The sequence below is a fragment of the Centroberyx gerrardi genome, chromosome 19 (assembly GCF_048128805.1).
Source record: "Centroberyx gerrardi isolate f3 chromosome 19, fCenGer3.hap1.cur.20231027, whole genome shotgun sequence".
NCBI lineage: Eukaryota > Metazoa > Chordata > Actinopteri > Beryciformes > Berycidae > Centroberyx > Centroberyx gerrardi.
Window position 1 is genome coordinate 7,525,817 of NC_136015.1, and position 70,888 is coordinate 7,596,704.

Here is a 70,888-nt window from a genome sequence, read left to right on the forward strand (position 1 = left end):
ATCTGAACTTCAGCTACTTAGCTGAGCAACACAAATCAACACCAAACACACTATCGCAATGACAAAAGACTTACTTTAGACATCACTGATCTGGTTTTAACTGGTTTTAACAGGTACACACACACACACACACACACACACACACACACACACACACACTGCCCATTCTGAACTGTGTGTACCTCCTGTGTCTCTCTCTCACTAAATAGCCCCTCTCACTCTTCAACTCTGCTGGTTCCTCTACACTTTCTCTCTCAGCATGTCTCCATTGTACAGGTCATTATATAACAGATATCAGATGGTTCAAACAATATCTCTCCTCCTCCTCCTCCTCTATTCTCCCTCTCCCCTCATTCTCCCTCTCCCTCTCTTTTCACCCCTCTAATTACCATTTCCACTGGGGCTCTGCTATCTTTAGGTCGCTCTGCTGACTGAGAATCTGTGTGCAAGTGTGTGTGTGTGTGTGCAGTTGCGCACATATGAAAAGACTGCCTAGCCGCTGCTGATAATTGCACTTTTTTTTTCTTTTTTTCTTTTTTTTTTTTTACTGCAACGGGTTTTGTATTTTGCATGTTCTTGCATAGGCTTATGTGTGTGTTCGCACTAATCAAACTGCTAGCCAAAAGGGCAAGTGGGGCTGATTGTATGTGCGGCTAATAAGCCTGAAAGCAAAGCCATGCTCCAAGTGCTTGACATTTGCTGACATTTGTGTTTCCGCCTGCAGAGAAAGAGAGTAATTCAGCTTTACTGGTCATACAGGGAGATCTAGAGAATTAAATGGGGCAGGGAGCAACTTAATAATGTCACAAGAGTGTGTGTTTGCGTGCATGTAAGTGTGTGTGTGTGTGTGTGTGTGTGTGTGTGTGTGTGTGTGGATATAAAACACCCATTCCTGCACCTTTCCAAGTACAAATTGACTGAAATCCAACCATTAAGTGGAGCAGTCCTGATCGTAGCAGCACGGCTGTCTTCTGACTAGTTCAAGTGCTTGGTGGCATGCTTGTATTTTCTCATTAAAAAGGAGGAGAAAAGAAAGCACTACACCCTCACCGATAACAAACACTGATGGCATATTATCCTCCTTCACCTGATCCATATACACAGCAGCATAACTCTCCATTCTCGCACACCTAAACAGACCTGTAGCCTCCTTTATAGACAGCGGGAAGGAAGGAAGTTTAGCAGGGTGCAGAGATTAGCCTACATTATGTAACAGCTAATGGAGCTTTATGACAGACAATCAACACACACACACACACACACACACACACACACACACAGTAGAGGCCGGCTCTGCCTGATGCAACCATCCCTGCATGTGCTGTGTGTTCAGATATCTTCCTGGCAAAGTTGCAAATGACTACAGGAGACTGAAGTACAGTTACAGTAAAGGGATAGAGCTGGTAATACAGAGGCAGCTGTGTGTGCAAGTGTCCCTCCAGTCATTGCAGCAAGGTTTTTGACACTGATGGAGCCTCTCAGTATAGAACAGGCTGGCTGGTGTGGTGAGGAGTTACCATGTTGTTGGATATGGAGTCTACCCCCTCTGGTTTAATCTCAGGGTAGGATTGCAGTGATGAAATGGTAAAAAAATAAATAAATAAATAAATTTTAAAAAATTAATTATGAGCTCCAGCTGGTTATAATCATAAGCCAAACAACCACCATTTCAACCACAAATCATGTTTTTTTTTTTGGCAGAAAAGCATTCATTTAGGCTCTTTACCCCTTAAAACACACTATCTTCATACAACCAATCAGTGTGAACTACTTCCTCAGATGTACGCTATGAATTTATACCACAAATTTGTATGTCAGAGCTAAACACGTGGGTCAACTCTTAATTAAGCCATTAAAAAGGTGGGTGACGTGAGTTTAGTTGCTTTTATTCCCTCCATTGCATCCCTAGGTATGACAAAGAATCTTCTCTAGAGTAACCGCGCGTGCTCCTGGGCTACTGTAGGACTTTTCCCACCAAATCAACAAAGTGTCTGTAATAATTAAAGGGCAGGACGCACCTCAGGATCGGGTCCAGGACGCGCGACGGAGCGGCACCGGTGCGCTTCGACTGTCCTCGTCTGGATCTCTGCAGAAACTGGCTCCCAAAAAACTCTCGCTGTTGTCCTCACCTTGTCGCCCCGAAGCGCTATCCGCACGCGCGCGCACACACACTCACACGCACGCACGCACACACACATACAAAACACGCGCACATACACTGATCTCACACTGCACTTTTCGACCAGCTGACTCCTCTCCCTCTCTCTCGCCACACACACACACACACACACACACACACACACACACACACATACACACACACTCTCGGCGGAGGGAAGGAAACCTCCCCTCCGCCCCGCCCCGTTCACAGCACCGCGCACTGCAAAAAATAATCCATTTTAACAAGTGTTAAGTCTTTTCTTTATATCTTTTAAGTGAAAAATAACAATCTGTGGTGACATGATTTCATTTGTTTCAAATGCAAATCAATGTGTTACAATCATTTTCTGGAATCAAATCGTCTTTCGTTGTTTTCTTGATACTAGTGGTGTGATCTGCCTTATTCTGCCTTTTCAAGGTATTGACACTAATGGAAAATTCCTGTAACAAATGCAACTACATTGGAAACGAGTGGAATTATCTCACCCCACTGGCAGAATTTTTCACTTAGTTTCAAGAAAGCTAAGATTTTACTTTAAGACTAGACCCTACTAGTTGATTTGTGTAAGTGGACATTTTTTGCAGTGTGTTAAAGTTGTGAGACCTGACTTTAATCCTTCAAGTGGAGGGAGGCCCCCGCAGTGTCTAAGCATCCATTTGTTGTCGCCTAAGAAACACTAAATTATCATTTTGCTGTCTGGCGGTTCACATGTGACCTGTGCCGGTATATGTAGAGTGCAGCTTAGAGTCCCTTAGGTCAAAAAACTGCAATAATCCTATTACACGTTTTACAAGGAGACTATGTAAAATACTGTATGTCAGCAAAGCTTTAAGTCCCTACAGGAATATTATAGTGATACCACAGGAGATATAAAATACCATAAAATACCATAAGATCACCATAAACTCACTATTGAGTGCAATAAACAGACCGTAAGTCCCCATAGGAGTATCATAAGAATATTATAGTGATATTATAGGAGATTTTAAAAAACACCATTAAGTATGATAAGGTCACTATAAACTCACTATTGAGTACCACATACACACTATAAGTCACTATAGGAAGATTATTTTGATAGGAGATTAAAAAAAAAGAGGCTACTATAAACTCACTTTTGAGTTTCTCTTCTATTCTATTCTAGGAATATAGAGTATATTCTCGAGTATAATATAATATTCTGGGAATACTGTAGTGAATGTTATTGGGGTATTTATGCTCAGAGCAGAGCCTAATAGGTTTAATGGAAGATTTTCTGCTGCCTCATTTTTTATAATTTTTTATTTGCATTTTGCTTTCTTTGCTTCCCATTCTTTATACAGCAAATCTAGCCACACATTGGAGCTTTATTCCACTCTGGTGTGCAGGCAGCTTCATCATTTGTTGACGTCTATACAGTTTGAAGGTTATCAGAATTTGGCCTAATTGGTGGGATGTGTATTCCGTCTGTTGGTGAGTGGTATGCCATGCACTCTCTGGCTCTGATGCAGTCTGACTTATTTTACAGCCCATAAATTGTTAGTACATAACTGTTGTTAGATAATCCTTGACACCTCCTCCCCTTTCACCCATCCATCAGCCAACAGCCATTCACAAACTCAGGTTTCACCCACTCACAGGTTAACGAAACCCTCCGCCCTATCTGCTTTCAGACCTACGTGGAAACATGTTCAGTTTGACAGGAGACGAGGAGGAGCGTCACCACACACACACACACATTTTAGGGATTCAAATATTTCAAGGTTCGACAGTTATGGACACCTAGGGGTACAGGTGGCACCTCCCCCGCCTCACAGCCGGGCTACCAGCGGCGGCCCAGATGGAGCGGTATCCTGCCAGCTGCTTAGCTCTTGCTCCTGGCAGACCTGCAATCCTCCAGCCTCTGACAGCCAGCTCATGTGCATGTCCAAGGCTGCCAAAGATCAAAACCATGAGCCGACACCAAAACCCAAATCCACATGCATGAAGCTAATGGGTGGTACTTGAACACATTTTTCCAGAAAAGGCCTGATCCGTATGTAGGTCAAAGGTGCAGGCTATTTCCAGAATGAGGGCTTCTCTTGGGCCTTTGTTTACAAAAACAACATCAGGGGTGTCGGGTACATTGGAAAAAACAACATATGTAATATCAAGAACCTCTCTGACAGTTATGGGAGCAGCCAGGCAGAGATTTTGTATCCTTCAAAAATGGATTGAGCCAATGTGTGCACTATAGGTTGACAGATGACAGAGAAAACACCATCTTTTTTATGCAGCGTTGTGCATATTTTTCCATTTGAAACCATTTGAACATCAGTCATCAGACAGACCACAAGCTCAGTGTTTTTGCCATAGTGCGAAGGTCGTTCAGATCTGACCAATCTGAGCAGACACCAAAGTCTGCGCCGCGTGTATCCGGCTTTCCAGAGGCTTTCCTCCTAAAAAATTGGACTTTCTTCCTTTGGAGGTGCAGGAGGAGGGAAGCCCCGGCCAGCTCCCGGACTGTTGTCATCACTGTTGAGCATGTTGGCAAGGTGGGCTAGTCTAGCGGCGGTATAAACCCACTCCACATTAGGAAACCCAAGTCCTCTTTCTTTTTGGCTCAGGAAAATAATATCCAGAGTAGAATGTGTATTCAAACATAGTCATTTTATAACCATCTGAAGAGTTTTATTGCTCAAAGGACGGACAGATGCTGAACCTTTGCTAGAATTACGTCTCTCACAGACAAGTCAATCTGGTCTCATCTGTTGGTATACTCATGGATAAGCTCCTGGACCTGTTCCCCCCACTCACCAGCAACATTAGACGCATGACCACACACACACAAAAACACACACAAACACATATTGTAACTTATCATAAGAGGTGAGGTACACTAGACTGGATCATCTGATATACAGTAGGCTTAAGGAAAGCGAATGCACACAATTTCCATCTTAGGTTATTTAGTCTAGTTTTGAGTCTTAAAAACTTTTAAACATGAATAATTCTGAATTCTAAAAAGAAGACTTAACACTAGACTAGAGGACATGTTTAGCTGTGATTTCTTGCAGAGTGCAACATCTCTACAGAGATGAGACTCTCCACCACTTCAAAGCACAGTAGCTCCTAGGAAATCTATTGAATCGTGTGCAGGACTGGTTTGGGATTTTGCGAGCTCTGGTCAGGTCAACAAACTTTAAAGGATAATCCCCGGCCTGGTCCGATGACTGGCGAGTCCCACTGCTCTATTTGTTTGCATCCGAGGGCTAAGTGTATCAGAGTTACGCAATCGACGACGGAGACAGCTTGCTGCTTCCCACTGAAATGGGTTAGCCATACAAACACATGGACGTACACAGTGTTTTGAAAACAGCGGAGAAGCGTGGCTGTTACATAAAAATTCCACTGACCCTTGTTGGGAAATAGTTAGGCATCCCAGATGTGGTGGAATCTGATTCCCTCAAGGCCTTGGGAGTTCAACCGAGACACTTAGGACACACAGACACACACACACACACACAACACGCCACCACCACCACCACCATGGGGTAAATTGTCTCCAGTTGTAAACACAGTGTACAGTAGGCCTGCATGGGATGAATTACGGGCTAAAATGTGACATCAAAACGCTCAAGTGTGTTTTGATGTGTTGAGATGGTTAAAATGCCACGAATGGTTGGGTTCCAAACTCAGTGTGTTGTGACCCTTCTGAGGGCTTTGAAACCTCCGAGGGCTCCACGGAGTAAACAAAACTGTGAGTCTAGCCGCATGGAACTGGGTCATCCTGACATTGTGTGTGTGTACGTACATTTCCAGGGTACAAAGTGTGTGCACCAGTGGGGTGATTCATTGTGTGTGTCTGTGTTTGTGGGTGTGTCTGTGCGGATGAAGTGTCTGTGGTTGGGTGGTCTGAGAACTGTTGTTGACATCCTGCTGTTTGGTATTGATGTTCACCTCCGAGCTGGAATATTCTGCTCCTCCAACGCTAACATCAATCACCCAAATGTGGCACTGGGTTTTGGCGCAGAAACACGGTGGAAGTGGGTGAAAGAGCAACAGGCTGGGTGAAGCCTAACATAATGGGGAGGATTACTTCTTTATTTATACATTCATCATATATCGCCTAGTATCATATAGTCAGTTCTTATATTTTAAACTCTGTACTGGCTGTATAGTTATTTATACCGATTTATATATCCAGTTTTTTTTCCCTTGCACTGCTCAAAACACTCAGGCCTGCAGCAATATTCGCCAGATCTGCATATATTTCTGGTTATTTTTTCTATTACTGACATTCACAGCTTCCTATACCATGCATATGAAAAGAAACCTATTCCCTATACATTACTCTTTTCAGTTTCTTGTATGTGCAAACTTCCTTGGCCAGTAAAACTGTTTCTCATTCTGATCAGTTCATTGCTTCCCAAAAGTGATTTTGTGTGAAATCTCAACTCCAACAGTGTAAAAAGAGCAGAGGAGGAATAAGTGCCTTCATCTCCAAGTACTCTGGACTCTGCTTGTGCTCGCTTTCCCGTCGGTTCGAAGCTATGGTGACGCCGGTTGTTTTGGTAGTTTCAAGCGTCATCAGAGCCTTAGTCACTCGGTAATCATGAAGCCTAAATTGGCAACAAAATAATCCTGTTTTTGTTCTGTCTTTTGCCTCCGAACGGGACTGAGATGTAATGAGGCGTCTACATTACAAACCTAAAACCCATTAAGAGCTTGGAACACTGTGTTGGGATTCAGAGATTTTTGGTTCTTTTGGTCCTGACAAGCACTGGATTACACACACACACACACACACACACACACACACACACACACACACATACACACACACTATTTAAATCTACATGTGCACACTGCAAAAAATGTTAAAATCTTACTGTAACAAGCCATTTAATCTCCTTAATTTAAAATTCTGCCAATTATGTGGGGTAATTCCACTTGTTTCCAGTGCAGTTTCATTTGTTTCAGGAATTTTCCAGAAACAAGTGTCAGTATCTTGAAACAAGGCAGAATAAGACAGATCACTCCACTAGTACATAATGCTAATAATCCACTAGTAAATAATGCTTTATTCAAGAAAATTTGAGTTGATCCACATTGAAAACTTTGTCTGATTATTTTCACTTGTTTTAAGAAAAATCTGAATTTAAAACTCAATACTAGATTAAATTACTTGTTAAGATGGACATTTTTTGCAGCGTGTATAATATGTGTGCATCTGTGTGTGTGTGTGTGTGTGTGTGTGTGTGTGTGTATGCGTGTGCTCAAACTCTGTACAAGTCTGCAATGTGCCTTTGCCCCCGCTTCCTTCCAAAGTCGCTTAGAGTGAGTCAGGAGATCAAAGTGGGAGCTGTTGATTAATCCACATAACAGGAGCTTTTCCACTAATAACAGAACATTCTTTTCATTCTGCCTGCCTGGTACGTCAGAGCGGCCGAGCGTCCACAGGCACACCAACACATGGACCTCTGGAAATGTCACACAATCTAACCAGAGCCTGCACATCTCCTGTTACACTTGATGTCGTGGTAAAACAGGGGGAAACTGTGGCATAAGGCACTAACAACCACCAATATGAAGAAAAAAAAAATCCTTATATAACTTGCACCCATTTAATACTAGTTACTATGATTTGTTATAAAGATTTACACTCATGGCCACTTTATTAGGCACACCAATCGGATCATCTGTTGCTATAGCCCGTTTGTCAAAGGGGCCAACAACTTGTGTAGTGAGATGCCCTTCTGCACATCACTGTTGTAAAGACTGTTATTTGAGCATTAGTGGCCTTTCTGTTAGCTTGAACAAGTCTGCTCATTCTCCTCTGACCTCTGACCTCTCTCAGTAACAAGCTGTCTTCAGGCCACAGAAATGCCGCTCACTGGATGTTTTTTTATTCATTGCACCATTCCCTGTAAACTCTAGAGAATAGTAGTAGGCCAGCTGTTTCTGAGATGATGGAATGATGCATGTCTGCATGCTTTATATATTGAGTTGCTGCCACAGGAGCTTACTAACAAGCAGGTGTACCTAATAAAGTGGCCGGTGAGTGTATCTGCTTACTAAAAAGGTGGGTGAACTCTATTCTGCATATGAATAGGTGGGTAACTCAGTTACTGTAATATGGGTTGACCCTCCACAACATCCCTCATTACAAGAAGATTATAAGCCTAAGCAACATTGATCAGACACATATCAGTAAATTACATTTCGTTGTCCCATAAAGTATTCAACCCCCTCAGTTTTGCACATTGTGTTTATCATGTTATTTTAATATGATTTTACTGTAATAATTATCATGCATATTACAATGCTTGTGATACCTCATAATGCCTTATGAGCACCACTTTAAGGAAAGTGTTGTTATATCTTCTGTAGAGGTTTCCTAGTTGAAACAGACAATGAATAAGGTGAGGAGATGTGTGTAGGTGGGGTGGGGGAGGGTTGGGTGAACTGGGAGAGAGCTGGGTGAACTGGGAGAGGGCTGGGTAAACTGGGAGAGAGCTGGGTGAACTGGGAGAGGGCTGGGTAAACTGGGTGAAGGCTGGGTGAACTGGGAGAGAGCTGGGTGAACTGGGAGAGGGCTGGGTGAACTGGGAGAGGGCTGGGTGAACTGGGTGAGGGCTGGGTGAACTGGGTGAAGGCTGGGTGAACTGTTTGAAGGCTGGGTGAACTGGGAGAGGGCTGGGGTCATTTCATGTCACCGGGCCTCAGCTCACCGTCCAGACCGACTTCACTCACCTCAAGGCCCAAATCTCTCTCCAACCCCGTCATCTCACTCCCACGAAGCAGTGTGAGCATGCAGCTATACCCAATCAAACATAAAGAAATCATTTGTAATGGTATTGCACAGAGCGGGCCTGTGTTTTGTCTCAGTGAGAAGGCCCCGGCCGTCGCCAGGCAGATGTTTGGGTTGGATCGCCGAGCGGTGGAACGCCACCCTTCCATCTGGCTCCGGCTCTGTGGGCTACAGGAATAGAGTACTGAGAAAGCAGGGAACACGACTCCCCTTTCAATAGCGATAGCATGATAGAGGAATGCTTTTCCTGCACCTGCAAGTCTTTTCTTTTACAACGGGTCCACCCAAAGAAAAAAAGAAAAAAAAAGCGTTGAGCAATAATCATTTGAGGAATTTAATTTCGCCTGGGCTAAATCACTTGGAATGTTTGCATTGCGCCTCAGAAACTGACTCGGTCCCAGCACAGGGATTTTCATTATAAGCACGGCGACTGAATCCCTGAGTGTTAGGCTGGCATGAAGAATGATCAGACTTGTCAATTGAAACAGAAATACAATAACAAACAAAAGTGTAAATGAGATTTCGGAGGTGATAAAAGAAAGGCATTTTTTCATCATAAAGCGGTCACATTCTCAGACAGTGAATGTCGATCTGGATCACAACCTACATTACAATCATATCTTTAACGTCTTGATCGCTATCATGCCCTGTACAATCGTCAGCGTTAATTCAACTCTGAGGAGTGTAAAAATCAACATTGTGCCAGTGTTCATACAAGCCCACACCATCAGAGTTCATTTAACACACTTAGACAGTTTTGAAAAGCCGCCCCAGAGCCTTATCAGCTCTCTGAGTGAAGAAACAACTCTCCAATCAACACGCCAACTCAAAATAATTGTCACTCACAACACCAACACTTATTAACGCTGGGAAATTCGCTGTGCGTCTGGAGATCGCTCGCCCATCAAAGCTATGGGCTGTGGAATAGTTTAAAACAAAGTATTCTTAGGTTATGCTGAGATTTTCCCCTGTGCACCAGGCAGGCAGGCAGTTCCCTCCCATCCCCTGTCTCTCTCTCTCTCTTTAAGTGTCAGCTATCTCCTGCCAAAAGACTGACTGGATATTAATAGCAACACTCCCAGAATCCAAACCACATTTGTTTAGGTCAAGGCTGAGCTCAGCGTCCATTAAACAATACAGAGAAACTCAAACGTCTGGCAGCATGAAGAAGAGGAATGAGAGATAAACTAAACAGACCTCCACTGTTATAACTACTTCAGCTGGAAAAAAAGGGAACTTGATTGAAGAGGTTAATCATTTAAACTCGGGGGCGGGGGGGGGGGGGGGGGGGGGGGAGTGCACTGTACAGGCATCAGCCAGGAACTTGGACTCTCGCTGCCGACTGCCAGCCAAGCTTACAGTGAGGGTGATTTGTGGGCCCTGCAGCACAAAGATCAACTGTAAGACCAAGAAGCCAAAAGCCTTTTGAGACATTAAACTCTATACCGCTTTACATCACGGCCATTTATCATTTTTTGGAAGAGGATCTCTGCCGGTTTTGGTTTTTCCCTTATAGTTTCCTTTATGTTAACCTCTAAGATTAGTCTCCAGTTTGCAATCTGCATGATCCAACGTGGTGCCAGTATGAGCTTACATGTGATTCTTCCTTAATTATATGAGCGTGACTGTGTGTGTGTGTGTGTGTGTGTGCTGAAGAAGTTGTGATATCACCGACAGTTTCAGGGTTAGAAAAGAAGCACAGGTAGTGAGTGGGTTAATGCAGCGTATGGGCTTCTCTATGTAAAACAGTGCCATCTAGTGCACAAGCCTCACAAGACTTTATCATGTGACAGTCCACCCTTCCCAATGTCAGTACAAGCCGGAAGATGAGATCAGCTTAAGCCCATATCCAACCACAACTTACTCAGAAACCTGTCAGTGTCTCCTTCAGTAACATCTACATTCAACTTAAAGTCATGCTGACCTTTTGTAAGAATCTCAGAGTTAAATTAACACTGACAGTTTTGCAGAGCATCTCACTGGGAATGGCACACACCTTGACCAAACAGTCTGTCATATTGCTAAGTAATGCGATTCATGTCTCCTCTCTCAATTGTGCAACAGGGTGGCTTCAGAAAACTCCCAGATTCTAATTCTGAGCCCAGCGTGATTTTCCGTCCAGGGTGGCAGAGAAAGGTCAAACAGAAGCTAACGTGGAGAGCGTGATGTAACATGTAAGACTGTGTGTCCCTGCTGACTGCGGTCGGATGACCGGTACCGAGCCCTGCTGACAAGGTCCAGAACATTCCCTTTTAAAAGTCAAACCTCATTTTTCTCAGAACAGCAGGAACAAAATCCAGCAGGAAGGGGGGAGAGAGAAGGGCAAGGAGAGGTGTGTGATTTGTGTGTGTGTGTGTGTGTGTGTGTGTGTGTGTGTGTGTGTGTGTGTGTGAGAGAGAGAGAGAGAGAGAGAGAATGTGTTCCGCAGGACCATGTCTGAACCTTTAGTATCTGAGGAACTGGCAGTCACCCAAACCCTGACACATCTGTCCAGAGCCTGCAGACGAAAAGAGGGGAAGGAAAAGTTTGAAAGAGTTTGAAAGAGAGAGAGAGAGAGAGAGAGTGTGTGTGTGTGTGTGTGCGTGTGTGTGTGTGTGTGCACAAGTTTGGAGGAATAAGTATCTGATAGCCTGGGACATCCTGTAATACCTCTGCTCCTGTGATGGTTCATTTCCTATAATAACATTGAAACACTGTACTGTTCACAGTGTAAACTCAGCTCAAATAGCAGGCTGGAGCTGTAGTGACACACACACACACACACACACACACACAGTCACAGATGTAACGCACGTGCCCCCACCCCACACACACACACACTGTGTACACACACCCACATGTTGAGTAAGAGTGGAGGACAGGGTTAGGTAAACAGTGGTGCTGATAGCCCTGAGGTTAACGTGGCCGCTCTGATTGGCTTATCTCTCTGCGATGGCTTCGAAAACCCTGGCTGCCAGCCAATAGAAACAGGGCAGGGAATGCTCTGCCCCAATCAGCGGAGAGAAAACATCCTGTGCTGAGACAGAGGGAAAGGAGTGAAGCTATGAGGATCGGAGGTGAGAGGAGTGTGAGGTGAGGTCTGGGTTACTGTAGATATGGTCTGTTTGTCACTGCCAGGGCCTGCAGGGAACAGCTGCTGGGATCTCTCTATGACTGGACTTTCTTTAGTTTTCTTTATGTGTTCAGGGTGGTGGATGGGCATATGCATTTTCCTTCAATGCAGATAGACCTTCAGATAGACCTAACAGTTATCACATTAGTTAGCAATCTCTGAAACAAATACGACTGCGTGAATTTAGCTGGTAAGTTAGCTAGCTTACTAGCTAGCTAGCTACTAGCTAACTAGGCTAGATTCCGAAAGTTAGCTATTGTGGGCCAAATATATTACCTTAAAATGTATTCTTCCGGATTCGAGTTCCATTCTAATACGTTTTTCAGTGGGGAATCTGTGAAATGATAAATATCCGATTCTCACCGTTTATATGTGCATCTTGGTACGCAGCTGTATAGCTGGGCTGTAGGTCTACTTGCTCTTCCAGGTAGTTTCCCACCCAGAGTGTGACGTAAGTTCAAAATGGCTGCCATGGGAATAAGGTCTATAGTCAGGTTACTCTGTGCATATAAATGTAGCCAGTGAAAAATAAAGTCCCAACGGAAGTGTGGGTTTCTTTGCAGGACAGGAAGAGAAAGGGAGCCAGGGCTTTGAGCCCTGCGCCTCCCATAAACGCATCAGCTGACCTCAAACCCGGGTAAAAATCTAGTGAAAGGTCCTTATTATTCTGCTGTCCAGGCCTAAGCTGTCTTTATAGGAGGTAAAGTCTTCCTAGCAAGCTCTGGTGCTGGTTTAATGAGTGGTGTGCTTTGGACTGAGAATGCAGGGGAAAGGCCACAATGTCCTTTTACAAAAAGGTCAAGTTTAATGTTAATTGTATGTGTGTGTGTGTGTGTGTGTGTGTGTGCAGGGGAGGTAGCGAAGAGTTTACCCACCTTTTTAGTCATTCATAAATCTTTATGAGGTAAATTCATAGTAAACATCACATTATATAGTATCAAACAGATGTTAGTTATATGAGGATAGGGTTTAAGGATAGGGAGGGGGAAAAAAACAATGAATGCCTTCCTTTTTTTATATATATATATTTGTGGTTGTTTTACCACTGCATCACTGGTGCAGAGGAAGGGGGGTATGAAGAGCACACATTACAGCATTTGAGGGTTATTTCACTGGCAACCTTAAATTATAAGCTGTTTTAGCGCTGTATAGCTCTGAGCTTATAAGACAGACCAGTAGTGTACTGTCTCATTTACACACACACACACCAAGTGATTTTGTCGAAGTGAGCCCCTAAATATAGCCGTCCCACAGTGTTATTATCACAGCAGGGTAGTGCTCTGTTATCTCTCACCCTTCACTCCCATTGTTTTACTACTCCAGCAGATGACAGCTTCACTGAGGCTGGGGCCCATTTGCTCTGTATATGGCCTGTTATATAAGGCCTGCACTGGCTCTGGTGTGTTCGCTATATTTTCCAGCAGCAACACTCTATAAATGATTTCATGTCAGCTGTTTGTGCCAGAGAGGAGAAATTCCTCTCACCTTGTGGTACAGTCTTACTCATGTTGACATCCACTGTTCTGTTCATTTGCGTTTATCCCATTGATGTGAATGGAGCGGGTCCTGATGGGACGGCTGACCAACCATGACGCCTGAAAACAACAATTCTGGCCGGGAAAGAAAAGTCCATCAGCATCTCTGTGATGCCAAAGTGAATGAGCGTGAGAATGGCATGTAAACATACAAATACGTCAGTCCAGGAAAACACCACAGCCACAGCCAAATACGCGCGCACGCGCACACACACACACACACACACACACAAATACACACCCAAAGGCACACGCACACATGCACACACAGATACGCCCACACCAAACGCATACACACACACATCGTGGGGAGCTTTGTGCTACTTTCCTGTCTTTGTCACAAGGCAGCGGCACGAAAATGTCCGTCAAGGGCTTGCTGAGTCATCCATTCAGAACTGGCCATGCTGAACGGCATGATGGGAAGTGGCGGTCCGGTGGCGGCGGCCGCATCGAAAGGCAGCGACCCCCTGCTGCGCTGCTGACTGGCCTGGAACTGTCTGGCAGTCTGGATCAGCAGCCGCAGACTGACGCAAAAACACGCCAGACACACACACACACCCACACACACACACACTCGTATGCATGCACACATAAACACTCATTCACAACAACAATCCCCATGTTTAGGACTTCCACAAAAGCTTTTGTTGATCGCGCTGAGTGTGGGTAGCAAGCACTGGCCTGTTTCAACATGTTCCAACAACAAACGACTTACTTCGCCGTGTTTACACCCAAACGAACACACTTCTGTTTGGGTGGCTTTCTCTCAATGAGGGTCAGGCAGTGGGAATGGTACATACCAGGAAGGGCTTAGCATAAGAGCTGCGAAAGCTACTGTGCAGCAGGGACGATGGAATCTGCGCTGACCCACATACAGTTCAACACAACATGAAAGGCAATAAGCTGCTCCTGGGCACGATATGGGATGGCCTGTCTCTTCAGGGAACGTCCTTCTTTTCAGGTGCGGAGGGAGCCTGAATGCAGCACATTCAAAACCAAGGAGGGAAACTTGAGCAATGGCTGGTGGAAGACGGGATCTGATGCGATGGCTTCCTCTTTGAGTATAGACACTCAAAAGTTAGATTTCATTGTTCAAATCCACTTAGAGCATCACAGAGGCAGAGGAAGTTTGTAAATGAGTGTTGCATGGACCATAGGGTACATCCATACTAATACATGCAGATGAAGGCTATACTCATATGAGGAGTGATACTGTTAGTAGAAGGAATATACATGTAGGTGCAGTTCTTGTTCCAGTTTTGTCATATTTTCATTGTTAGTTGCCCACCACTATCTGGTCTGGTCTCATTTTTTCACTCCAGCCTGTCCTATATGAATGAACTGACTCGAGAGAAACTCTTGCTGGGAAATCAGTTGGTGCTGGAGGATTCATTTTAAGCGCACCCTCATATGACTACAGCGATGAGGATGTGTGTTGGTGATCTGACCACCTGTTCCACTCAACACAACATGCCTTGACGCATGATGGGGTCATTAGCCACACCAGGGCTACATTAGATCACAGACGATTTGTCAAACAAGCATTACTCAGATTTTCCAGAGACAAACACCAAAGGCAACTTCAATCAAAATATGACGAACTAACTGAAAACATCTGTGCGTGTTTGTGTGCAGGCAAATGTGTGTGTGTGTGTGTGTGTGTGTGTGTGTGCGCGCTGATATTAAAGAATGTGGATGTTTGAGAGTTATAACAAAGCATCCATTTCCAGGCTAAGCTCTCATGTCTCTGCAAGGCACCAAGGATCGCCTGTTCAAACACAGATTAGGGCTGTGAATTACAGAAGGGTTAAAGAAAAATTAACATTCCGTCTCCTGGACGTCACTAAGTGCCAGTGTTTCCAGCAGAGCGGGCTGAGGGGTCAGACAGGATTTCCCCCGCCGGTAGCAGTTGGCTACACAAATATAGGCCTGAAAACAAACATGTTATTGGAGAGAAGGGCAGAGGAAAAGCCAGACAAAGCGTCTGTGACGTAGCAGCTGAAAATAAATCGCATTTCCCATCCATCACCGGGCGTTAAAGCTTTCCTGAAGCATGGCATTCTGTTTGGCCCTCAAGACTTCCGATGCAGACCTGAACTCCTTGGTAACGTTAAAATCCACACACACAAGCACAAGTATACAAAGTGAGGTTAGACTGATATACCGGTTTGATAATGTATTGGGCCGATATTGAAATATTTACATATTTATGAAATGTCAATACCAGTCAATGTCATCCATCTCTGATATGATGGAGGTTCCTCCCTATTTTATTTTCTTTGCACAATTTATTTGAATGTCATTAGTCTGGGTTTCAGTGGAGAGTTTTAGTGTCTCATGATGGTCTAAATGCTGTTTCAGAGGATTTTCCACCCAAGCAAGAGTCAAATTCTAAGGGGAAACTCTGAATCCTTGTCATTTAATGGGTATAAAAATGGACAAATGTAAAGATATTGAATATCAGCACACAATATCGGCTATCAGCAGCTCCAACACAAAAATATCGGTATTGGCCTTCAAAATCCCATATCGGTCAAACAGCTAATACAAACAACTTACAAACCCCTCACTGGCATACTCTGATTTCTTTACATTAAGGTGAGAAATGAAGTTAGCAACACTAATGACAGATAAATCTGATTCATCTGCTCTTCCTGTTGCACTCTGATTTCCCCGTGTTTGCCTTGAAGAACAGGAAATGACTCTTGCAGGAAGTGGGCGACGGCATGCTTCCTGTCTTTGTTTGGTAGGAAAGGAGTCGTTGGGCCTGTCCGAGGTGAAGGAGACAGAGGACAAGATGTCGCCTATGAAGCCGATCGGCAGGACCGCAGCAGAGCAGTTATGACTGATGAAGTTTAGAGATTTCCCTTTGCATGACTCTTTGGAGGTTTATAGTGTATCACACTTTACACTGCGTCCGCTGCCACTGTCCAATCAAATCTACAGTGTGACTAGAACTTTACAGTAAAATGCAGTTTAATTAGAATTGGCTTCAGTGCTGGACTGTGTTGCTGCTTCCATCTAGTGGTGCACAGTCTAGACGCATCTATTGGGGGTAAAATCCAGTAGAGGGAGACACTGTCTAATCACCTGTCAGAACTGAAGGTACAGTATGAATGATCATGTTGTGTTATGTTTAATATCAAGTGGACAAAACTTGCTATTGTACTGGTGTCGCCTGATTCTGACTGACTTGTGATCTTGACTTGCATTCAATTATCTAGTGGTGATTTGGCCTGCACACTGTCCCCAAATGTTCCTGTGAATTGTTTGATAATGATGTTTCAATTGTGTATAAGCAGCTGTAATTTATTTGCTGCCTTTGAGCATTTTTTTGCCACTTCATGCAAACATTGTCAGCACACACACTTGCTCGGGTGAATGTCTTCAAGTATTTTCAAAGACTAGTTTTGCATATATGTCAAAGCAAGGGTGATAGTAACTAATTACATTTACACACGTTACTGTAACTGAGTAGCTTTTACTTGTTCTTTTTTGCGTAGTTTTTTAAGTCAGCAATTTTACTTTTACTTAAGTATGTTTTTGCTTACTTAAGTATTGTACTTCGCTATATTTTAAATCACATCCATTACAGAGTACAGATTTTGTGGCTCTCCATCAGCATCAGAAACTGGACCAACATTAACTGACAAATAGTAGAGCCATTCACAGTGAGAAGAGTAATCTGGCTTTACTTTGTTTGTGTACTTTATGTTGTGGTTGATATTATTTTCAATTAAAATAATCTACTTTTGAACTCTGTACTCTCGTCCTTTTAGAATTCCATGGAAAAGATAACATCTAAAAATATTCTCTTTTCTAAAAAGTAACTTTTAAGATGACATTTTAAATGAGCCACTTTTTACCTTTACTTCAGCAGATTTTTACACCTGTACTTTTACTTCTACTTAAGTAAAATATCAGCAAAGTAACAATAGTTCTACTTGAGTAGGACATTTTAGTACTCTTTCCACGACTGTGCCAGAGTCACCTGGCCTCACCTGTGGAGATACACAAATAACATAAACAACACAAATAACTTCTTCAATTAAACTATCTCCAAATAAACTATCTTCAAATAAATGAATAAATAAATACATAAATAAATAGATAAATAAAAGAGAGGAATTCTTCCGTAATTGAAAAAAAAAAAAAAAAACATGGTTGATTTTCATAATGAGATTGACACCCATGCCTTTGTCATAGCTTGGCCTGCTCACATTCTACAGCCTGCACAGTTCAGTAGTGTTGCAGAGAGGAGGCGACTGAAAGATCCTGGTTCAGTGTCTGCAGACATTGCAATGCCTCCTAACGGACACCAGGGGTCAGATAGGCTAACCGTGAGTGAGTGAGTTACTTTCCAGGTCAGTGAGTTGTTCTGCATCTAAAAAAAAATGGCAAAATGGGAGGAGGATGCAAGTATTTTGCTGTACACTAAGGAATATATGGAGTAGATGGCAACAGGGATGTAGTGGAGGGTAAATCCACCTAAACTCAGTTTGTAGTAGTCAGTGTAGTATCAGACTGATTTAAATTTTATGATGAACTTTTAAGGGGAAAAGCACAAATGAATACTTCTCTGAAAATATAATTGATCTGTGTTTATATTGGTGGTTGTTTGCTTAATGACCACTGCCTGGAGATCATACAGTTTACCACCTTTTTATTTAGCACTACATCACTGGATGGCAACATTTAGTAACTTCCTATTTCTCTCTCAGTTGATCACACTGGAGACGGGGTGCATTATGTATTATTTTTAATTAAGCCATTCTGTGCTGTAATTGATTTCCTTTTGTTTCTTTGCTCCAGCTCAAATATTAGTTTCAACATTTGCTGTACTTTGGATGTAGATTTCAGTTAAAGTGGAAATATACTTTTTCTCCATTTGCAGGAATGGAGGACAGCCATCAAAATCAAATCTCAGAGCTGCTGCTTACACAAGAGGTGGGCAGATAAAATAATCACAGGATTTGTGATAAAACTTGACATTGCCTCTGGCCTCTTCCATTGGCTTTCTTCCATTACTATCCATATCTTAACACCTCTGAAATACCTGAATAAACACGTCATTTCGCCCATTAACTTGCTGTGTATCGATACTTAAAAATATCACTGAATATTCTCTACTGAACAGTGAAAATATGATTGTTGTGAACAGCTGGATTTATTGCCTCAGTCTCTGCAAAGTAAAGAACGGGAATCTTTCGTGCTTTAATGCTTTCGATGCTGTTGGTGTCCAATCAGTGATACAAAGACACTGAGTAATATTGATAGACACACAGAATTTTACAACTATTGCACAACATCCTAGTGGACACAATGGCTTTGCAACAAATTACCCTTTAATCTACAGGTTGATGCATCTATTCCACCTCCTGTCTCAGAGCGCTTCATATTCGCTCCACAGGCCAATGCTGATCTTTGCTGTCAAAACTTCTTGAATAGATAATACATCCTGTAGAAACATTGGCCTGGAGTGTTTCCTAGTTTTGACCACACAGAGCAATATTGGCAGAAATTTTCATAAGCAATAAGAGAGCACTTACACATTTCATAATGAATCACTGCTGATTTATTTATCTGCATAATCTCACACATATCACAAACAACAGCACATTGGATTTTAGGAGTTTGAATCAAAACAAATCATGTACACCACAGTCTGATTTTATAGTTCATTAATTCCTGAGGTGAGCAACATGTCAACTTTTGCATCTTACCCTATGCTTCATTCCAAATGTTGCCACATACATAAATCCAAATAAATCCACAGTAGGCTACAAGTAGAAGATACAATAATATGAAATAATAAAGTACATTATATCGACAGGTCTGATTACATGAGTGCAAAATCCTATTTCAATATAAAGACATATAGGATATACAGCAAGAACTTGTGTGATCCATTGAATATGAATGATGATTCAGTTAAAGACTGAGTCAGCACTACATCACATTTTTAAGCTATGAACATGGTTATATGGCTTCTATACAGTGAACTGCTTAATCCACCTTTGGCAGTGTCACATGCTTTGCGATCAGAAGGTTGTTACTTCCCTCCAAGTAGCGATGGATGAGCCGTTATCACAGACACACTGCTGCATTCGCTTTGAATTCGTTTGAATATTTCACTCAATATAAGTGTGCTATAGCACAATGAAGTTTTTGATAATATGAAGTTTAAGGGGAAAATCAGAGTTGACTTCTATTGACCGCTGTCGGTGACCAAAAGTAAAAAACAATTAAAAAAAAATAAAAAACATTAAAAAGTGGCTTTTAAAAGACAAAAATTTTAGCACCTGGCCAAGTAATTGTTGGGTCACTGGTAGTGTCAACAACCCTATAAACCCCCTGTAGATATATTTTGGCCATTTGTTGTATGGGACAGTAAAAATCTATGCATCCCTTTTGCTAAAACGACTATTGTGGGACATAGAAATTCTTATCCCAATTAAATTGAACCTCATGTAGCATTTGTTTCAGATATCTCTGAACATCTGCTACAGCCGTCCTCCTGTTTTCCTCGGTGTAGTTCTCGGATGTTGGCTGTACGTTCATTTTGACTTCTTCCTCTTTTTTGAACAGGTTGCTCAGACTCTCAGCTTCAGCACAGTTGCCATAGGCCCACTTACTTATGTCTGTTGTTTCCAAACCAAACAACTCCTTACACGATTTGCAGGGAGGAAGTTCAATCCCATCGCTGATGCGAAACGCCTGGCACGTGACATGCCCTTCTAGCTGTAGGGTTCCATCAAAGCTGGACGTCCTGTTAGATGGAGGTGGATAGTAGGTCATCACTGCATCGGCTACACAACTGTCCCAGGTTTCCAGACAGGAGGCAGCGACCATGATTCGCCCAGGATTAGCACCTTTGCTGGACATGGAGACTCCATAGTACCTGACTGAATTTGGGATCTGAGAGACACAGATGGTGGAAGAGACCAGAGGCTTCTCATTACCCAAACTCAGCTGCCTGATGAACTCTTGTAGCTTCTGTTTTATTTGGTTTTCATTCTCTTTGTCTTCTGCCTGTGTGACAATCTGAAAGGAACCATAGACATATCAAGCTGTCATCCCTATATATTGGCAGTGATTTACTGAGTCATACGCTTTGTGTTTGTGAAATGCAATTCGGGAGATTAATCATAAACTGTTACATTTAAGGATATTGAGGCAAGGCAGCATTTGTAAATGAGTTTACAATTAAGAATTGTGTTGCCTTCCACAAACTATAACCTCACCATGTCCAGCACACAGGAAAATGGACTCCGCTGGGGTAGTTGAGAGGAATAAAATTCAAATGGCCGTGGGAACTTCTCCCTCAATTTTCCCAACATCTTTGTATCATTCACAATTATTTCTGGGGGATATGAGGGCTTGCAGATTATTCCCAAGAAGAAGATGCTGTGAAGTATCTGTTGTGAAAGGAGAGATATTGTTCTGAGCTCTGTGTAATTGAAAAGCAATACAACATGAAAGCAAGTTAACATTTCGTCCCCCACGAATGATAGAAACCACGCATCATCCCTCCTACTTTTGTCAAAATCAGACCAGTGGTGTTTGAGATATCACATCTGACTGTATAACTGACCTTTAATTACAGCGCCCCCATTAGGCCAATTAGGACAAGTTGAAAGTATTAGGTGCCAAAAACATCGTTTAGTTCATATAAAACACTAAAGTTTATATAAGACAACAACCCATTCAGGACACACCTCATCCACTAACACTTTGGTTAGTTCTGCCGTCTGTACATTTAGTTTCAGCATTTCCTGGATAATCATGAAGGCACTTTTTCTGAAAATGTCTTCAGACTTCAGAAACTTCTGTCTCCTAAAACAATAATGACAAAATGTATTCAGGCATTAAGAAGCACAACACAGCAGTAACCGAGCTACGATCAGAAAAATCTTCCCGACTCACCTCTGACTCTCGGATGCAGCAGCCTTTTGCCATAATCGGTGAAAAGATGACATGACAACGAGTAAACATTTCACTTAACATAACACAGTAATGAATCAGCCGAGGACGAAAATAGCGTAAATTATTTGCAAAGAACGATACAGAAAAGCAGCTACTTACCATTGCGAGTCGATAACTAAATCGAAAGTACTTTAGATTGGCGGAACTAGACTTAACGTCACGTGACGGTACATACACTGTGTACATTTCAGATATGAACACTAACACGGCGTCCATTTCCTTGAACCAGACACATCCACACACGGGTAGGAGGAACATTTCGGGGCTGGAGGAGGATCATGGTTTTCGTCTCCAGACTCTACCGAGGGCTGATCCATTTCACTCTGTAATTCCATCTGGACAACATGAATTCAGTTCTTATATCTCACCTCGGGGCCTTGTGTGGCATTACCTTCCCAGTGGACCCTGATCACCTAGGAACAATAACTGTTGCAACCCTGTGATACAATTAAGAACGATACTATACAAAGTCCCTATGGGAATATTATAGTGATAGCCTACCATAAGAGATAGAAAATACCATAAAGGTCACTAGAAGCTAGCTTACTATAAAGTCACTATTGAGTAGCACAGACATACTCTAGAAGAACCTATATGAATATCATAGGAATATTATAGTGATACCATAGGAGATGAAATATAAAGTGCAATAAGGTCACTAAAACTTACCATTGAGTAGCAGTGTAAACAAACTTCCTAAAGTTCCTATAGTAATATTATAGCCTAATAATATTATGGTGACACCATATAAGATATAAAATATAAAGAATAAAGTACTAAGGCCACTATAAAGTCACTATTAAGTACAGACATATTGTAGAATATTGGGAATATTGTAGTTTAATTAGTGCAACTGGCAAATAACAGAGAGCATGGAAACAAAGGTCAGATGCATACCTGCCAAGAAGAATATATACAGTATGTGTCTCTGAAATTAAAAGCTATATACACACCATGAAAATATCCATAATGGTTGAGAAAATAACATGGACACAAACGTTGATACAATATATTACTTTACTGATTACAGATTGAGTATACTCCTGTATAAGCGAGAGTGCTTCTTAATTGAGTGTATTTCTACAACAGGTGGTATAGTGATTATAGAGGCCTTCTGCTCACAGAAGGTCACAGGTTTGATCCCCACGACAGCCAAAGTGTCTCTGAACAGCCATGTGTCCTGTCAAAACTGTCCTGGAGAAGAAACACAGAAACCCTCCCCGCTCACCCACTCTGTGAAATGTAAAATATAAATCAAATCCTTTGCATCATGCCGAAAACTTATGTGACCATATGATCACTGAGCTAATAACTCCTCTTCCTCAGATAGATAAAAGAAAATAAAGAAGATACTGTCCATCCTGTACGCCAATCTGATGGACATTTGCTCTGATGATGATATAATGTGAATTAAAATACAGTGAAGGCTAGTGACAAGAAACACTTGAGCCACCTTATGTCCTGCAATTTTTCCTCGTTAATATGCAACTTTATTCAGCAAAGTGCTCCAAAATCTAAACAGATCACCTACTCTATAGAGAGGGAACCTGTGGTATAAGTATGACATTTCCATCATGTATTGTTTATTGTGTTCACAGTAATGTGTTTAGAAAAAGACAGACATGCAGACACCATCATGACATATGTATCATGGTGGCGGGACATAAAAATACATTTTGCTATAACCTCAAACCAAAATCATTCAACACTCACAAAGAGGCGCCACACTTGTGTAATGATTATTGTAAACACATGCTAATTTGAGAGAAGAATTGATGTGATAATGTCAGTCCACACCGAGATGAAAATTAACAATTTCCTTAAATCTGTGATCAGAAAGACTAATTCCAGTTATTATCCCCGCGACAGCAGGGGCTCTATGGATCGCACGGTCGGTCGGTCGCTCTGTTCACCACTTTATGGGTCACGTGGGTGAAAGTGCGCCACAGGAAGTTAGACTGCTGACTCTCAATCAGGAGACCAGAGTTCGATTCCCGGCAGGAACGAACATTCAGTGTCGCGGGGCTGTTCTTCAACCTGGGCCTCATTTTCCTAGTTTCTGCCATCATGCTGATTGATTTTGATCAAAATTTTGTCAGTTACTTCACTGTAGAGCTCTACATACCTGTCAGCTTGCAGAGAGTGTAGCTCTCCAATACGATCCAACGGGGTACATGCCCTTTCAACAATAGCACTCACGCTGCAGTTACATGTCTTTAAAAAGCTGTGATTGAGCAATAAGCATGACATTGCAGTCAATAGTCCATGTGTTCACCAACAGTAGCATTTCAATAGCACTTTTGATTTCAGCATTACTTTAAGATATGAAACCAAGATTTTTGACACGTGTGCTCATCTTTGGCAAGGAACAGCATCTGTAAGAAAACAGGTATTTATTAAGAAATGTATCAAATGTCCAGGTATATCATAAACAACCCTCGGCATATCTGCTATCTCTAAACAATTATGCTACTAAACAGTACATATTATCCACTTTTGTGCCAAGAATACTTTTGTCAGGACAGGAGATAATGAAGATGAAGATAATGAAGTTATTTTTTTCTCAGGTTCACGCCGTCTTGCTCTTATGCAGTTACTGCCCTTAAGCTTTGTAGGGCTGGGTTCAGACGTCACTTGAATAAATCTTCCTGGGAGCATTAGAACCTTATGACCTTAGTCTTCACCCTGCACCTGATATAAAGTTATAATTAGGATGAGCATATACTATCTACTATAGAGCCAGATACCCACCTGCTGTCCTTTGGTGTGCATGCTAGATGGCATCCAAACAGTTCATGAATGTGGACTTCTCTGCCGTCACCAGATCTAGGTGCTCTTGGTCCAACTTCTTCCCCACAGCACCCTTCCTCACTTCCGCCCAATCGTCCTCAGACTACACACAACAGACCAAGTCAAGAAGTCCTTGTCAGTACCCACAGGTTATCAATCATTGGTATCCGGTATAAAACGGCCTCTCTAGTTCCCTGTAAACGATTACAACCAACTGTAATGTGCTCTCACCATATCTTTGAAGGACTCCCCTCTCCAAAAACTCTTGAACCCTGGATACTCAAAGCCCAGTTCAATGAACTCCTTCAGGCTTGAAGCCACCACATGCAGCTCCTCTCCATCATAGGCATACAAATGTTTGTCCACACAGGTCATCAAAACAAGCTGGCCACACTGGCATGGGGAGTTCTCCACTGCACCTACGACCACCATGTTTACTGTATTAGGAAGGTAGAAGTTTCCCCACTCCTCCACTTGGGCATCATTCCCTTTGTAGATGGTGTCGGCCAGCTGTCCTATCGTCCACTTGGAGTCAGATGGCTTCTTTAAGGAAACCTTCTCGTTTTGATGTTTGGACACAGCAGCTGAAACTTGTCTCAGGTAATTTTCACCTGCAGCATATTCACAGATGTTACGTGAGGAGAGTGTGAAGGGAAAGACTTGGATTATCATAACAAACAATTGGAAGAAAATGTGTGTAGTCTACCTTTTGCTTCGTAGCACTTCTGGAAAACAGGCGGAACCCTGAGAGATAGAAAAGATGAAGACCTTGTTGGAGATTACAAAGAGCGCTACTAATTCTATAATAAATACTATAGGCTATAAGACACTATACAAGTATCACAGCAGTACCAGTAGTAGGAATAATATAGTGATACCAGAGGAGATTAAAAAATATAATGCACAGTAAGGTCACTATAAGTGGATGATTGAGTACCAGAGAAACAGTGTAAGTAGATATAGAAATATTAAAAGAATATTAAAGTGATTTTTTGTAAGCGTAGTGTTTTGGCTTCCTTCTAAATTTCAATTAGCCACAAATAGATGTCTACAGACATTTCCAACGCATATCGTTACCATTTGTACTCAGTTTGATGCAGCGGTGGCACCACAGCTCTAAAAGTGGTTGGGCCAAATTTGTTCAACCTTTATAAGCTATCGAGGTCTCAGGTCACAAACACAAAGGCAGGAGTGGATCTAAGAATTTCAGGCACTTGCCCAGTTGGCTGAGATTAAATCTAATTACACACCTTCTATACTAGCCCCTTAACGATTAGAGGATTGGCACTAAAATCATTTCTGTTTTCAGCAGATAGCTCTGTCAGGTGTGTATGGAAATGCTTTAGCATATAGTATGTTAAGTAACGGTAGTGGATTAGCATTATCCATAGTATGAAGATAGATCTTTAAATAATCCAAAATTGGTATTGGATTTTAATCTATGGCCTGTAGATTCATAACTTCTGAAAACAAAATCTCAATCCTCATCATTAGTGATGTCTGTCACAAACAGTGCAAAAACTTTAGCCGTCTGGGTAACTTTCCTCACTTTCTGTTTCAGTTATGCTCAAAGTCTCACAGGAAGAGAGATATTGGGTGGCACAGTGGCTCGGTGGTTAGCACTGTCGCCTCACAGCAAAAAGGTTCTGGGGTCAAATCTCGGCCCTGGTCCTTTCTGTGTGGAGTTTGCATGTTCTCCCTGTGTTAGCATTCGCACCAGACAGCTCTATCTACCAGACACACAGAGATGATTTTGGTGCTAATCCTCTCGTCACATATTGGTTAAGATGACCAATGGGCCAAACTCCCAAAAAGTCGGTATTGTGCTTTAAGGATAATTTTGTGCTAGCCCATACTGAAAGCTGACATACTTGAAATTTCCATCTCTTGAGAGAACATTTTACTTTCCATCTTAATGTTTACTATGGTGCCACATCTGACAAACCAATTTCAATGAAAATAGAACCTGATCATCTGCTAAAATATGTTGAGCAATTCTATCTGCATCCTTTCACTACCCTTTACATGGCTGTGGTATGAACAACATTTAATAAAGTTTGGGAAAGTGCCTTACTATTCAGAAATCCATCTCAATCCATCACTGATCTAACTGGGTTGCCTTTATTACTCACAAACCCCAAGCAAAAATCAACCTCATAGTAAAAAAAATGGCTTCTTCTCTTTTGAGACACTAATATATTCTGCTTAGATATACAGAACATAGTAGGGAAAATAATAAAACATCTGCCTTAGAAAATGAATCAGGACAGAAACAGCTATGGTAAGACTGGCAGCACAGAAATCACTCAGTGCAAGACACAAAGTTTGTTCCATTGGGACACTGGAAGAAACACACCTTCCAAATACCAGATATGTGACTACCATCTTCTTCAACAACATAGTAATTATGTTCGCAACTGATTTTCCCTTTGTAGTCCTTGCCCTTTTCCTCTTTCATTCCTTGTAATGAAACTTCCAGTGAGCCTTTCTGAACCCCACAAGCCTTGTTCTCACCTTGCAAAGTTTAACAGCGCCACCTCCACTGCTGCTGCTGCTGCTGCTGCTGCTGCTGCTGCTTCTTCTTCTGCGTCCCCAGTCGTGCCACATATTGACAAAATACTTTTATTAGTGTGTAACAACAACAACAACAACAACAACAACAACAACAACAACAAATTCAACTTAAAAACTATCATATCCTCTTAACTCTTGGTCAGGTGTCATTAAATGACGTAGCACGGAGGGCCGAGAGTCTGCAGGTTTTCATTCCAACCAAAGACTACAGCAGGTGATTTCACTCATTAGTGGTGTCTGATGCAGGATGGTGTATCCCACCACCACTGTCTGAAGGTGTGTTATATGAAATGAGCTGCTGTAGTCTTTAGCTGGAACAAAAACATGACCATGTGTGAGCCACAATCAGGGAGGAACAAAAAGCTGCGTGTATTTATTCTTATAAGCTATTAAAAACTCAGGTAACCAGCGGGTAGCCTACCGTTTTATCTTAATAAAATTAACAGAAAACTGGATATGTCCGCCAGACTTCTGGATTTCCGTGGCCTGCATTTCTCATTCTTAAACGTGATCTAATAATAATAATAATAATATTATAATGACGATGATAATAACAATAATAATAATGATAATAACAATAATAATAACAATAATGATTTTTTTTTAAGTATGAAAAGTAGGCTATTAATGTGCTTACGTAGACTCTGTGACAGGCTCATTTTCCATAATCACCTATAAGACATTATTAATGGAAAGACAAAAACAGTATGTTAAAGGGACACAGATTATACAGCTAATAGGCCTAAATGCGTTGAGAAAGTATCGATTCTCCAACACGGAAGTTCGTGAAACTCGAAAGTACGAAAAAACTAACCTGATCGTAAATCAAACCAAATGTATTAAAGTATTTACCAGTTAGACGTGTATACATTTTGCTGTCTTTATGAGGACATATGCGACGAAAACATACTGTATCCTCTATTTATGTCCCTACGCTCTTCCGTATAACCAACAGCTCGCAAATGCTGCCTTCAGGTCCGAATTTATCTTCTCCACGTTTAAACGCGCATTCATGTAGCTGAATGCTCACATTCAACCGAGCAGCACTGGATGAGCATAGTACAGCTGTTCAGGTGGAACTTTTTCCCAATGATATCTAAATCACAGTCTCCTAAACAAAAACTCGGGTAACTCGGGTATTATTGAAAATCCGGACTTTCGCAGTCGTATTTACCACGTTGTTGGGTTATTTTACGGTCTGTTGGTAGTTCCTGGTCAGACCTCTGTAAATACGATATTTCAGACTGCTTCTGAAGGCAACAAAGAGGTGACGCAGTTAACACGCTCCTCCTTCTGCCCGGTCACACCATCTGTTGCGTATTATTTTTTATGTGATTTTTTTTTTTTTTGGCATCAACATTAAGGGTTTGAAAACTTCCAAAGCTCGGAGAATTGTAATTCTATCTGGTTTCATACTTCAGAAACAACTGTAATAAAAACAAAAAACAGACGGCGCATGTGCAGTGAGTGAGCGGAAGCCGTATGTGCGTCAGCCGGAAGTGGTAACGTCCTTTCTGCTCGCGGACTGCCATCATGGTGAGTTCGCCATGAAGCTTTAGCATTTCAAAGATGAATTTATGTCCATATTTCGCATTATTGTGCCGCCACAAGACATATATGTATTACTAACGCAGTGCTACAGTCATTTAATATGCGTTAGGGGCTATGTATGTGTATCTGAAGCTTTTAATCTGTATCGGTGAAATCTCGGATATCGCCAGTACTACTACAACGTGGTCCGTCAGGCAGTCAGGGCCGAAACCCCGATCCCTCTCCGTTAACCAAACTCAAGTTTTGTCTTGTAGGGTTACTTTACTTACAGCACTCACGACGTCGTCCCCGGCAAGCACCCTATCCTGCCAAACGCCTATAATGTTAGTTAGCAAGTAAGCTAACGACACGTTAGCTTGATAACAGTGCGCGTTTAATCAGAAAGACGCTAGCTAGCTAAAACCTTGCCCAGCCAACCTTAACTGCACCTATCTGGCTTTGTTGTACAGACCTTAAGGTGTAGACTTTTTCCAGGGCGTTAAACCCCTATTAAAGCTGTTAATTGTGAACACTAAAATTGTCTAGTTGTTAGACTGTCTCATATCCAGAAAGTCCCAGGTTCAGTCCCTGCAACAGCCAATGCTGTGTCCATTAACATTAAGTACTAAGGCACTCCTACCTACTCAGTAATTGAAAGTTATTCTCGAAAAGTGCACGAGCTAAATGCCTAAGTTGTATTTCTCTGGTGTCTTTCGCAGGTCTTCAAGCGTTTCGTCGAGATCGGCCGTGTCTCCTACATCTCTTTCGGACCCCATGCTGGCAAGCTGGTGGCCATCGTTGATGTCATTGACCAAAACAGGGTGAGTGGTGGTGAGGAAGACTGATTTATCAATGCACCGTGGCCCAGAATGAGACTTTTGAAATAGCCATGTATTCTGTGCTTTCCAGGCTCTTGTTGATGGTCCCTGCACGGGTGTGAAGAGGCAAGCCATGCCCTTCAAGTGCATGCAGCTCACCGACTATGTTATCAAAGTACCGCACAGGTGAGTGACTACAGGGGTTAAATCCTCAGTGTTGGGACAGACGAGTGTGGGGACATTTCACAAACTTAAGTCCAGGTATTAAATGAACACGCAAATGAGGGATAGAAGAGCATATTTATACTGTATTCCCTAAACACTTGAACCTTATCCAGTTGAACAGCTTTATAATGCAAATGGGTGAGTTAATGTGTCTTAAATATTAATGTTTTTATTGTAAATGGGGTTACTTGTCAGACTAGTTAATTCGCACTGAATTTGGAGTCTACAGGACATCCAACATCCACCTTTACCAGTTTCAAAACTGTTAAACTGGCGGTTTCAGTGTGGGAATGGTAGGGTTGGGTATCAATGTTATTTGTAAGTACTGAACCACTTAAACACTACTTACTTGTTAAGAGCTGCAAACTTAAGATAGTGCAAAGTTGCAACAAATGTGTACATCCATTGAGAAATCTGTAATTTTTTGCTCATTTAGCATACGGCTGTCAGCATTATTTAACTTGTGACTGGCAATGCAGCAATATGAGGTACATCATTTATGCAAGGTTATAGCCAGGATCAAGAAAACATACTGCCTAGTGTGTTCATTAGGGTTACACAATGCAGTGGAGTTGTAGATGTGGTTACTCTATGAACTGGACTCATCATTCAGTCTGACTTGTGTCAGACTGAAACACAACCAGCAGCTGCCACGATGAGCACTCTTGACTTTGTCAAGAGGCATGATGTTGACGTGCTGTTCACTTACTGCTCTTAGGGTGCTAATGTTGTTGGCTAACACCAAAACACTGATGTTAGAAAACACCTGTGTAGCCAAACATTTCTCCAGCATTTTTTGGCTTGGAAAGATCAAACCCAACTAACAGGATTACTAGTCTAATTCCAAGTTTCCCTGATTTTTCTACCAACTTTAGACTAGCCTCTCATGTGATTCCCTATCTTGACAACTTCTGCTTCCAAATTTTGACTTTCTCCTGTGTCTCCCCATGCATCATCTACTGTGTACCCTCTCAACAGCAGGCTTATTCATTAGATGGTATTGAAAGATATCTTTTCTGATTACCATATCTACTAAACTATACAAAGTGATTGTAATTGCTATGTAATTAACATTGTATCATGTATTTACTGGATCAAATAGATGGCTTTCTGAAAAAAGACCAGGTTAGAATGCTTTCATTCACACCAAATAAGAAAAGTATTGTGTAGAAGCAATCACCTTAATGACCTCGGTCTGTTAGGTGAGTCTTGTATAGCAGTGACTAGCTGACAGGGAGGCGCTGCTTGACAGCGAAAATTTTAAAAATGCATCCATTGTTCATTCAGTTAACAGCTGTTGACCTCAGTAAATGTGAGCATGGTTGGCTTGAGGCTTCAGTCGTTGTGACTGTTTGGAGAGATGAAGGCAGTTGACCATTGATACAAGGAAACAAATGCTCAGTTGCTGTACCACCATCATTACATTTCAACCCAGATTCTTATTTCATGTGGTCTGTAGGCGTGGTTATTTCACAAGTATGATTGTAACGTGAAGTGTTTATGCATGCCTCTAGTTTCAGTACTTAATGTTGTCTTTATTGGTCCACAGTGCCCGTCAGAAGTTTGTGAGGAGGGCCTGGGAGAAGGCCGAAGTCAATGAGAAGTGGGCACAAAGCAGCTGGGCCAAGAAGATCGAGGCCAGACAGAAGGTATGGGTTTTTTGTTTTATGCAGTTCCTATTTATTACCAAGACCGGTGCTGGTTAATAAGATCACTAATAATCCAGTACTGATACATGAAGATTTTCATTCTTAGAAAAGCCAGGTGAGTCCTTGCAGCAAAGAAACTTTCTGAAGGCCTGTCTCAAATGTAGATGGTGGAATTTCTCTCCCAAACCAGCAGATAATCATATATCAAATCATATATACGCACACATTTATGTCTAATTGACCCTGTTCTGTTTTTGTGATTGGAGACTATATCATTCCTTTGTAGGCAGTAGGTAAATATTTACATGTGAAATATTTTCTTGCACCCTTTTTGAATTTTTGGAATTAATACAAAATTGAATCCAAATTGCTCTGCACTGTAAATGTGTATTCAGTGGACATTAGTGGTCCCTGCACTTGTCAAGGCCAAGATAGTATTGTGGTGAAGTCCATGATGCGAGACCTGGGCTCCAATCTGCCCTGAGCCACTAATTTGGGCAGTACAGTAGATGGAGTACCATAGCGAGTAGGGAGACCATCTTTAAACTGGAGGACCTGTGCTCTGACCCCTCTGTGGATGGGGCAAGCAGAAAACGATTTCCCTATGGTGACCAAGTATGTATCCCACAGACATTATGTAACTGACTTATCCTGGTTTTCTTTGCAGAGGGCCAAAATGTCTGACTTTGACCGCTACAAGGTGATGAAGGCCAAGAGGATGGTAAGTTTAAGAGAAACACAAATGCACTGTTACCTTGTCTTAGTATTAGACACTGCCCTGTTGTTGCCCTTGACCACGGATTAGAGTATATCTAGCAAAAGTATGTTGCTCCAACAGCTACATAGCATGTGTTAACTATGCACTTATGGTTTCTGTTTCTGCAGAGGAACAAGATCATCAAGCATGAGGTGAAGAAGCTCCAGAAGGAGGCAGCGAAGAAGTGATCAATTCCCTCAAATAAACGTTCGAATTGTTTATCCTTGTCTACCTGTCCTGTTTTTTCCCATCTGATAGTACCTGACTAGCTTACTTAGAGATTTTTCACTGCCAATATCAATTTTGAATAATAAACTTTATGGACAGGCAAATGCAGACTTCTGATCTGTTACATTTGGTGAACAATATAGACTGAAAACTTAAATTTGGGTTCAAAAGCAGAAATGATTAAGAGATCATTTGTTTGCATTAGAAAAGGAAATCAGATTTACTGTTTGACATGATACACGTGGCTCTTTTCATGGATTTTACAGTTGGAAATTCTCCAGTACCAAAACAATGCATTAGCCTTTTACCAGCCTTATAGTGCATACCTGTGTATCCCTAGTATCAGTTGGTAGTGGGGTTAGATATTCCTTAGAGTGAAGTATTGACTTCTGACATCCTTGTAAATCAACTTGCATAGTAAATTAATGAGTTGTGATGGATGCCTACTGGGCTGAGTACGCCCTGTTTAGAGTAGGACTAATTATTGAAGTGCTTTTTATGTGAAGGGATTGTAGTTCTAAATGTCAACCTAATGTGATCTAATTTAATCTTTAGATTCCTACTGATTGAGGAAGTGACGTTTTGCCTCAAACATTCAAGTCAGATTTGTTAACTGTAGTAGGGGCTGAGGTCATATGAAAAAGATCCCACAAACTGGTCTATCCGCTGTTTGGCTGCTTCTGTGCCTTTTAAGCATGATATTGGCAGATTTGACTCTATATCCAGCTGTATGTACAGTGCCAGATGTCTTGAGACACTTCTGATGTCTTGGACTTGTCTCAGGTCTTGTGCCAGTTTTGACTGACTTGTTTTGGTCTCGCACACTATTGGATGTTGGCTCGACTTTTTCCTGCGTAGCTAAACTGGCTGATTTTTATTGACGTTTCGTTAATTTTCTCCTCAGCGCAATGTGAGATTTCACCTGTAGAACCTGTGTATGTAATGGTCTTAGTGCATTGAGTAGTCAAAATCCTCTGCATTAATTATCTGATGTTGAAGGGTACAGTAAAGTTCAGAGCTCCTGCAAATCAATCTACATGTCTGTTGAGCCTTAAATTCCATAAGCATTAACTTTACATTTGGAAAGACATGTACAGTGTTTATTCCCTATTTTGGTCTTGGTCTTGAATAGGACTCAATTTTGCTTTGGCCTCTGTCTTGACTTGGTCTCGATCTTCTGTGGACCTGGTCTTGGCATTGACTTGGACTGGACTAAGGTGGTCTTCACTACAACCCTGGTTGCACCTGAAGTTAGAGTGGGAGTCATACTCTTGAATAGGAGGAAATCTGGGATGAAGCAAAAGATGGGACACAGTCAGACTCAAGTGCCGGTCGTATTCTGTAGGAATGGCCTAGACTCATTTTTTCAAACATGCACTAGATGGCAGTCTCAGGCAATAGTGGAGCATGACCCTTTTGTCTCCAACTTGTGAGGTTTAGATGATTCTTGAAGGAGGCAGAAGACAAAGATTTTAGCCTTTTAGATGCTTCTGGTTTGGTTCGAACTCCCAGAACACAAAGCTATGGCCTGTATAGACTAAAAGATACTGGGGAGCGCCTGTACTGCTGGAAGGGAATTCATCAGGAGGCATATACTGTACTGTCTGCTTTGACTTGACAACTTGAAATAGGTGATCATCCAAACGCCTTTCCATTTCAGAGCCCCATGCCTCGTGCAGCCCTGTCCCGGTTGAAATAATCCAGCTCGCATTAGGGCACAGTGGATGAGTCTGGCACTGGCCAAACAGGTTCCACTTCAGATTTCAGAGAACAGCTTGTAAATATTACATAAGTCAGTTGAACGTTGCCCAGCTGGTTCTGTGCAGGGAACAGGGACAGACAGCAAGACACACAGCACATGCCAGCGCACTTCCTCACTTACCCGTCCACCCACCCGCCATCGAGGCTCCAGAATCCTGCTTGGCCACCCAGGAATGTGGCTGAGGATGGGTGACTGGTTCAGGAGTGCCAGGCAAATAGTGAATCAGTTGGCCAGTTCGATAGTCTGAATGAGAGCTTGCTTGGTTTTGAGATATAAAGTATAATAATAAAAAATATATAATGACCCATTGTTCTTATGTAGCTCGGCTGTGATAAATACCACTTTTTCCCTTTCACCATCACTACTAATTTCTACCATGAAACCTCGTGAGATTATGGTCTGCACGTGAGCACAGGGTAAGGTAAAGGAAAAAAAATAAATAATTTTTGGTGTTATTATTATTCTAGGGCCTATAATAAACGTGCTTTTCTGAAGACGTAGTTCTGACGTCAGAGATGAATGGGACCGATGCGCAGTGAAGAGAGAGCTGTGTCAGAGAAAATTATACCGGAAATCAGGAGAATATTCCTTCAAAATAAAAGCATAGTATTTGTGACAAGTAATTCAGTCGTTGGCTTTTTCTGGCTGAGTTGACACTGGAGCCCCTTGTGTGTTCGATAACCTAAATGAATGTAATCATTTATCACATTTATCTGTCATCAATAATTGCTCCACTTGTTCCCAGGATTTTTTTTTTCAATATAAGCAGGTTATAGGGTTTAGCGAAACGACACCCCCACTTTAGGAATAATTTTGCCACTGCTAAGGGTTAAATATCCATTAAATACCCATCCATAAGACTGTCCTCTTTCATCGGGAAATCATACACACTGTATTACAATATAATGGTCACACCTCTGTTCCAGGTGAAGATAGAAGGCTACAACCCTTCAGCTCTGAAATGTGGAGTTCATCTCCTCCTCCAAGTGTGCCACAGTCTCTGTACAATGGAAGTAAGCCTGAAATCCAAAGCAAAAGGTCCACTGCAAATGAAAATCTGAAAGACAAAACAGGCAAGACAAAACAGGACACACTCCCTCTGTGGCGTAAGACTGAAATAGCCAAGTATCTATTTTACAGCTGGAGATTTGCTGCATGTTTGATATAATGACTGCATTATTTGGATTATTTTTCACTTTTTTCTGTCTCCAGAAGTGACACATTTTACGCTTTTATTTTGAAGGCAAACTGACTTCCAGTGTTCCTCTGGCTAACTGTGTTTGGCTTGACGCAGCTGAGAGAGGGAGAGAGAGTGTGTGTGTGTGTGTGTGTGTGTGTGTGTGTGTGTGTTTGTGTGTGAGAAAGAGAGAGAGAGAGAGAGAGAGAGAGAGAGAGAGAGAGAGAGTTGGCTGTGTGACAGATTTACACACGGACGCGTTGGGATAATCGCTGGCCAGTTTGCTGTCATTTGGTGCCGAGTGTGTGTGAACGGCGGTGAATTTCAGTCCCATTGAGACCAACGGTATCGGTCTGCCTGGATTAACTGCATAGTCCCGCATTTAGAGGGGACGGACAGGACGCTTCGGCGCTGCTTCACATTCCCCCATGGTAAGTAGGGCTATGATAGTGCATGTAGGCTGACGGTGGGCCTGTGTCAATATGTGTCAAGTTTGTTTTTGCTCTGTTGGATTTCATTCCCGTGATGCGCATCCTCAAGGCGCATTTCATCATGCTCTCTATGTCTGTTTAAATAAATATATATTGTTATAGTGTTTGCGCAGACAGGTCAGTGTTGTCATGTTAACCTGGATGCCCAGCCAGAAGGCATCCTATGCTGACAGTGGGGGGGTCCCATATGGGCAAAAGCAATCATAGACTTGAATTTTTGTTCTGCCAAAAATATGTTGCATGCAGCCATTGCTACTGAACAGGATGGTCACTTCACGAAAAATCACCACAATGTTCCTTTTAATATTCCTATAGGGACTTCTAGTGTGTCTGTGGTACTCAATAGTGAGTTTACAGTGACCTTATGGTAGATCTAATATCCTATGGTGTCACTGTAATATTCCTATAATATTCCTCTAGGGACTTCAAGTGGTGCTCAATATTGAGTTTGTAGTGACCTCTTCATATTTAATGGCATTTTATCACCTGTGGTATCACTATAATAGTCCTATAATATGCAGACTTTTTGGTGTAAAATTTGTATAATACTCTTCTGAAATGTATTGTAGTGTATGCTACTGAGAAGGCTGCCCTTATGCAATGTGTAAACAGGTTTGGCTGTAATTTAAGTTGGATATCAGAACTAACTGAACCAGTAACCCCAATGAAAAATCACTATAATGTTCCTATCATATTCTTATAGGGACCTATACTGTCTGTGGTACTCAAGAGTGAGTTATAGTAACCTCATTGTACGTTATGGTATTTAATATCTCCTCTGGTATCACTATAATATTCTTAGAGTGACTTATACAATTTCTGTGATATTTGTATACTTCTGAAATTAATTGTAGGATTACTGTCAACTTTGTATCTAGAAAATCACAGCTTTTGAAGGCTTCCCATTATGCAATGTGTAATAATGTTTGGTTGTAAAGTTGGGTATCAGTATACCAGCTGAACCAGTAAACTGATTTACCTGTGTGCCAGGAAGGTCACTGCCTTGATAACTCCTCGTTCATATCATGAGCCACACAGCCTATCAGAGTGGAATCTCTATTGGAGCCAGTCCTTGACCTAATACGTGTGTTTGCACATTTATGTGTGTGTGTGTGCGTGGCGTGCACGTGGGCACGAACACACACACACACACACACACACACACACACATACTCTACCTTCCTTGTGAATCAATACACCAGCAGCTCCTTGTACAGTTATACAACTGACCTCGGAGTGTGTGTGACTGGTATGTTGTCGCTTCGGAGAGACTAGATTGGATTGGCTGGCTTTGTATTCTAAATATACAAATTATTTCCAAAAGTGTCTCCAGTGTACTAGAATAGAATCTTTTCATCTTGTAGTTTCATCCGTCGCCTGCTCGAAACCCATCAAGAAAATGCACACACACATTCTTGCAGTGAATTAGAGGTCCACAGTTAGGATCTGAAAGGGGATTGGCTGCATGCTGAGGTCGATCAGATCACTCATTCACTGATGGGTTAATCTTATTACCCTGGCCTGACCTGGGCCAACACACACACACAAACACAGACTAGCATACAAGAGCTGTGTGTCTGTGTGTGTGTGTGTGTGTGTGTGTGTGTGTGTGTGTGCATACATGTAAGCGTCTCCCTCGATAGCTCCAGTTATTTGACACATCAACACTTGCATGGTGTCAATGCTGGGGAGGTGAAGAGTGCAGCACAGTTGAGATTACTTTCGTACGTGGTTTTCGAGTGTGTGTGTGTGCATGTGTGTGTGTGTGCGAGAGCGCGAGATAGAGCAGAGACAGATAGAGATGTCAGGCTCCTATTATAAGAAATATGACTCACTCTTTTCTCACAGGTACGATCCTCCAACAGAGGATCACACAAACACCCCACGGTGCTTTTTAGGCATTGATATTTTCAGTGCGACTGCTGGTGGGTTAAGGAACTCGATAGCAGCTCCGTCAGACGCACAGAGAGGGCTTTTTTTTCCCTCTTTCTTGTCCTACAGCATGTTAACACACAGTTATGTTGATAGGCGTGTTCCCTGACGACAGTATTTGGCTGTCTGTTGTCTCTGCTTGTGAATCCAGGTGAGTGGGACACACCTAGGCGAGGGTCACCTTTCAGGAATGTTCTCGGCTCGTACTGTTTTTTTTGTGTGTGTGTGTCTTTGCTTTCTGCGTGTTCTTGGCACGCAGGGAAATTGCTGGGAGAGGAATGCCATGCCTCCCCTGGGGGCGTTGTTTCATAATCAGGCCTGTGCGGCAGCAAACGACGACAGTAGCTTCTGGTGAACAGAGTGGATGTCGGATACGTACGCGCCGAGGGCGTAGAAACGACTTAGTTCAGCGGTTCTCAGTCATGCGCCGCCGTGACCCAAGAGTCTGCGGGTTTTCATTCGAACCAATTACACATGAGTCATGGAAGAGTTTGTTTTTGGCATGAATTTGGATTCCCTCCCTCTCACTCTTTCTCTTTCTGTCCCTCAGACCATCATGAGAAGATGGGGATGAAGTGAGCTGAGCGGCAGCACAGCAGGTGGAATCCCCTGTGAGCTTTTACCGTTACCGTCCCACAGGGGTTCCTGCATTCAAAGAAGCCCTCAGCTGGTCCGGGATCAGCTCCCGCATCCCACCGCCACCACCAGCGCCACTGCCACCCTCACCCAGTCCCAACGTCAACCGGTTTGGGAGGAAGAATGGAGCACTGACCCCGGGACCAGCAGGTGGCAGAAGGCAGCTCCCTCCCTACCCCCTCCCTTCCTCCCTCCCTCCCTCCCTCCCTCCCTGCCCGTCCCCCAGCAGCCATGGCGGGGCTCAAACGTTGTCACGATGGGAAGATCGCCGGGCTGTACGACCTGGACAAGACGCTGGGCCGTGGACACTTTGCCGTGGTCAAACTGGCCCGGCACGTCTTCACCGGGGAAAAGGTACGGTCCGAGGCGGAATCTCGAGAAAGACATACTGAGGAGGGCTGACAGACAGCGCTATTTGAATAATACTAATAACTAGGGTTAGACAGATATATTGGTTTGCTTTGTCATTAATATTATTATTAGTAGTAGTTGTAGTAGGAGAAGGAGTAGTAGGAGTAATAGGAGTAGTAACAGGAGTAGTAGTAGTATTATCCTGGGTTTCAGTGGAGAGTTTTAATGTCCCATGATCTCAATGCTGTTTCAGAGGCTTTTCCACCCTCGATATTTGTAATTTTTGGGCATGAAAGTGGACAAAACATCAGCTATTGGCAGCTTCAATCCAAAAACATTGCGGTATCACCCTAGAAAACCCTATAATGGCCGAACCCTAATCTCAACTTTCTCTATAGAAAACAGAAAATCTTCCCTTTTGTTGCTGACAGTTGTAGATCAAGACAAAGTTATGGTCAGTGGTGCTGACTAGTATTATCGATACTCATGCCCTGTTCCCCCTCGTTCTGCCGCCGCCCCCCTCCCCCCCCAGGTTGCGGTGAAGGTGATAGATAAGACCAAGCTGGACCCGGTGGCGCGGGGTCACCTTTTCCAGGAGGTGCGCTGCATGAAGCTGGTGCAGCACCCCAACGTGGTGCGCCTCTACGAGGTCATCGACACGGCCACCAAACTCTACCTCATCCTGGAGCTGGGAGACGGAGGAGACATGTACGACTGCATCATGAAGCACGACGGAGGCCTCAGCGAAGAGGTGAGTCCGTGTGTGTGTGTGTGTGAGAGAGAGACACCGTCCTTTAACTGAAAGACCTTTTGCTCTGCTGAAGTGTCCTTGAGCAAAACACTGAATCCCTACCAGCTCCAGAGCCTGACCTCTGACCTCCCTGCAGGTGGGGCAAGTGAAAAGAGCTCAACAAAGTGTCACCCTATTATTACTCTCATGTGACTGGGTGAGTGAATGAGTCAATGAACTTAAATTCACAAGGAAACGGCATTTCGATGGTGTCTAGCTTCTGTAATTCAACATATTAACGGTTGAAACAGGATATTGAGGCGGGACATGACACAGGAAGGGACTGTTCAAAAGTGGTCAAAAGTTCAAAAATGTGTCGCACCTAATCTTGAGCTGTCACAAATGTTGGATTCTTCTTCACCAAATCCCATGGTGCCACTCATGCTGCTTTGAAAGTTGTGAAGTTGCAGGTTTTATATGATGAGGGGGGATTGTTCAAAAATCATTGATGGTATTATTGGTTGGAATTGTATACCTACTGGTATGCCATTTTCCAGGGAGTAAAAATAATGGGATTTTGATATAAAAATACGAGGAAATAAAACTTTTGTATTTTTTGGGGGGCATTAACTGTTACATAGATGTAGGTTAACTTATGATATGGAGAATTAGGTGAAAATGACATTTTTCCATTTCATTGTGACTTTTAAGTGTCAGTCACCCACACTCGTAGCCTACAGATGCATTACTGGGGCAGCATGGCGGCAGGTTTGCATGTTCTCCCCATGCTCATGTGAGTTTCCAAGTCAGGTGGATTGGAGACTCTAAGCTGCCCATAGGTATGAATGAGTGTGAGTGATTGTGAGTGATCTGTGTTGATGGACTGGCGACCTGTCCAGAGTGTTTCCCTGTGTATGCTGGGATAGCCTCCAAGCGGGTAAAGAAACGGACTCAGTAAATGAGATGCGTTACTATTGCTTGATACCCTCCCTCTTTTTTCCTCTCCCAGGTGGCCAAGTGTTACTTCGCCCAGATTGTCCACGCCATCTCCTACTGCCACCGGCTGCACGTGGTGCACAGGGACCTGAAGCCGGAGAACGTGGTGTTCTTCGAGAAGCAGGGCCTCGTCAAGCTCACCGACTTCGGCTTCAGCAACAGGTTCCAGCCCGGGAAAAAACTCAACACCTCCTGCGGCTCCCTGGCCTACTCCGCTCCAGAGATACTGCTGGGGGACGAGTATGATGCCCCTGCTGTGGGTACGTTTCAAAGTGTGTGTGTGTGTGTGTGTGTGTGTGTGTTAGAGAGAGAAAGTGAAAGCGAAATTCTGGCTTAAGCAGTGGGGAGAGATCTATAGTGATTTATCAATAGCGGCAGGTAGTTATTGCAGTCTTTACCTTTGCTGGAATGGGACACGCTGCCTCTGTCATGCTGTGTGTTCTGTGTGTTTTCTCTGTGTGTGTGTGTGTGTGTGTGTATCTGTGAATGCACATGCGTTAGTGCTCACATACAGGTGTGTGTTCTGCTGTACTGTTCTCATGGCAGTCCGTAGTCCGTGTGTGTGTTCCCAGCAGCAGAACATGGAACATGCTGTCCTCCATATCGGCCTGGCCTACTGATAGCTCGACACACACACACACACACACACACACACACACACACACACACACACACACACACTCTCTGCCCATATGACCTACAGTACTCCTGGATGGACCCTGCAGACACACACTGGTAGCTTTATCAGCCGGCTGATAGGAGGAGAGGAGTTGCACAAGGGTCAGAGGGCTGTGGTGTGCAATGTTTTCTTCTTCTTCTTCTTCTTCTTCTTCTTCTTCTCCTCCTTTCAGTACATAACTCCCAAACCCCCCCCCCCCCCGCCCCCACCCACCCCTTCTCTCGCCCATCGACAGTGGTACCAACCCTCCACCATTTGGATATTGAATTCAAAATGGAATGGACAAGAAATGAAAAAGAAGAGCGGCGATCGGGCGAAGGGGGAAGAAGCGTAGGAAGGGAGAGAAAGAAACAAGAGGAAAACAGACAGAGGGAGAGAAGGCATCCGTAATCACTCTCTCTACCCAGAGGCCACTGCGTCAGAGCAAAGAAGGGAAAAAAAAAACACACACACACACAGAGGAGCAGGAGAGGCGCATTTTCCATTTTTCTGACTGAGTGGATACGCAGTGGCTATTTTCTTCTGTCTTTCTCTGCTCTCTCTCTCTCTCGCTCTATCGCTTTTGTGCCGAGCAGATGAGCTGAGCAGCGGCCACAAATGTTGAGATCGGAGTAATGGTCTGTGCGTGTGTGTGTGTATGTGTGTTCGCTACTGATGAATAGCTCACACTCATTGGCTGGTTCTGTATATGTGTGGTCAGCTGTCCTGTAAAATCCTGTCTGAGCACTTGACCCAGATGACAAATCAGATGTGTGTGGACATTTTCCATGTGTATGTGAGTGTGTGTGTGTGTGTGTGTGTGTGTGTGTGTGTGTGTTTTCACGCGGGTCTGTTCTGTGTGTGCATACCGCATGTGCACTATTGCTTAGTCAGTTGAGCTGATGATGTTTTGATTGTGGGGATTATCCATCCAGCCGGGATGTAATATTGTGTGAGAGCAGTTTGATGTGGAACAAGCTGAACGCAGGCCAGCGGTCCTGCAGGACTCTCTGAAGTTTTGGGCTTTGAGGTAACCAGGCCGGGGGATTATATCATCGCCAAAGTACCTGCTGGCAGTCAGTTGGGTGTTGGGGTGTGCTGGTGACGTGCCAGGTGGCGTTGTGCCCCGATACCGGTTGGCTGGAGAGATAAAGGGGCCGTCCTCTCACCAGTAAGACGCGATTGGTTGATAGAGGAGAGCGATATACATCAGTTTGGCCTCTTTGGGCTTCGGCGCTTTTCTGAGGAAAGATATTTTAAAATGGAAAGTGATCCAAAACGTAGAGGAAGTTGTTGCGGCCAAACTCCCTCAGTGCGTAGGTGGCAGTTAGCAGGGACTGAAGAGGGGAAGGAGAGTTAAGTGTTTCCATGTCATTGTGTCAATGTGTTTCCATGTCATTTATTAATCCACGCTCTGCTCCCAAAAATGTGCAAAACTTCAAAAGGTGTCAAGTGCAGTTAGCAGCAGGGAAAAGACTTGACATCTTCATCAGTGCCTTGCTCAAGTATGAATAGGAATAATGAATGAATGAATGAAGCACACCACAGTCACATGATCCATAGCCACATCTTGTGAATTGTATCATGTCGGTTTTATATGCATCTACAAAGAGGAGTACATGTGCAATCCAGTACCTGAGACATTTCCTCTTACTTCTACAGAAAATCTTTAAGGCAATAGCAAGTTTAGGACAATGCATTCAGATGTTCACTTTTGCATGTTTTTGGGTGCAGAGCATGGATTCATCAATTCCATGAAGAGACTTTTCTGCCTCTTTTTTTTTTTTTTTTAACTTTTTTTTAATGTTCAGCAGTGTGCAGGTTCCCTCCTTTTCCCCCTCAGTAAATGGAAAGTTAAACATAGATTTCTATTTCCCATTCAAGAGACACAGGCTGCACTCCAAAAAATTAACAATTTACCTAATAGCAATTACAGTGAACATATCCTGAACGCATGCATAATTCAGGACGTATCCGTGCATAATGAACATGTACAAGTGAGAAAGTTTTCCCAAAAAAAAGAAGAAAGAAAAAATGTTGCATAATGATGATCAGCAGAACAGGATGCTGAACTTGGCTCACTTAGCCCAGGGTTAGCGGTGTCAAGACAAAATAGACGGGGTGTTGATTATCTCAGGCAACGGCTGGTGTTGTAATGCAATGCAGGGCGGCGAAAAGGGCTGTTTACACTCCCAGCTGTCACCGCTTAATAGCCCGCGTAGTTAGCGCCGGCGATGCTAATGTTAAGTGACGTGAGCGGCGTTATCCGGAGATGTGTCAGCCATCTGGTTTATAAATAAAGTTATCGAGGAAGGAAGTTTGGCGGGCCGCTGACGCAAGTAATGAGGGACCGGGGTCACGGTTGCTAGGAGACGTCGGCTAGGGGGGGAAGATGGTGATGGGGACTGCAGCGGCGTTCGCTTCCCTCCATCAGCAACACGAGATGCTCCTTCACGGCGTCACAGCAATAAATACCCGCCACCCACAGTAAGCCGGCGCATTGGCTTTACCAGATTAAAATCTCCACCGTGTCCTCGCAACTTGTTGTGGTATGAAGACATATCACCAGGGATGCAGTGGAGGATGAACCCACCTAAGCTCAGTTTACCACCTTTCTATCGTGGAATAGTGTTGACCACCCTGACATAAATCTTTACGACGTAAATTCATAGTATATGAAAGGACCTGTGTCAACAATCTGTGACATTTTCATATCAATAAATTCCTCTTTTACTACTCTCTATCACCAATTAATACGACACCATAGTGAATCAGCCTATAGCCAGTTCATGAAAGCTTTTAAACAAAAATGTCAACAAAATAAAGAATACGAGGAACTCATGGATTACCACTTTGAGGAAAAAAGCATGAACGATTTGATTTTTGTTTGTATTTGGCGGTTGGTTGCCTCATGAAGCTCTCCGCCTGGAAGCAAAGGTTTACCCACTATTTTATTTACCCATCACTTCATATTACACTGCACGCCAAGCCCAATATCTTAGAATTAGACTCCCTAACCGCCCATGAAAAACTGCTCAACGTAATGACTAAGAAAGCCAGAGTTGGCCTAGTTTTTAAGTGCATGTCTGTGTGCTTTCATCTTCCTATCTGTCTCGTGGTTGTTAGTATTGGATGTAGTATTATCTGAGTGCAGAATGTGTGTCAGTGGACCATGTCATTGACAAGGACGGTGGCAAATGCCTGGAGGAAAAAGTTGTTCTTTTAAAATGGCCATTCGGACCAAGAGAACTGTTCCATAAAATTAGCATGTGTATGAAGCTTTGAAGGATGAACACATTAACCCACTTTCCTAGGACTGTGTGTGTGTGTGATGTCTGTGTGTGTGTGTGTGTGTGTGAGCATGATGCCGGCAGGCAGCAGTGCACAGCCTCATCCTTGGTTAGACAGATGTGTCCCGGGCTAGTACATATTTATGGAAATGGCTCCGATCAAATATGATTCATGTTTCATTTGAATGGGGGGAGACAGTTTTTGTTTTTCATATCTAGGTCACCGAGCAGAAAGGACAAACGCACTTCACTCTGTTGGTCATCCCTTTTCTGATTATTCCCTCTGTCTGTTTTCATGTCTCTGGCAGTTCACAGTTTGTGCTTGTATTACGTGCACACTAGCATTTTTGATATGGAAAAACATCTCTCTCTCTCTCTCTCTCTCTCTCTCTCTCTGCAGATATCTGGAGTCTGGGGGTGATTCTGTTCATGTTGGTGTGCGGTCAGCCCCCCTTCCAGGAGGCTAACGACAGCGAAACGCTCACTATGATCATGGACTGTAAATACACAGTGCCCCCTCACATCTCCCACGCATGCAGAGAGTGAGTAGCACACACACACACACACACACACACACACACAGATACACACAGATGGACTGGGTACTCTGCAGGTGCTGCATATTTCATGTTTATAGATGTGTGAAGAAAGAGAGTGGAGAGGGAAGAGAAAGGAGAGAGGAGCAGTCTCTCTCTCTCTCTCTCTCTCTCCTTCTCGTTGTCCTGCTTTCACTCTGTGCTGCAGTCAGCTGCTTTGCTAGAGATGCAGTGCCGTGTTAAGTGTATCTAATGCATCCATTAAAATCTGGCCTCTATTTTTAACATTGCGATGCTTTAACGATGCATCGGCGCAGAGCAGGGCAAAATAGTTACTGAATACATTTTGAATACTTTGGGAACGAAAAAAAAAAAAATGCAGAGTGCTTGATTGTTCCTGTCTTGCCGGTTCTGGGTCCAACTATGAGAGCTATTTAAGCGTCTGGGAGAAGTAAATCAAGCTCACCTGCCCGGGCCTGCGTTGATGCATGCTGCAGCATTGCAAACACATACCTTTTTGGACATGATATTATGTCTAAGAAGAACAATAATAGCAAAGAGTATGATCCATAGCTTCCATGGGTTACATTTACATTCAGAGAGCGTTCCAGATACTGCTTCAGGTCTTATGTGGTCTTCCACCAATGATTTAGCTAGTTACAACTACATTGAGCTTCGCCAGACTGTGAAAACCAATGGTATGTGGGATAACTTGTTCCCATGCGTCAGTATCTCGGATAATATCAGATTATCCCAGGTAGGGTTCGGCCAATATGGGTTTTTAAGGCCAGTGCTAATGCTAATATTTTTGGATTATAGCTGCTGACAGCTGATGTTTTGTGCTGATATCCAGTATCTTTAAATTTGACAATTTTCATGGCAACATATTGACGCATACTTGAGCGGAACCAGTGTAGTATAGATCAATTCTACAATAAATATGTAATCAAACAAACTGCATAGCATATATCGGTATAGCAGAGACATATATCGGTCTAACCCTAAACCCAGGTTTCCAGTGCCTGTAAATGGGATATATTGTTTACATTCACCAGCTCATAAACGGAATACGTAATTAGGCCGAATGTTAAGGAAAACATGACTCTGTGACTCTCTCCAGTCTTATAGACCACATGCTGCAGAGGGACCCCAAGAAACGGGCCTCCCTGGAGCTGATCGAGGGCCACGATTGGCTGCAGGGCGTCGACCCCTCCCCTGCCACCAAGCTGTCCACCCCGCTGGTGTCCCATCGCAGCTTGTCTGAAGAGGAGCACGGCTGCATCATCCAACGCATGGTGCTGGGGGCCATCGCAGACCGGGACAGCATAACCGAGTACGGGTCTCCCTCACACACAGTCACATGAATGCACATTGCGGCTATTCTTCCCGGTTTTATCTCTGGATATTTGCCATCATGCGCTAGTCCGACTAGTTCTACGCCTGACTGATTGTTGTCAGTTTAATTGTCGTTAACAACCAGTTGGAAATAAATCCTCAGCCGGTGCCCCTCACTTCCTTTTGACTCACGGTCTGGATCAGGGTTTGGGTGCTGATCGGCTTGGTGATGTTTATGTGTGTGTGTGTGTGTGTTGGAATGCAAATGAATCTCCCTCTCCGTCCTCGCAGGGCCCTGGAGTCGAATAAGTACAACCACATCACAGCTACCTACTACCTGTTGGCTGAGAGGATACTGAGGGAGAGGCAAGAGAAAGAGCAACACAGCCAGACACGATCAGCCAGCCCCAGCAAGGCCCAGTTCAGGTACACACACACACACACAAACCTCTTGAGATGGGCAGAGTGCTGCCTCTGCAGTGCTGTATATCTGTCAATCTCCAACAGCCAAGTTTAACAGCAGATGGAGAGACGGAGCCTTTTTCAGCAGAGAATGAAGGACAGACAGAGAATGGAAGAGAAGTTGCAGAGCAGCAACAGTATGAGGGATGCACTGCAAAAAATATCCATCTTAACAAGTCATTTTCACAAGTGTTAAAATCTTGTTTTCCTTAAAACACTTAAGGGAAAAAAATCTGCCAGCAGGGAGAGATAAGAGACTTGTTTCCAATGCAGTTTCACCTGTTTTGAGAATTCCTTTGAAACATTGTCATTATCAATATCTTGAAATATTGTCAATATCTTGAAAATGACAGATAATTTCCCTAGTATTGAGAAAGAGACATTCAAAGGAACAAGTTGATTTGCATTGAAAACCAGTGCTATTATCTCACTTGATAGACAGTTTTCACTAGGGATGCACCGATCCGACTTTTTCAGTCCAGATACCGATACCGATAACTGGGCTTTGGGTATTGGCCAATACCGAGTACCGATCCGATACCAGTGTTTAATTAATAAACTGTAGGCTATGCCTCACTGTGTGGAAGAGACTGGGATCATTCTTTTATGTGTAAAGCAACATCAGGCTTGACTTTAACATTGCTTTCCTAACTTTGTAAAACAAAATGTAACAAATAAATACATAGATATAAATGTACTCAATTGTTATTTATTATTAAAATAATAAATAATCGTGCTCCAGCAACTTGGTAAAACATCTTCAAAATTAACAGGAATTACAATTTTAAACTCAGCAACAAATTGGTCAGGAATTAAAATTCCAGTATAAAACAATACAACTGCATCAAATGAGAACAAAATGTAAACATTAAATCACAATTAAGTCACAAACTAGTGCAAACAAACTTGATAAATTAAATCACACTTCACACAAGTAGTATAAATAAAGTAACTTGGTAAAAACAAAACATTCAAAATATGCAGAATAAACCTAAATTACTGAAATAACTGGTTTAACTGGTAATCTTGCTTTATGAAACAGTCCTCAGAAAAAAAATCAAGGTATGTTAGTCTGACTGTGTGTCGGCCGAATGGAGCAGCAGTACCTGACGAACACGGAAAACACTTTAAATCATGTTGTGGCAGGAAACAACGTTGACCTACAGCCGAGTCCCCGTAAACCTTGGATTTATGAATGGAGTCTGGCTGGACGCGCCGATTGTATAATTGGTGGAAAACTACTTTACCTCGCAGGTTAAATGGCAGCCTGCTCGGCCGCGCAGTGACCCGGGAGAGTTTAAACATATAACAGAGACAGAGTATTCATGCAGGTGTGTTTTTAACTACCGAGCATCAGCACCGACCCCCGGTCAGCTCACCCCGACCCCCGGTCACCTCACCCCGACCCCGGCTCTGTTATGAGGGTTGGGCGCCAGGTTAGCTTGTTAGCCTGGATGCTAGCTGCGGGAGGCTCGCGCCCCACGAGCGAGAATTCAGTGCGCGAGATGCTGCGCGGGCCGGCGGGATCCTCCGGAGCTGCTGGACCGGAGGAGCCACCGGACGGACCGAAGGCAAATGGCCGGGTCCAGAGCCATATAGAGAGATGGTTTTCTCTCTATATGGCTCTGGCCGGGTCTACCGGCGCGTTGCTGACGCATGACGTAGTATGCGCAGTAGACATAAACATAGAATTGAATTGAATAGATCGGCCCCATTGTCACCGATACCCGATCCAGCTATTTGAGTCAGTATCGGACCGATATCCGATATCAGTATCGGATCGGTGCATCCCTAGTTTTCACATACAGTGTGTAAAGGTTGAATTGAATGAGTTAAATTGAGTGAAGTTCAATAAATACTGAATGTTGATTGGCTGACAACAGCTGTTCCTGTAATACAGATGAGATAAACTGGAGTCTTTCTAGTTCAAATGCTTAAAACTGGCCTGATTGGAAGGATTTCAGTAATTGTTTAGTGAGGGGAGCCAATCAGGACCAAGTCCAGTTGTGATGCGTTTCCTGGAGTTAGTCTGAAACTGCCTGTAAAAGAGTGGATTGTTGAAAATGCAATAGCTTTAAATTTAACCACTCAAACAAAATCTAATTTTAACAATGTCTTCATTAAACATCTTTGATCATGTATGTATATAAATAGAGGGACATATGAATTCCTATAAAATGGGACCTTTAAGACTCAATAGTGGACTAAATTACTTCTTAAGATGGCTATTTTTTACAGTGTAAACACAATGTACTCTTAAGCCCACTGAACCCTGTCTTAACCCTTCACAGGCAGTCCTGGCCCACCAGAGTGGATGTTCACCAGGATGTCAGTGACGGGCTGGGGGGTCCAGCTATCTCCCACCCAGGGGGGCCCCAATCTCCTGCCCGCAGCGCTGAGAGCCTCCACAAAGGCCCCCGGCCCAAAACGGCTCTGTTGGACCTCAATCAGCGGCAGGATAACCACGCCCAGCAGCCCGCCCGGCAGAACCAGGAGAGGGGGATCAGGCCTCTGGTCAAGCCCCACTCCAACCCCCTCAGGCTGGGCTCGCTGGCCCCGGTGGCCCCCTGCAAACCCCGCAGCCCCAGTCTCTTCAGTGTGGAAGAGGACGAGGAAGAAGACGGGGAGGAAGACAAATGTTTGCCGCCCTCTACGCTGCCTGCTCAGGTGGTGCTTCGTTGCAAAGCCTCCTCCTCTTCATCATCTCTGTCCTCGTCCGCTAATCGCCTGACGTCTCGTATGAGCGCCCCAGTCCTCAACCAGATCCATGAAGAGGAGAGAGAGGAGGAGGAGGAGGAGGAGGAGGAGGAAGAGGAGGAGAGGAGGGAGTTGCGTGGACTCGGCCCGCCCAAACCCAGCCTCAGCCTCAACCTGAACTCTAGAATACCGTCACCGTCACCGGTCATGCCATCGCCTAACATCATTACCGTAATGGCACCGGTCGCCGCGGTGACCCCCGGCTCAGAGACTAGCGACGACGACACGGAAAGTCACAGTAAGCGGCAGCCGGATCGGGACGCGGCGACTGTCGGCGGGCGAGGGAGTGAGAGAGAGGGTGCGGTCCGGGGGAAAGAGGGAGAGAGGAGGGGGGCGGGGCAGGGCAGCCCCTCCCAATGCGCCAGTCCTGGGTCGGGGTCGGGCCAAGGCAAGGGCGCAGCTAAAGCTGCTAGCGGCCTGGTGGAAAGCCTGAAGCTGATGAGCCTGTGCCTGAGCTCCCAGTTCCACAGCCTGACAGGGGGAGGAGGGGGAGGCGGCGGCGGAGGGGGCGGCGACCCCCAGGACCGTCCCATGTGGAGGATGTGCATGGGCGGCTCCACCGGTAGCCTGGACAAGGTGTCGCTCCTGGGTGGCCCTTCGCCCAGGGGGAACCTCCACCACCACCAGCCCCCCCTGGGAGACGCGCTGGTGGACCCCCTCCTGGACGGCCCCTGCTCGGGCACCCTGAGGCTGGGAGAGCTGGACCTGGCCAGGGAGAACCACAGGAACCTGAAGAACCGGGTGCTGCAGATGCCTCTGAGCGACAAGACTTTGTCCGTCAACATCCACCGGAGCCCCAAGGAGGGTCTGCTCTGTACCCCGACCCCCCACAGCTGCTGCCAGGTCATCTAAAGCGCAGGCGGCGGCTCCCAGCTCCACGTTTTACCTTCACCTGTGGCCTGCTGCGCCTCCGCACTCCTCCACTCTCATCCCTCTCTCCTGCACATCCCCTCTCATCCGGCTTCTGTTTTAGTTTTCTCACCACTTTGGTTTGTGAGTTCACGTTACGTTCATTGTTTACGTTTGTTCTCGGCTTCCTTAAAGCACTTGCAGTGGACGGCTAGGAGAAAGTCCAAATGCCGACCCTGCGCACGTACAGACACACACGTGTGCGTGGAGAGGGGGACTGGGTGCCACACCGAGTACACACAGCATTTTTAACGGTCTAAACTGGACACTAAGGAGAAAAAACAGGAGATATTTTGACCCTCGGGTGGGTTTCAACAAGAGACATTACCTATGGAAAGGGATACAGAAGGTGCTCAGTGACAATCTACGCTCTTTCCCACACTCCCGCCCTTACACACAAATACGTATGTACACACAGCACACACACACACACACACACACACACATACACTCCCTCGTCACTCTTCTGATCAAAGGGAAAGCCGAAGAGCCGATGAGTTTTAGTATCGTGTTACCATATTTTGCATATTGTTTTGTTGTACTCTGATGCTGTTTAAGATTTTTTTTATTATCAGTTATTATATATTATCACTATTATTTTTTTAAATTATGTTTTGAGACAATCATTTTACTCTTTTTTTAAAATTCTGACTGAAATAGTTGGTTATGACTGCGCTTTCACTCAGTGAGGACAAATAACAGGGTGAAAACCTTAAACGGACAGACAGCGGCACTTCAGTGTGACGGCGGCACTTTGGTATTTTGTAGTCTATCACTGTTTTATTTTTCTATCTTGACAAGCCTCTGCGCGCTTACACGGCGGAGTTTGTACATATGTGAATAAGCGAGGACTTCTAGCAGTACTCCTGTAGTATTGACGGTAGAGTTTGCAGTAGAAACCTGACTACTAGATCCTTGTAGACCATTATTCCTCACTCCTGCTTCTAGAGACCTGCTGGATGTGCAGGGGTTTGGTTAAGCCCAGAGTTTCCCCGCGGAATGTTTTTCTCGGCAGGACCACTGAAACAACATTTGGACGCATAGATGTGACGCAAAAACCAAAACTGATAGAATTCTTTTAGGTGTAATGGCAGCTCTTGAAATTCAGGGTGGCCCTCAATCCTAAATCAGTGGTGGGAGAAACCCTGAACTACACTAACAAGCTGACCAGAAGACCTTGGTCTCTCATGTTAATACTGGGTCGCAACCAAACCATGTACATCCTGTAGCTTTCCAGGATCACGGTAGCCACTGTTGTAGCGTATTCCAAGACAAAAACAACCAAGGGGTTTGAATATAACATAACAACACTGCCCCTTCAAGTATCGGTCTGTGTAACTGGATGTTTGACCCACCCCTCGTGGAATATATAACTTGACAGTGCATGTGTTTTGCTGTAGCAACCTTAATCTAACCCATCAAGGTCAATCCACCTAGTGTATCTACCTAAGTAACAGCTCCGAACGGTCACTTTACTCTACTGTAGCCTCACAGCAATACCAACGACTGCAAAATGTACAACAAAAATGGATGTGCCATAAAATCTGTCTTGAGCATATTGTACTGTATGTATATGATAGAGATCTATTAAAATAAAATGACGTGAATGAAGTATAAAGGGTGTTTTTTTGCCTGTCTGTTTCTTGACGTTTGTTTTTTATATCTTTTATGAGTTGACTTTAAAGTTGATGCGTATCTACACCCCCGTTTTCTTTTGTCGATGCACCTCTTTATAGATGTGTGAACACAGCCGGTTTAGAGGCTGTGGGAGGAGGTATTTTAAGAAATATGAAGAGACACCTTTTGCGGCCATGTTACCAGCGTTCAACGTGAGCCAGCCAGGCAAAACCACAGAAAAAAAGCAGGCCCTGCGGAGAATAAAGGGATACTGTGTCACTAGTAAAATGCTCTCACTGTACTGCATTGTCCCCTGTCCAGACGGGTAGACAGGAGAAATGTGACTTTCCTTCCACAGTCCACGTGATGCAGACACACAACCCGCACTACATGTCAAAGGAACACACTGAGTTTTTTGGAGAATAGTCTGTTGGTCAACTTAGGCTGGGGATACACCACACAACTTTTAAAATCCTAACAGATTATGAAAAGACTGGGCGTATACACTAACCGACTGGTTTCTGCAAAAATTTTTATGACGACTGAAAAACTGGGGATCACACACTTAACGACTACACCAGACGAGGGATCACACACTACTCGACTTGTCACTGCAACTGAACCAAACTGAACGCACCAAACTCACATGAAAACACGAGCTCTCGCGGTACGCTACGAGATGCCGGTAGCAAAGCAAACACAGGGATACAGCATAGACATAAATTCACATTATACATTTTTATGGGTACTAGAGCTTGCTGTTGTTGTTGCGCCACCATCTGCATGGAATAAAGGAAGAAACAGACGGCAAAACAGTCCGTGTATTTTTTGGCCATTCTATTTTCTTTTCAGAAACAGAAAATAAAAAATGGAAAACGAATGATGATTTAATTTTCATTTCAAAATCCATCCAAGTATACAAGGCATTGTCCGTTTTCCTGGTGAGAAACGGCAGATACAACATTTACAAAGGACTTGATTTTCCTTTTCTCCTTTGTAAAACAGAAAATAAAATAACAAAAATTTAAAAAAGCCTATTTTGGGATTGCAACCTGAATATAGAGCTGTGCGTCTTTCAGCACCATCAAGGCCTGGAAAGCGGAAAGGAGAAAGAAGCAGAGAGGGAGGAAAATAGAATTACCAAACAATACACAGACCCAAAACGCATTTACATAAAGTTGTGGAAGGGCAGACGTAGCAGTATGGACCGCAGAGGAGCTGCAGGTGAGCAGCAATGTTTGTAGGCGATGTTGGCTACGGTGCCAGATGATTATGTTGCAAAACCGGACTGCGCACATGGATATGTAGGCTAATAAATAATAATTATAAAACCTGACTTTCCGGTCTAAAATCGGCATCTGGCAGCCAAGGTTTTGTGGAATCAATAATTGAGTCTTCCCTGTATTTTTTTCCTGTGTGCCTTGGTACCAGAAAGATCGGTAGGCCTATCTATAAATTTATTGTATGAAGAATTAACTAGTTGATTGCTCCTTGGTGTGGGCTAAATACCGTATTGGCTTGTTATGTCATAGCTTCATAGTTTTTCATTGGCTATTGACGGGATCCATTCGCATTTGAGTTGGTGACGAGTACACACTACCCGACTGCGTCCAGATTCCGTTTGTAAAAATCAAACATGTTTGATATAATCGTAGTGGCTCCCACTCACGTCGGGAGGCAAGAGATTGGAGTCTGTTCCCCTCACACACTTGTCGATTAAAGTCTGTACCCCTCATACACTTACAGATTTTCTGTGCCACGCCGCTGGGCCACTGGCCACGCCGACTGCCCCAAAATCTGCAGACTAGTGCAGACCAGGACAGACTCGGCCCGATTGTGAATCCTGGCTAAAATCGGGGCAATAGTTGTCTAGTGTATCCCCAGCCTTACCTGTTAAATGAGAACACCAAAATCATCCATGTGTTCCTAGTAGATCATTGGCCCTGGTGCTCCATGCTAACTCTTATGCATACACTATGTTGAGAGATAGTAGGCCACTAGCATTATCTCAAAAGTGAGAAAATAAGAATTTGTAGCAGCTGTGAAGCTAACTGGTAATCTTAAATGATATGCGGCTAAGTCCAGCAGTTTTGTGTTGATTGGTAAAATTTACAAAAAGCATGCTCCTTTGACCTAGCAGGGACTTTCTCTGATTCCATAGAGCAGTGGTTCTCAACCTGGTGGTTGGGATTCCCCAGGGGATCACAAGGTGATATTATGGGATATTAAAAAAACATTTCTACTATACAAATTTATTATCATGTCTATTTTTTCTGATTTTTCTCTACTTTTTTGTTTTTTTCAGCCTGTTTTCAGCCTCTAGGCCTCCTCTGAAAATTAAATGAAACAACCTGAAAAGGGAAAATCATTCTTTGGTTGAACTCTTTGTATATGCAGCCTGTGATGGGGGTCGCATGTTAAGGGTTCACAAGCCAAAAAAGGTTGAGAGCCACTGCCACAGAAGTACAATACAATATGACTTTATTTATCCCACATGGTACAATTAAAAGTAGCTTACAAACAATCATTATAATATAGAATATCACATAACAAAAAGAGACAGGACAGTATAGAGTACCAGATCAACAGTTGGCAATGTGCATAGTGTCCATAGTGAGTTTTAGAGCTGCTGCAAGTTCTCATTTTCTCCCTTTTGAGATAATGCCAGTCGCCTACTATCACTCAACATAGTGTAAAGTGTTAGCATGGAGCACCAAAGCGAACAATCTAACAGGGACACATGGATGATTTTGGTGTCTATGTTCTCAACACTTAACAGGTTGACCAACAAGCCAATCTCCCAAAAACTTGGTGTGTCATCGGGGATATAGACTTAGCATAGCCAGCTGTGTTTAAATGGGGTAAGTATGAAAGATGGTGGGAGGGATTTAAGAAACAAATTTAAGGGAATTAAGACATCTAAAATGGAGATTACATGTAAGGAGACCAGTGAGAGAGCGAGTGAGACGGGCCAGTGTGCAGTACGTACGCTCTCATTGTGTTTATTTTCCTGAATGGGCCCAAAGCTTCCCCCAAACACTGCGGGGAGTTGTAATCTCTGCAACATCTGGGCTACTGTTCCACATCAGCCAGCTGAGAGTAAATCAGATCAGACCAGATGAGCTGTAGGATGGGCGGATGAACCCGGGTGACCTGCAGGCTTACATAAATACACACACACACACACACACGTGGACACACAATCCATATCCATATATATAAGTACACAAATAGCCAGGGGCAAGCAAGCCGTATGGGATAGCACAAAAACACACACACACACACACATGAGCAGATGAGCAGGTGACAAAGCTGTCATGTGGGTTTCAAAAAGTGAATGGACCACTGAGGACAGCGTGGCAAAGAGACGATGTCATGTGCACCGAGACACGTGCCGCAATCAGATCCTATCATCTATCCACCCTGTGCTCTCTATCCTCCCACTGCAGCGAGACACATCACTCCCACCTGCTCCTCTCTCTCTCTCTCTCTCTCTCTCTCTCTCTCTCTCTCTCTCCCTCTCTCTCTCTCTCTCTCTCTCACACACACACACACACAGGATTAATTTCATGAGTTTCACATGTTATCTATGAAATACCACATATCTACAACACGGGTGTCAACTGGGTATGGCAAGATGTGCGCACTCACAAAAAAAAACCCTAAAATCGAGTAAAAATTGCCAGATCTTTATTTGGAAGCCAGATCTAAAAATAAAAAATCACATCAAGGTAATATTCAGGATCAATGTTCCCTCCAAGCTGATCGTTTGGTGACCCCATATCTAATAATTGATCACATTCATCAATTAATAACACCTTGTCAGCCATCAGTCATTCACCTCCCCATAAATCTGTCCAATCTAAGGTGTTTTAGATGTTTTGGTGGTAAGTGATACTAGATGGAGGGACTTACTTCATCATACCTTGGTGTTCAGTGAACTGATGCCCTTGTGTTTACAATGAATGGGTCCTGTTTGGTTTAGGATCTATCTGTCAGCACAGCATCTAATCTGACTGTGAGTGAAGTGGAATATGAAGGCTGAACTCTTGCCACCGGGCTGTCGATGGAGCCGGTGATGCTGATCCCAAAATAAAACTGCAGTTAGGAACAAAGAACCCCCCCCCCCCCACACACACACACACACACACACACACACACACTGTCAGTGAGCCAGACGGATCCCACACTTCTTCAGACTAAATACAGCCTGCCGAGACACTGCACTCCACTGTTATTTTAAAACTCAATTACTTTGTGATTATTCCCAACTAGCACCATCGCACACGCACACACACGCACACGCACACGCACACACACACACACACACACACACACACACACACACACACACAGTTGGGCTCAGAGTACACAGACACTGTCTGGCCATCTGATGGAGCTTTTTTTATAGAACACTGAGGTGTTTGATTGTGGTGATGGTGTGTACATGCGTGCGTGTGTGTGTGTGTGTGTACACTAGATTTGACTGTGTAGGTTTGTTCAGATCAGAGTGTTACTGAAACTGTTTACCCACCTTACACAATGTGAAACCAAGGACTGCCAGAGAGAGAGAGGGAGAGAGAGAGAGAGTTTATCTTAGTTATTGAACCCGACAGGTCAAACAAAAGAAATTTGTTTTATTTCCAATGAAAAGGCAAACATCCTGTTGTGAAGAGTGTGTGTGTGTGTGTGTGTGTGTGTGTGTGTGTGTGTGTGTGTGTGGGGGGGGTATTAAACACATTAATACACTTATTGCAGACTTTACATAGATGACAATAGAAGGTATGGCAACTCGCCAAGTAAACCTATAGCACACAAATTACATAACCAGGAACAGACAGAGCAAACAGCAGTGAGGCAAGCAATGGAGCGGAAGCAAGGAGCCATATGTAAGAAAAAAAAACAACTGCACAGTGGAAGAGGTGGGGCACAGCTGGGGGACATTAGGCATCACAACACAGCAGCAGTCAGACTTGCCACTAAACAGGAAAATATAAAAGCAGCTGCAGGAGTATGACAGAATTCCTCAGATAGCGCTTTTGAAAGCAGAGGTGGGGCTCAAATTGGCAAATTTTGCACGTCATTCCAGTCAGAGGCAGTGGAGAAGTGAACAGAGGAGTAGCCCGGGGAAGTATAAAGAGGGTAAGGTGGCAGCACAGAGGCATTAGTGGCTGTGAGGACACCAGTGGGGACAACAGGCTTCCTTCCAAGCCACATGCTCTTGGTTTGGAGGGAAGCCCGATCTTTACCATGAGGTTTTTACAGTCTTTACTATAAGGCTAAGTGCAGAGAAGCGGCTCTGTGGTTCTCAACCTGAGGGCAGGGACCCACCAAGGGGTCACTACATGATTTACGGAATGTAAAAAAATATATCTGACATACTCATTTTTTGCCATGTTTTTAATCCTGGAGAGAATCTTGATCTTTGTTTCTGAAATAATGAACATTTGCAGCCTCTGGTATTTTTCCAAATCAATCAATTTTTCCAAAGTATATCATTCTGCATGTTTATGGCTGCAATATGGGGTTATACAATGTTGGGAATGACTGTTCTAAGAAGTGACCATCTGTATACAAAACTGTATATTCTGTACAGACTGTAAGTGGATGAGGGAGGCCCAGCAGTGCTTAGTTATTGATGTAAACAGACAACAGTGCTGGGCTAAGTATGGAAACTTGGGGGAGTCACTTGGTGTCAGGCAGAGGCTGAGAGGCTAGATTTTGTTGTGCTGGATCAATAGTTGGAAAACCAGGCCAGTGTTTGGGCACACTGATGCTCTGTAAGCTTTCAGTGAAGAGGGAATAATTACCAGCATTAGGGGATTTTATGAATCATTAGAGATGTCAGCACTTCAAGACCAGTGATGTCACTGATGTGATGCGTCGGCTCAGTCTCAATGAAAAAGTCTCAATGCCTCTTTGGATCCTTTTCTTGCCTTGTGGGAGGCGAAGAGAAATCATCACATCATCAGTTTCCCCGTGCCTGTAGAGAATAACTATCCTACAGCTGGCAAAACCCAGTTCTGTCTCTGCCCTATTGCTGCCTGTGAGCTTTTCCTGAAGCGCCCAATCAGAATTAAAATGCTGTGATCATTAGACTCTGTCGCTCTCAGTGTGAAGCGAGAGCAGCGAGACGCTGTCGAGTGCTCTCGCTGCACAAAGACTTCTCAGAAAATTACCTTTCAGATCTTTGGAATGACACTTAATGAGCTGATATCTGCTCCCTCGTGAGACATGCGAACCTCTGAAAAAAAAAATCATCCTAAATTTTTGTCCCCCACAATTTTGCATAAAATATATTTTTTTTGCGATAAGACTGTTCAGAGCTAAAACACAAATCACTGACTCTGGAACAGCTGTCAACAATCACAACACAGCCAGATGCCCCGTGACATCATAACACCTCGTGGTAACAGGTGCAGAGATTGGTGGAGGCTTCATACTATTGTACAGACCTCTCAACAGTCACTATCAAATTACAATTCAAACAAATAGCTATATAATATTTTGCTGTTGTGGTCATTGCCTCAGGCGGAGACTGTCCCAGAGGTTTTGTATAACTAGTAAATACTTGTCTTTTGATTCTTATAGTACATCCTTTAATCATTTAGCAACATAGTGAAAAAAAAAATGTCACTTGGGCTGCCAACCATGAGCTAAAAATAAATCTTTGGACTGTAAATATCATCAATCACTCATAAGCAGAGTAGAATTGGTCTGTTCAGTGCACTGGGGCTTTGTCTGTGCTGTGTTAATATGTACTTTTAGTGCATGTAGTGGTGGTTGGAATGGAGGGATGCTCACCTAGGGACAGCCTGCAGTATTGATTCTATATTCTGTATCATGTGTGTTTAAGTGGGAGCAATGAGGCTCCACAGCACCCTTATTCTGTTCACTTACCTTCACCTCAGAGCATACTGCACCTTAGATCACCTAAGGTTATAAAAATAACACTTTTGCCTGGATTCTAAAGCAATGGGTCAGGAGCCAAAATGAGTCGGTGTAGTGAGTGAGAAATATCAGTTTCAGGAAGAGATATAGCTGTCAGCTTATTGAATTTTAGATCTTGACTCTGACGGCACAAAACAGTATGTGACAGTGTTGCCTACAGATAAACCAGGGCCTGATGGCTGATAGGAGAGTGTGGAATGCAGGTAGGCTGTCAACTCTGGTGCATCAGTGTGTGTGTGTGTGTGTGTGTGTGTGTGTGTGAGCGAGCGTGCAGCTTGCGCGCCGTTCTTTCAGTCTTTCAATTATATCCAAACCCAGTGTGAGAGCACCTGTCACTGTTCTCGCTCGTTTCACTTTTCCCTAATGAAATGAGTTTGTGCATGCGTGACTGAGCGGGTGAGAGAGAGAGAGAGAGAGAGAGAGAAAGAGAGAGAGATGATGAAGATGCACGCTCGCTTATTAAATGAGCTGAATGGACAGAGTCCTGGGCGTCACGCACGTTGTGTGTGCACGTTTCCCCCGGCCCACGGGACCGTGCACATGTAGTGTGCTGCCGAACGTTTTCCCCGCTGCCTCCACATAGCAGCCGAGCCAGGATCCTCAAGAAAACAAACAACCCATAATCCCCCCCCCACCCCACCCCCCGTCCCCCCCGCCCCCCCATCCAACCGCAGCATCACTTCCTGCATGTCCGCCATCCAAAAGACTTGGTCTCCGTGGCTACCCTGTTGCCAGGAAACGGTTCTGTGGGGAGGGTGGGGTTGATGTCACAGAAATGACAGAGATGGGTAGAGGTGACAGAGAGGTTGCACTGTTAAATGCCAGGATGCTCAGTGCTGGAAAATAACGTATCTCCTTACAGAACAGCCTGGCACCGACTCTTCCCTAGTTCACTTTCAACTGCAGCCTTTCAAGTCACCCTACACCTACTCCCTCCAGCTGCTGTTGGGAAAATTCACTGGGAACGGAAAGTCACAGCAGATCACACATCTGTATTTAGTCCGCCCACAAATTACCAGTCAGAAACTGTGCTGTTCATAGCATCAAAGCGATATGAAACAAACCTCAGAGTTATATTAATATGAGACCATAATATAGGCTCTCCCTTTTCCCCTGTGGTGACCTATGACCCCTCTCATTATCTTCAACCTGCTCAGATTTAAGTAAAGATGAAACTTTAATGATCCCACAACGGAAATCGCGTCGTTGCAGCAGCAGAATAGTCATAGGAGCAAAGAAAAATAAAACATAAACACAAATCAAGCCAACGGAGAGTATTAAACATAATGCAGCCGACAATTCCAATGTGTCGAGAACAAACTTGTATTAAGTAGAAATGCACTGGCAGAGATGTGCGAGTGGAAAAACACTCGTTTCCTAGTTTCAGCCATATTTTTATATTCACACGTCCAGAAAATAAATGTCTCCATGTACTTTAAAGGAACAATTTGTTGAACTCATAATGATGACCCAGGAGACAGCAGGCCTATTTTTGCTCACACAAACACACACCTCTGACCCTATTCTGTCATTGCAATTGTGAGTTCAGCAGAGAATGCTGAGTGTTGTGCTGCTCTTAGAGCATCACTGTCCAGGTCTCCTGACTAGGTCACTCAGCTCAATATGCATGTGAGAGGAGGCTTGTGTGGGACTTGCCCGTACCCATCTGCAGGCCAGCGGTGAGGTGATGTGCACACACTGCTGCTGTGCTGCCATCTGCAGGCCACTCTCGGTCAAAGTCTCTCAGGAAGGGTGAGGAAGTTTGTATTTCCTGAAAAACACACCAGACCTTTGCCCTACTCACTTCTCCCTCGTATCTCTCGGAGTGGGTGAGGGGTCAGAAAAAGGAACATCCAGCGTACTTTGCCTAGACATCTACCCGAAACAAGATATTCCCTTGGGAGCCTTTTTAAAGATAAACGTTGCCCAATAGTTTCTCAGAATTCATATTTGGGACAGATTGCCAGTCCTACACGAGGACCAGACTATGGGACAGAGAGAATAAAAACAGGACCAACACAAACTGCATCTCACATTTATTTACAAAATGTATTTACATGAGGCTTATCGCGGTGACTAGACAGAGAAACCTGTGGCTTTGTCTGACCTTTGACCCCCGAGCCTAAGAGCCTGTCGGCCTGGGGAACGATGAGGAAATGGATCTCCCTTAAGAGTACAGTGCTTCATAATAATGTCAGGCAAATAAAGAGGCTTAAGGCTGTTCTGGTGGCGTAAGGGTTAGGGTCGGCCAATCCCTGCGCTCTCCTCTCTGTCGTCGGAACGAGGAAGCTCCGTCTGCTTCAAGCCCTCCTCCCTCTCAACCTCTTCTCCTCCTTCTCCTCCTCCTCCTCTATCCTCATCTCCGTCTCCTTCCGGCCGCTCACCTCCGCGTTCGTTTGGGGTCTCCGTCCTGGCGAGGATCTGAAGGACGGTCTGGTTGAAGTCGTCCGGCTGGTCGGCAAAGACGTAATGACCTGCTCCTCTGATCACCTGACAGACAAACAGAAAACATACAGTCCAACAGGAATAAAGTCAGCTGTTTTGAGATCTAATGTAATTTAGTCCAAATCTTCTGACGAGAACTGACCATGATTTCCACATCCGGCCTCGCTTTCTTGATGGCATATCCGGAGTCACAGTCAATGCTGGAGCGCGATCCGTAGATGAAGGAAATGGGAACGTCGGCTCGGATCTGGCCTATCCTCTCCAGCATAGGCCTCTTGGCCCAGCCGTAGGGAATGGTCATGTTCTTAAATGCCGTTTCTCCGCTGCGACAGGAGGGAAATGAACGTATGATAAGTGCGAGGGATCAATCGAGTAGGGCGTTAGAGAGATAAAGTGTGTGTACATGACAGTGTAAAAGGTTCGTCACCTGGGCGTCTGGGCGTTCAGATGGTAGATGTAGTCAGATACAGTGTTGTCGTCAAACACTGAGGAGTACTTCTGCTTGAAATCAGACCTGATAGTCTGAACCAGCATTGGACCTGAGATAGGACATTTTAACATCAATAAATCATTACCACATTCATTTTGAGACATTAGTATAATTACCGTAAACAAACGAGACCTTCACCGAGAAGATTAGTAGCCTCTACTGGCCTCTACACTGCATTTTACATTGTGTGCCACTCAGATTTCGCCATAAAACACTAACACTAACAATACCACTGGTGTGAGATAGAGGAGACCAATCGTCTCCACCATGGTCTCATTTATTTACAGTAATTATACCAAGGTATCACAATTAATTTGACAATGATATACTGATGTTTATACTGATGATGCTACACACTGCACCTTTAACAAGTCAAGTTAGAATGTAAGCAAAATAAGTAGGCACAGAGTGTGTGTGTGTGTGTGTGTGTGTGCGCGCCTGCTGACCGAGAGGCCCAGCCAGTCTGAGTCCAGCCAGGGGGTTGAAGGGGCTCATGAAAGCCCCCATGGCTCTGATCCACACTGGGATGGTGCTGTGGTTGGGGTTCTCTGGACGCGCTGGGAAACCCCACGGCTCCACCAGTAGCAGATGTTTTACCCTGCACGCACACACACACACACACACACACACACACACACACACAGTGACTTCATAAACATACACTCTACATGTTACATTTCAATTAGAAATGCACACATTTACTTGCTTATGGGGTCCCCGCTTATTCAACATACAATACAACCACACGATGTAAGAAAAAGAGTCCCAATCCAACATCACACACACACACACACAAGCACCTGTGTGGGTATTTGAGTGTGTAGGCAGCAGAGAGGTATCCTCCTAGGTTGTGTCCCAGCAGCAGCATTTCCTCCAGTCCCACCTTCTCCCTCCACTCCTCCAGGGCGGCCAGGAACTGCTCCTCGGCCCCCTGCGGGTCGGTATTGAACTCGGGACGGCTGCTCCGGCCGAAGCCCAGCAGGTCCACGGCGTAGACCGGCCTGCCGCCGGACAGAGAGTCCAGGTTCTGGGCCCAGAGCGCCACCCCGCCTCCGAAGCCGTGCAGCAGCACCAGAGGAGGCCTGGGCCGGGGGAGAGGGGGGGAACACGGCTGGGGCTGAGTGGAGAACGCTAAGGTCCACAGATAGTTGGCGTCGGATATCCGGACGTGCTGCCTGGAGAATGGACGCTTCACGTCTGCAGAGGGGGAGAGAGATTATGGGACAGGGACGGAGGGAGAAGGAAGGGCCTAATTGGGACCTACAGGTTATGCACACACACTAGGGTTCAACTGATATGGGTTTTTCAAGGCCAATACCGATATGTTTGGAATGAAGCTGGCCATATTTTATGATTGTGACCAAATGATTTCTCTGGTAAGACATCTAAAATAATAAAAATAATGACAATAAAAACATATTCCCTGGCTGAGGTGATATATGACCAAACGGATGAATCAGTCTAACCCTCACTCACTCACACACACACCCACCCACACACTTACTCTTGAGCATTTTTTCCTCTGCATCTTTCAGCTGAGAAGGAGAAGTGGGGCACCAAGATGGAAGCCAACTTAATATCCAGGAGCTGTGATTCAGACAGCATACATGCACCCCCGCAGGCAGGCAGACACACAGAAACACACACACGTACACACACACACACACACACACACACAAAAACACACAGTGCCAAAAACAAGCTATGAATACATTGGCTGGTGTTGAACTTTGACCCTGTATCATTTGTGTTATCAGTGCTGTTGGGATCCAATCTATACAGTAACTTCCCTGAAAACTCTTCTACAGAAAACTGCTTTTCTATTGTGTCATACAGCCAAGTGATTCATAAAGGCTATCATACAGCTGGAGAGCCTGGCAAGCTGCAAATACAGAGCAAAGTGCATTCCGTTCTCTTGTGTGGAAAGAATGTTACACCAAACTCCATAAAAAAAATATCTGTTAATTTAATATCGCCTTGCTTATTGTCAAACATATACCCGGTAAAGCATTACTTAGACCTATAATGAATCATATGATCCACTCTTCAATTCGGCATACATCCACTACACCAAGCAGCACTTACTTCAACACAATTTCAATTTTTAGAATTGGTTTGCCTTTTATTCCCACAGTCTTCCTCCTCCAAAAATACACGCTGGTGGGCGGTAGCACAGTGTGAACCATTTCAAAAAGTTAGTTTTATTGAAATAAAGTACTGCTTGGTGAATCACTTGTTTCCCGAATTTACCAGAAGGCCCAGCGGATTCGTAAAGAGTCCTACTAGGTTTGGATGTTTGCCAGCAACCAATGAAACACTAAACTGACCGATTTTTGAATTGAGTTTGGCGTAACTGTCTTTCCAAACAAGAGCGAAAGGAACGTTATCTAGACTTGGTGACGCTACGTTCTGTGTAAAGCAAGCCATTATATAAGATCAGTAATAAACCAATGCAGATTGGTAAATTTGATTACAAAACATGAACAGCATATCAGCATTAACTAAAGTTCTGAGGTGGACTACCAGATAAACCTACAAAGCAACTATGGCTGTGAGTAGGTTTTAAGTGTACATTTTATACTGTTTTGAAAGGAGGTAACTCACCTCTGCTCCTTGGTAGGTTGTACTTCCTCGGCCATCCTTCGCATTGTGTATTGTGATGGTCTGTCGTCCATGTGAGAGAATGCTGTCAATGTGTATGCAGCATTCAAGTACGCCTCGTAAACTCTTAAATCCGAGATCTGAAGTAGTAACTACAACTGGTAGCCAAAGACGCTGTAGCAAAGTAAGTTATTTTTGGTGGCTGTTGTTTTATTTTAGAAGTCAGTGCATCAGGAATAGTTGATGTTTAAACTAAACAAAAAATAGTGACTACTAAAAGCTAAACAAAGAGTGAAACTATAAACATATACATCAGTTATTTACATATAATGCCAAGTAGGTGCCATCATGTCATAGTATAGCCTACAAAAAAGTATAAAAGAACAATGCAATGAATCGATTTTAGCTTTTATTACTCCACTAACAAATGTAGTTCAGCTCATTCAGAAGTTGAATGAACAAAAACTGATTTTGACAGGTTGCTAGGTTCATCAGTTTCTGATTTCTCCGTATTTGATACAATTTGTGACAAAATGTAAACGATGTAGCCTGATATTTTTGCAACGAGTTCTAGAACAAATTAGAGCTCAAATAACTCCTGTGGGGAAATTGGGTTGTTGCAAAAGCAAACAGGATAGAGCAAATAATATAGAATGGGGGGGGGGGGGGTATATATTTAAACATGACACAACCATAAATTTAACACAAGAATGTGTAAAATAGAAATGTATGAATGAAATGTTTGAGAAAAAAGTTCATTTTCATGTTTATGTGCCATTCTCGTGAGAATTTGCGAGCGCTCAGCTCTGAATCGCGATATTTCCGACTGCACCTGAAGCCAGCAGAGTGGTGATCAATACAGCGACTTCCCTGAAAACGCACAGGTTCGAAAGACAGACACTTCCTCTTAAGGAAACATATACAGGTGGGCTGCGTTGTCTTGTTTTGGTTTGCGTGGGGGTGAAATTTCCTTCACACCAACCAACTGACTTTTATACTACCTTCATAACCAGGAGAGGCTGTGCTCTTCAGTGATTTTGTAGCAGCGAAGAAGAGGCGTTGTTAGGCACGAGCCAACTGGAGTTAGCTAGCTGTTCTAAAATCACTAAAGCACGGCCTCCAGTGGCTTTAGAAAACAGTGGTAATACACCTTTATATTAAAAATGGCAAACACAAATATTCAAGAAAACTATAGGCTCTTTTAATCGATTAAATAATAATAATAAAAACTACATTTTAATCATCCAACAAGCAACATAGCCTAGTTCTAGCACATGTATTAGGTGATTTTCGGCTCGCGCGTCAATGTTCAAATTAGTGCGTTTATTGGGTATTTTGCAAAGGCTTCGAATGTGACTGAGCCAATCAGAGCTGACAACCACAACTATCCGATTTATAACTTACATCTTTACATTGCTGCTTACATAATTAAAATTATCCACACACTATAGCCATGGACACACCAGTGTTGCTGTACTTGCTAAACAGCAAGGCCAAACTGTGTCAAAAATGTATTTGTACATTTCGATGAAATGCATTCAAAACTTATAGTTGGGTGGCCAAAATGTATTTTGCATATACTTGCATATAGTTATATTTTGTTAACAACAGGCCATAGGAAGAAAATGTATTTCGTGTAAAATGTGTCAAAATGATATTTCAGCTTAATGTCAAGAAGTATCAGAAATAACATTTGATATTTCCATTACTGTTACTAAAATTGCAAACTGTAACTTGGAATGAAATGTTTTTTTAAATTCACATTGGCTTGATTTTGGAACAGCATAGTAAAGGGCTACAAAAGTAAGTAATCGCATGGCATTACATGAGCTCATCACATTGGTTTTAAGGAGTTAATCAGGATTGTGTAACAAATTACACTTAAAGTAACCTTCCCACCACTGCCTGGGTGTCAGTGAAAGCAGCACATGGAAAATGGATTAAGGGTCAGTCTGACTGAAGAAAAATGTTCAACTTGTAATTTTAGAAAGTGCTGTTTTGTTTTCTTGAAAAAAGGGTCGGCCCACCTTGTGCAACAGCAAGCCAAGTGAGAGTATTTTGGTGTCACTCAAACTAGGAAGTTGGCTAATGGACAGAAAACACACACTTGCTCACATAGAGATGAAACCTTTTGCCTATCTGCATAAATTTCTTCATATCATTTAAGATAAGGGCAGAGATTGAGGGGAAAGTTAATTCACATATCCTAAGGATTTGAGCATACCGTATGTGCTTACTGCCTCACCCGGACTGTTACTGTCTTACTTTTATTCTTACTGTGAATTTCATTGAACCTGAAAGGGGTTTCATCAAATAGACTTACAATCTAAAGACGTTTAGGTTTTATCCTTGAAAAGCTTGTGAATCTCCTTCAGGAGTTGATTCTGTAGTCGGTGTTGAGTCAATGTCAGATTAAAGAGTCATTCACTACCTTTGGAGGTTTGGGGAATTGGGACCCAGCTAGTGACAAGTTCTTAACGGGATGAAAAATATTCAACATAAAAGAAACGTGTCATGGAATATTTAGAGACTGGTTATCACTGCTTACAAAGGACATGCCACCATGTTGGAGGAGAGGCAACAAAGTAAGGATTGCAACGTTACCACTTCTTCCTCCCTGACAAAACAAAGATTCTGCCTGATTCCAGCGGGGTGGTACGGTGTTCACATTAAACTACAGAACAGAGAATAAAGATCACAGAGGGAAAGCTGATAATCTTACAAGCATTCCTTGTGTTTTCGCTCTTCCAACATGGCGGCGTTTCCCTCCTAACCACTTTCTAAACACGTCTGTGAGTTGCAAAACCGATCCCTTTTCTGATAAATGATCTAGGTTTTTCCCTACTACAGGCGAAGGAGAAATTGAGGAGAGCGCCCTGCCGGTCCTGGTCCACAAGGTGGCATACTTGTGTTCTAGTTGGACACACACACACACACACACACACACACACACTGGCGACTTTGTCCTTCATTCCTCAAACACAATTTTCCTCTCATACCACCCACTTCTAGTGGCTCTCGGACTATGGGCTGACTGAGTGGTTCCAAATGGACTCAAACCACTCTGACTCCTATGCTACACACACACACACACACACACACACACACACATATAGCCACGCACTTCATTTCCTTTTCTCTCACAGATGCATCCTCTCATCCTCTCATTCTCCCTCCCCGCTACTGTCCGTTCACTCTGCTGAGTACTCAGAATTTCATAAGCCAACAGACAATGAGGCTGTAGCCGGGCCCATAGAGGAAAAGCAGTAGTATAAGACAGTAGCTGTCTGGAGACCAGTAACTGGGTGGGCTTTTAGTGAGGAGATGGCATAAAGCTGCGGCATGGAGCCAGTCTGCTGGGTCTCACTAGTCAATGTGTCTTAGAACTAAATGGACATGCTTGTAGACAAGAGGTTGTATTCTCTCTCTGCCTCTTATTATCTGGGGCTCAGAATCAGTATCCTGTGGTCTGGCAGTGAATACTCCCAAAGAAAAAGCCTATTCAGTCTTTTATGCAATCAGGAGGAAATTTCACAAAACAGATAAACCAATTGCAATTTGGTCTAAAATTGTGGATGCAGTGCAGAATTAAGCCGTTATCCATCGATGATAACATTTGAAAAGAACACTTCAATTTTAGATGCAGCTTAAAGGAATAGTTCACCCCCAAAATGAAATTAGTTAGCCCCCGTCGCTCCATCCCGGCCTTCTCCCAAACTATTAAAGTAAACTCCAAAAACAGCAGAGCATGTCCATCAAATTTCTCCAAACAGCTCGAGCAGCATAATCCGAGTGTTTATAGCCAAACGATTGCACTGTGGGTCCAAAAGTCCAATATTTATCTCATTATCTCCTAAATTTCCTCCCTGCATGCTCTGGTCGCACGCACTCTGCAGACCTCTGATAGAAGAATCTGCTTGATACTGTAGGGTGCATAAAATACTGTACTTTCATTTGGGCAAACAGGGCAAATCTACAGCGTCTGAATTAGTGGGGATGGGACGGTGTTCACTGTTGCAGCCCCACTTCATGATTTAGGCTGATAAGAAGGGTGTATTTTTACATAAACATCTTGCCCAGTGTAGCTTTACATTAAATGAAGATGCTGTGGAGTTTCAGGCATTTTAAGTCCAAGAACTGAACCCCAAAAAAGAGTCCCAGAACCCCTCTGCCAGCGTGTCATGAGACTAAATAACCAAGCAAAAACTACTACTGATTCGCCTTAGGGCAGCACTGCTTTACATTCACAAATAAGAGCCAAACAAATTGTTCAAAACAGAAGCAGAAGTGGTGATTTCATCTGATTCACAAGCTGATTTAAAATTGTACAGCCAACTTCCACTAATCGTTTCTTTGTTCCAATTCATTGTTTGAAATTTTTGACTTTTTGATTTTTATCCTTTAAAACGAACACTGGCCGCATAACGGGCTAGTGTTACGGACTAACGTTATATTTGTTGCTATGCTGGATGCGCTGCTGTATTGGCAGGATACTGCTAACGTTTTAAGCTGTTCGTCTTTTATGCTAGCCATGGCTAAGTTTAGTTTACCGATTCTCTGAGAAATGATGAATCGAGCACTGCAGGGGGTGCTACTTTACTGACTGTTTTGCACGATTGTCTGACTGCCATTAAGGACTGGATGGCGAACAACTTTTTACAGCTGAACGCAGATAAGACTGAGGTCCTTATTGCTTCAGATAGCATAGCTAAGGTTGCTCAGTGTATTGGGTCCCTTTCTTCAGCTGTACAGTCTAATCTTAGAAATCTCGGTGTTATATTTGATCAGTCTATGTACTTTGATCAGCATATCAAATCATTGACCCGTACATGCTTCTTCCATTTAAGAAACATTGCCAAACTCAGGTCAGTTGTATCACAACCCGAGCTAGAGATGATCATTCACGCTTTTATATCATCCCGACTAGACTACTGCAATTCCCTTTTCACCTGCCTCAGCAAGTCGTCTCTGGACCGTCTACACATGGTCCAGAATGCTGCTGCAAGGCTGTTGACCAGGTCCAGCAGGATGACTCACATCACACCCATCTTATGGCTTCCCATCAAGTTCAGGATTCATTTTAAGGTTCTTGTTTTCACATATAGAGCCCTGCATGGTCAGGCACCTGTGCACATTTCTGACCTGCTCCATCCTTATATCACCAGTAGGTCACTTAGGTCCTCTGACCAGGGCTTACTGGCTGTCCCTCGTGCCTTTGAAGTGGCGGCTCCGACACTGTGGAACGCTCTTCCTATAGACATACGATCTGAGGTCTCTGTTGATGCCTTTAAAAAGCAGCTGAAGACTAATTTATTCAAACTGGCCTTTGTCTCGCCTCGTGCTGTCTAGTGTTTGTATTTTGTGTGTTATGTTTTATTGTTCGTTTCTTTTTACTGTATTTATGGTCTTATTTTTATTTTTAACAATTTTACTCTTGTGAAGCACTTTGTGACCTTGCTCTGTGAAAGGTGCTATACTAAATAAACTTTTACTTACTTACTTAACATAAATCTTACATAGTATGCCTTTAAATAAGTCACTGCAACACACACACGCACACAGGACATGTCTTTACTGTTTTGTTCCTTTTGTAATGATGAATTCCCATTGTATTTAGAGGCTCTGGCAGTATTGTTCATCCAATAAAGAATACTGAATTGAACTGAGAGCGAGGGAGACGGTATGTTCAGATTACGAGCGACAGAGCTACAGGAAGCAAGTTATTTTCAATGGGCGAAACAGAGCTACACATGCGTGCAAACACAGCGGCGCATGACGGGCGTGCGAGGCTTATTTCACATACAATAAAAAAATATATTATGGTGCTTGTGACGACATTGAAGACGTCCACGCATGCCACTTGCAGGGAGACTCGGTGACATTGTAGCTGGCTGCGCATGCCCGTTTTGTAGCTTTGTCACTCATGATCTGCACATACTATAAGAGAGCGAAGTGGACAAAATTTTGTAAACAATCATTTTTCCTTAGTCGTAAATATCTTTACACTGTATGCACGTATCAGTTCGTGAATGAGTAACAGAGAGAGAGAGAGAGGGAGATTGAGCCTGTGACCATTTTCGAGGTTGTAAAACATCTTTACATTGTGTGTATGTGTGTGTTTGTGTACGTGTGCACGATCGGAGGCTACAGTACATCCATTATCTGTTCATAGAGCACTGTTCTAGGGTCAGCTCCTATTAGGGCTGATTACCACAAGGTTAATACAAAACCCACTCCAGATCAGCGGGCTAGCTGTAAGCACAAACCACACTGTGGAGTGGGTTTTTGGGGCATGGCCCAGTGCAGTATGGGTAATAAGAGTGACCAGGCTGTTAGAGGAAGACAGAGAGGGGATGGAGAGGAGGCGGGGGGGGGGGCTGTCTGGTTGCTAGGATACATGGCCGGCGCCAACAGCGGATATGATTTATAATGGCCAGTCTCACTGTCTCGCTTTCTCCGTTAGTTTCCTCCTTCCTCTCCTCCCTCTCACTTTCCCACCGACTCTCTCCATCCTCTACCTCCATCTCCATCCTCTGCACCTCTATGGGTCCATAAACTGGCCTTGTCTGACCGATTTGTGCTTTTATTGCTGGCGTTAGTAATGGTTGTTATGCATACGGCTTTT

General features: G+C 43.6%; 5 protein-coding genes across 12 annotated transcripts; 2 read left to right on the forward strand and 3 right to left on the reverse strand.

Moving 5' to 3' along the window:
- Positions 1 to 19,757: 19,757 nt before the first annotated feature.
- On the reverse strand, positions 19,758 to 21,642 carry LOC144542892 (uncharacterized). The gene is made up of 4 exons (XM_078290417.1): positions 21,507 to 21,642; positions 21,299 to 21,416; positions 20,825 to 20,998; positions 19,758 to 20,624 (listed from the first exon to the last, which is right to left on the reverse strand). Exons 1-4 carry the CDS (start codon positions 21,557 to 21,559, stop codon positions 20,004 to 20,006), a joined length of 966 nt encoding a protein of 321 aa, XP_078146543.1. The 5' UTR covers positions 21,560 to 21,642; the 3' UTR covers positions 19,758 to 20,003.
- A 923-nt stretch (positions 21,643 to 22,565) lies between these two features.
- Positions 22,566 to 28,122, reverse strand: LOC144542903 (uncharacterized). 8 transcript variants are annotated; one of them, XM_078290492.1, is made up of 7 exons: positions 28,105 to 28,120; positions 27,568 to 27,602; positions 26,871 to 26,910; positions 25,063 to 25,100; positions 24,588 to 24,967; positions 24,318 to 24,459; positions 22,566 to 23,941 (listed from the first exon to the last, which is right to left on the reverse strand). In XM_078290492.1, exons 2-6 carry the CDS (start codon positions 27,587 to 27,589, stop codon positions 24,340 to 24,342), a joined length of 600 nt encoding a protein of 199 aa, XP_078146618.1. In that variant the 5' UTR covers positions 27,590 to 27,602; positions 28,105 to 28,120; the 3' UTR covers positions 22,566 to 23,941; positions 24,318 to 24,339. The 8 variants fall into 8 exon arrangements, with proteins under 8 accessions (XP_078146618.1, XP_078146619.1, XP_078146617.1 ...); XM_078290493.1 differs by lacking the exon at positions 28,105 to 28,120 and adding an exon at positions 27,783 to 27,884 and having other exon boundaries at positions 26,871 to 26,907; XM_078290491.1 differs by lacking the exon at positions 28,105 to 28,120 and adding an exon at positions 27,783 to 27,884.
- Positions 28,123 to 28,342: 220 nt separating this feature from the next.
- rpl14 (ribosomal protein L14) lies at positions 28,343 to 32,128 on the forward strand. The gene is made up of 6 exons (XM_071914911.2): positions 28,343 to 28,466; positions 29,180 to 29,281; positions 29,370 to 29,464; positions 31,053 to 31,152; positions 31,820 to 31,873; positions 32,038 to 32,128. Exons 1-6 carry the CDS (start codon positions 28,464 to 28,466, stop codon positions 32,095 to 32,097), a joined length of 414 nt encoding a protein of 137 aa, XP_071771012.1. The 5' UTR covers positions 28,343 to 28,463; the 3' UTR covers positions 32,098 to 32,128.
- A 3,159-nt stretch (positions 32,129 to 35,287) lies between these two features.
- Positions 35,288 to 51,777, forward strand: LOC139923998 (SNF-related serine/threonine-protein kinase-like). The gene is made up of 8 exons (XM_071914916.2): positions 35,288 to 35,507; positions 38,050 to 38,489; positions 39,019 to 39,237; positions 40,226 to 40,472; positions 44,561 to 44,702; positions 45,817 to 46,029; positions 46,323 to 46,457; positions 48,785 to 51,777. The coding sequence occupies exons 2-8, from the start codon at positions 38,367 to 38,369 to the stop codon at positions 50,100 to 50,102; spliced, it is 2,397 nt and encodes a 798-aa protein (XP_071771017.2). The 5' UTR covers positions 35,288 to 35,507; positions 38,050 to 38,366; the 3' UTR covers positions 50,103 to 51,777.
- An 8,971-nt stretch (positions 51,778 to 60,748) lies between these two features.
- LOC139923987 (1-acylglycerol-3-phosphate O-acyltransferase ABHD5-like) lies at positions 60,749 to 64,310 on the reverse strand. Its single transcript, XM_071914905.2, has 7 exons — positions 64,267 to 64,310; positions 63,167 to 63,249; positions 62,463 to 62,859; positions 62,109 to 62,260; positions 61,600 to 61,711; positions 61,315 to 61,495; positions 60,749 to 61,217 (listed from the first exon to the last, which is right to left on the reverse strand). The coding sequence occupies exons 1-7, from the start codon at positions 64,308 to 64,310 to the stop codon at positions 60,966 to 60,968; spliced, it is 1,221 nt and encodes a 406-aa protein (XP_071771006.1). The 3' UTR covers positions 60,749 to 60,965.
- Positions 64,311 to 70,888: the final 6,578 nt, after the last annotated feature.

Coding starts and splice junctions, on each gene's coding strand:
- LOC144542892 (XM_078290417.1), bottom strand. CDS start 21,559: ATGTCATCTTTTCACCGATTATGGCAAAAGGCTGCTGCATCCGAGAGT. Junction 21,417..21,506: donor GCTGCATCCGAGAGTCAGAG/GTGAGTCGGGAA, acceptor TTATTGTTTTAG/GAGACAGAAGTTTCTGAAGT. Junction 20,999..21,298: donor CCAAAGTGTTAGTGGATGAG/GTGTGTCCTGAA, acceptor CTTTCACAACAG/ATACTTCACAGCATCTTCTT.
- LOC144542903 (XM_078290488.1), bottom strand. CDS start 27,589: ATGAGCCTGTCACAGAGTCTAC. Junction 24,968..25,062: donor GAAGTGCTACGAAGCAAAAG/GTAGACTACACA, acceptor AATATGCTGCAG/GTGAAAATTACCTGAGACAA. Junction 24,460..24,587: donor GGGAGTCCTTCAAAGATATG/GTGAGAGCACAT, acceptor TGTTGTGTGTAG/TCTGAGGACGATTGGGCGGA.
- LOC139923998 (XM_071914916.2), top strand. CDS start 38,367: ATGGCGGGGCTCAAACGTTGTCACGATGGGAAGATCGCCGGGCTGTAC. Junction 38,490..39,018: donor ACGTCTTCACCGGGGAAAAG/GTACGGTCCGAG, acceptor CTCCCCCCCCAG/GTTGCGGTGAAGGTGATAGA. Junction 44,703..45,816: donor ATCTCCCACGCATGCAGAGA/GTGAGTAGCACA, acceptor GACTCTCTCCAG/TCTTATAGACCACATGCTGC.
- rpl14 (XM_071914911.2), top strand. Junction 29,282..29,369: donor ATGTCATTGACCAAAACAGG/GTGAGTGGTGGT, acceptor TGTGCTTTCCAG/GCTCTTGTTGATGGTCCCTG. Junction 31,153..31,819: donor AGATCGAGGCCAGACAGAAG/GTATGGGTTTTT, acceptor TTTTCTTTGCAG/AGGGCCAAAATGTCTGACTT.
- LOC139923987 (XM_071914905.2), bottom strand. CDS start 64,310: ATGCGAAGGATGGCCGAGGAAGTACAACCTACCAAGGAGCAGAG. Junction 63,250..64,266: donor CAACCTACCAAGGAGCAGAG/GTGAGTTACCTC, acceptor TCTGAATCACAG/CTCCTGGATATTAAGTTGGC. Junction 61,712..62,108: donor CAGACTGGCTGGGCCTCTCG/GTCAGCAGGCGC, acceptor GTCCTATCTCAG/GTCCAATGCTGGTTCAGACT.